The 72,089-nt window shown below is 35.7% G+C and overlaps 2 protein-coding genes and 1 long non-coding RNA gene across 6 annotated transcripts; 2 read left to right on the top strand and 1 right to left on the bottom strand.

The window, feature by feature from the left end:
- The first annotated feature begins 26,044 nt into the window (after positions 1-26,044).
- Positions 26,045-40,077, top strand: LOC142164391 (uncharacterized). The gene is made up of 3 exons (XR_012695167.1): positions 26,045-26,237; positions 26,988-27,051; positions 39,833-40,077. It is a non-coding gene; the product is annotated as an uncharacterized LOC142164391 (long non-coding RNA).
- A 3,076-nt stretch (positions 40,078-43,153) lies between these two features.
- LOC107764114 (enoyl-[acyl-carrier-protein] reductase, mitochondrial) lies at positions 43,154-49,899 on the top strand. Its single transcript, XM_075222066.1, has 10 exons — positions 43,154-43,366; positions 43,449-43,546; positions 46,834-46,965; positions 47,088-47,231; positions 47,298-47,400; positions 48,089-48,188; positions 48,407-48,483; positions 48,559-48,637; positions 48,985-49,103; positions 49,521-49,899. Exons 1-10 carry the CDS (start codon positions 43,179-43,181, stop codon positions 49,612-49,614), a joined length of 1,134 nt encoding a protein of 377 aa, XP_075078167.1. The 5' UTR covers positions 43,154-43,178; the 3' UTR covers positions 49,615-49,899.
- Positions 49,900-50,440: 541 nt separating this feature from the next.
- LOC107764113 (mitogen-activated protein kinase homolog NTF6-like) lies at positions 50,441-54,875 on the bottom strand. 4 transcript variants are annotated; one of them, XM_016582639.2, is made up of 6 exons: positions 54,585-54,875; positions 54,127-54,256; positions 53,524-53,661; positions 51,428-51,760; positions 51,091-51,274; positions 50,441-51,001 (listed from the first exon to the last, which is right to left on the bottom strand). In XM_016582639.2, exons 1-6 carry the CDS (start codon positions 54,740-54,742, stop codon positions 50,829-50,831), a joined length of 1,116 nt encoding a protein of 371 aa, XP_016438125.1. In that variant the 5' UTR covers positions 54,743-54,875; the 3' UTR covers positions 50,441-50,828. The 4 variants fall into 4 exon arrangements, with proteins under 4 accessions (XP_016438125.1, XP_075078168.1, XP_075078170.1 ...); XM_075222067.1 differs by having other exon boundaries at positions 54,590-54,718; XM_075222069.1 differs by lacking the exon at positions 54,585-54,875 and adding an exon at positions 54,488-54,508.
- Positions 54,876-72,089: the final 17,214 nt, after the last annotated feature.

The raw sequence follows: 72,089 nt of genomic DNA, 5'->3' as shown, positions 1-72,089 counted from the left end.
GCTCTAGGTTCATAGGTTCTACAAATCATGAGCAAGTGTCTAGTAGAGTCTTGTGGATCAGTATGATGATGTCCATATTTATCTTCGAGAGGCTACAGGGCATTTAGGACATATACTTCCCATCTTTCTTTCCTTATCGTGGGTGATTGATTCAGCTTGAGATATTAACTCTTTGAATTCCTTCCACGTATTCGTATGCGCACATGAGTGCTCGGTAACAGATGTGCATCGCCGGCTTGTGATTCCATGAATGAAGTACGAGATGAGTATTCTATGTTTTGGTGATGGGCAAGTCTGGAGGACTTGAGGCCAGGTTTAGACCGCAGCTTCAGCTCGGTAGCTTCAGTTGTAACTCGTACAATTAGACTTATATGTCCGGTAATGACCCTACAGTGGAATTTGTTGCTCGATGAGCGGTGGAATGGCAGTGTGATGGGTATGATGTAACCGCGGGATGTGTTAAGATAATTGGAAAATAACGAGAAGTGCTTCTTTGAAATGTAAAGGAAAAGGCCATTGGGTGCTTGATTTTTGATTTGATGTGACGAACAGTCTCGAGTAATGAATGGTTTGAAGGATCTTTCACATTGTTAAATTTTGGGACAAACCAAACTAAATGTCTGGTTAATGAGTTTGGACTCAAATAGACTAAGTGATTGCATAGTAATTGTGACTGCGAAAGGGTATAACAAGATACCAGATTGAGGCTAAGCAGGTGGGTTATCCCCTGTGGAGTAATCTACGTAGGAGTATTCCTTATGATGTAAGTAAAGAGTTTCTTTTCTGCCGACGGGGTGTATGGGTGGAGATTTGAATCTGAATCTGGTTGAGAAAGTTGACTTGTGTGTTAAGAGGATGAATACGAGCTTAGCGGATGATTGAGGTATTTTTATGGTTGGCGTTGTATGAACTTGGGAAGAAGTTTCGTTGGACTGAATGTGGCATTATGGCAGTAAGAGAGTATTGGTATTGTGAGTTATGGAATGCTTTAATCTATGGCTTTGAGCCAAGTGGGGGAGTCTGCTATTGACAATTTGATTTCATGGTTAGGTGTTAAATTTTAAATTTGGTCTGAGGCATACTTGTGGGTTAGCTATGACTTGCAGAAGTTGAGATCTAGGATGACTCGAATAAGGAAATTCCTGGTTAAGGATTATATTGCACGTATGAGTAAATGAAATTCGCGGGATGAGTGAGTTGTTATTGGTGAATGATATAGTGCGGACGGAGTATGAATTTGATATGTGGTGTTAAAGTAGAGTTACTTCTTTGAGTGTTGTGGTGCTAATGGGGCACGTGTACTTTGGCCCATTTGGGCGGTGCAATTTAGATTGGAGCAAAGTGAGTGACTTCCGAGAGAATTCTAGTGGGTTTGAGAATTCTATATAGCAATTGAGAATTTCTCCAGACTTGTATATGGATAAAACCTGAGATTTGTATTTGATGGTGCCCGGACTAACGAAAGTTCTGTGTGACTAGGGATTCTACATGTTAGTATAAGGAAGGTAAGAAGAACTATTTCAAATTCACATAAGGTATTCTCAGAGTGAGTGTTATAGTTGTGGTATTTTTGAAGGTGCTTAAGAAGAATACAGTTGTGTATGGGCCGTAGGGCATTGTGGTTCTATGCTAAGGTTTGTAGGGTGAGTTGTGGTTAAAGATCATGGTATTTTTAGCAAGAAGAAGTATCAATCTGAAGACAAATTCAGAAGGGACTCAGAGAAAATAAGACAACTGGTAGTAGGTTGGATCAGTGTGGTAATGGATATGATCGGTTCTTTGGGTGCTTATGATGTGGGGGTTTTCTACAGGTGCTTTGTGGCAATACACCCGGACATGGCAACTTGCGTGGCTTGGTCGAGTTAGAGGAATTTGATTTTAAGGGCTTGATTATGTGCAAATGGATTCCAAAGTATTCTTGATGGTTTCTATCGGTGTGGAGAACGTGTTATGTATTGTGATTTCCTCCTGGAAAGAAGCAAGAGAAAGGTTTCGAACTAAAATGGTATGTAAATTATCGGTGACTCAAAGTTGATAATAAGATTCTTCTGCTTTTCACATTATGGCAAGATAAATATTATGTGTTGTACGAAAGCGAGATTTTCATGTACAATGTGGCAGTACAGTCTTGAAGAGAATGTAACGAATGTTGGACAACATGGACAGTTTCAAATAACTAGATGAATACTATTATTACTTGGTGTTGTATGAGAAAGGGACGGACTTCAGAAGGCGCATTGTATTTTGACTTACGAATGTATAAATTAGTATTGCGGTACTCACATGGTTGATAGACTGCTGATATTCATATTTTGTCAAGTGGCACGGAAGAACTTTTAAAGTATTTCTCGTGGGATGATCGTGTATGAGAGAGGTGTTAGGCATTCGGGCGGTGGAGATGGAATCAAATATGGTGATTCGCGTGTACTATGGATTTGGAGAGTGGGAGTTCCCAGGAGCAGATTGTTTCATGGTTGTGGACTGTGAAGTTGTGGCCGGAGCTAGCTAGATGATAAAATGTGTTATGATTCAGATATTATGGATTTTAGGAGGGATTTTTATCTATTTGTGGGTAAACCGAGTTGATTTGGGGGTCCATAGGTAGGCCCAATTAAGATGTGTATTCTACACCGAGCTGGAATGGTTGGCTCCATACTGCTATTATTGAGGGATGTATCATTCGGTTGATGTTGAACTTATTCGTGTACTCAATGATCTGTGAGTTACTCATTTATGCTACGATGAGTTGTGATTCATTAGTTATGTGTACAGATGGTGCAGTTCTATTTGAGCTTTATAGCGAAATTTGAGTGTGATGAGTATTTGGGTATTGCATGATCGATAGCGTAATGGTTATGTCCTTTCAGGTTTTGTGTGGTATTTTTGTCATTTGCCTCTCTGTCGTTATTAATTTGGAGCAGGGTGGCTCGGAGTATATAATATGATCCTCGTTTAGAATCGGGTGATGGTTCTACAGTGTATGATGAATTTTCAGCGTTTCGTTGTGGCGGTACTTGTTATTCTGGCGGGGGCAGTTCTCTCATTTGAGTCATTTTTCATGACTGGTACATTTGAATGTTGCGTATTGGTGCACGGATGGCACGGGTTGTGGCTCTGAGTTATATTGGTGTGGTATGTCTGTGGAACAGTTATGTTTAGTAATATAAGGTCATTGGACCTAGAATGGGTACTATCAGGTTTAATTTCCGTATATTCGGGAGTATAATATTGAAAGTCGGCTCAGAAAGTGATTATGATTCCGGTTGGGGCGAGAGATCTCCATGACTTGTTGGTCTGACAAGGGGTTACGAGATTCTACGTGTTTCTTTAATTATCAATAGTGTACGAAGGTTTTGGGATGAGGTTTGGTTTGATATGGGTTTAATACTAGTATGTGGTTGGTTTTGGAGTAGTCACTGCGATCAGGAATGGTGCTACAAGCATGCGAGTTGTGTAATATATTGGTTGATTATATCCGTGATTATAGTTATAGCTCGATGCAACTTGTTCGGACTTATACGGTGTGTAAATGTAAGATTTGTATCTTAAAAGAAATTCTAAAGGTTGAAAATTAAACTCCAAGGTTTATGGGCTAAGGTTAAATTTATGATTTTCAGTTGTATAGTAATTGTGACTGCGAAAGGGTATATCGGTTCACCCCCGGGTACGTGTATGGTAAGATGGAACAATGATTTGATGGCTTGGAAATAACTCTTGGCACGTTCAAGGACGAACGTATGTTTAAGTGGGAGAAAATATAACGACCCGGCCGGTCGTTTTGAGTATTACAACCTTGTTTCCCCATTTACTGCTTAAATTGTACTTTACAGTTGTTGTGTGAATTACCGGGGCAATTGGTTCGGGTCCGGTGAGGTTTTGGAATGAATTGGAACACTTAGTTCCAAGGCTTAAAGCTTACGTTAAAATAGTGATCGGATGTCGACTTATATGTAAACGACCTCGGAATTTAATTCTGATGATTCCAATAGCTCCGTATGGTAATTATGGACTTAGGAGTGTGTCTGGAAAATTATTTGGAGGTCCGTAATGGAATTAGGCTTGAAATGCCGAAAGATGAATTTTCGGGAAGTTTGACCGGGGGTTGACTTTTTGATATCGAGGTCAAAATCTGATTCTGAAAAATTGAATAGGTCCGTAATGTGAAATGTGACTTGTGTTTAAATTTTGAGGTCAATCGCACGTGATTTGATAGGTTTCGGCGTCGTTTGTAGAATTTGGAAATTTAAAAATTTATTAGGCTTGAATCTGTGTGTAGTTCGTATTTTTGAGGTTTTTAGATATGATTTGAGGCCTCGAGTAGGTCCGTGTTATGTTATGGGACTTGTTGATATAGTTGGTTGAGGTCCCGGGGGCCTCGGGTGAGTTTCGAATGGTTAACGGATTGATTTTTGAATTTGGAAGACTGCTGGAACTGAAGTGAGCCTAGCTTTACAATTGTTACTCTTGGTGCTGAACTTAGTTTTGCGAATCCTATCTCTATCACAACAGTGAATTATGTGCCTGGCAGTGTCACCACCCTTCTTGTTGGAATTTCTTTTGACGACGGAGAATCATTTCAATCGTGCTTGTTCTTTTTAGAATGCAAACAAAGAATCTTTATCTCTTTATCGCATTTCGGAGATTGGACCTACAACTACATCCTTTTAAGTGAAATCATTCTCCATTTCCCAATCAACATCATATAATTCTAACTCATTTCCTAAAAACTGATCCTCGTCATCATCAGCTTTTCCATAATATTCTCCATTGGGTTCTCATCATCATAATCTAAATTCACAGCATTGTTAAAACTGCTGTGAAAATCAACATTGACTCATTCGTAATCATTCAACAAATTTTCGTCCGATGTCATCCCTAAAGATCTGTACAACGCGTCCCTAACTTGATCAAACCTATTATCTTGGTTCATATTCATGGTTGTTATATTTGTGTTTTGTTCATTTAGATTCATGTTTTCTTGCACCGTCAAATTTTCTTGGTTTGAATTCATTTTTAGATTAAGGAAGAAAATATGGAAGGATTATAGCCGTTAACGTGATCGTATACCGTATTTTGTTAAATACAATAATTTGCTATGCACATAAAATACAATGAATGTAATGACTTTTTATCTCACATGATGATTTTCGTATGTGAACATGGATGATTTTACGTTTCTCAACATTTGGGAATAGAAAGAATCTCTCCATATTTAATATTCTATTTTGGAGAAAATATCGTAGGGAGAAATTGGAATGAGGACGTTGATGTCATTTCGCTAGTGTAACCACAGTCGGGCCATATTAGTGTGGTCATTAAGCAACTCTTCTCTATTTATATTTACCCACTTATTGGTTCTTACTAGCAAGGTATGCCCGTGCAATGCCCGGGCGCAACATGATTAGTTTTGTTTTCTAGTTTATTTGAAGTCATTCAGTAAAGGGTTGTTAACAACTTCGTTATTCCAAGTGTCATTGCATTAATGCAACATATACAAAAGATATTTTATGTACAATCACTTTAGTTATAATTGCACAAATTCGACTTCAAAAACTAAATACGTCTTCTAACATTAGTGCATGTTAGCTCCATCTATTTCAGATCATCTTTCAGTTGAAATCTCAAATTCATGTGATGGGAATCTTTGAGGATGAAAAGAGTTGAACTTTTCTCGGTACCAACAAATTTTTATTATATAGAAAAGGCAAAGATGGTCGACCAGGGGCAGACTTGTCATTATACCTGCCACCATCTTTGCCTTTTTAGTAGAAATAATAATGCAGACTTGTCATTATACCTGCCATCATCTTTGCCTTTTTAGTAGAAATAATAATAAAAAATAAGTATTTCTACAAACCTACAATATTCTAGAATTCTCTGCCACTTTCATCTGCTTTTTTATCCAACCAAACCTAACATCCTAGAACTCTCCAACAATTTCTTTTATACATTTATTTACTCCAGTCAGTATATTTTGAAGGACTTGTAAGGGTTTAATTCATCTTCTTTACTAGGTCAGTAACTTTTCTTTAATCTTCTTCCACTTCCTTTCAAAAAAATAAAATGATTTCATGTTGAATGAGTGTTCTAATTCCAGATCTAATTTTCTTCCACTTTTTCTCCTCAATCTTTTTCCCAAGCCGACTACCATTTCCAAATTTCATGGCTAAAATATATGGGTCATTGAATTTGAAAGAGATTATTTATGTCAATTTATCTCCCCAATGTTCTTTGGCTTAACCCTCTTTCTTCTGTTATTTTTGTATGATCTTTATTTATGTTTTGAATTTGAGTATTAATAATATGTCTACTATATAGAAAAGGCAAAGATGGTAGAAATTCGAAAAAATAAAAGTATGAGGGAAATGCTAAAATGAGAGAAAAAAAAAGATTTATTTACTGCTCAATTTATGTCTTATAGTTGATTTATGACTTATCGGGTTAGTTGGTTCCGGTCCGGAAGGATTTCAGAGTGAAATGAGATACTTAGTCTCATAATTAAAAATATAAGTTGAAAAAGTTGACCGGATATTCATTTATGTATAAACGACCTCGGAATTGAATTCTGATCATTTCAATAGATCTGTATGGTGATTTTGGAGTTAGGAGCGTGTCCAAAAAATTATTTGGAGGTCCATAGTGGAATTAGGCTTGAAATGGCGAAAGTCGAATTTTTGAAAAGTTTGACCGGGGGTTGACTTTTTGATATCGGGGTTGGAATCCAGTTCTGAAAATTTTCATAGCTCCGTTATGTCATTTATGACTTGTGTGCAAAATTTTGGGTCAATCGGACTTGATTTGATAGGTTTCGGCATTGAAGGTAGAAGTTGAAAATTGTTAGTTTTTCATTAGGCTTGAATTGGAGTGCGATTTTTGTTTTTGATATTGTTTGATGTGATTTGAAGGCTCGACTAAGTTCGTATGAATTTTTAGGACTTGTTGGTGTATTTGGTTGGGGTCCCGAGGGCCTCGGGTGAGTTTCAGACTGTTAACGGATCAATTCTCAAACATGGAATTTTCTGATGTCTGTATCTGGTTTCCTTATACGCAATCGCATGAACTTGTCCGCGATCGCATAGGCTTATCTGGATAGTGGAGGTTTTGTTCTATGCGATCGTGTGTGTATATCTGTGATCGCGTAGGGTTAATGGGAGGCTGTTGAGTTTTGTTCTATGCGATCACGTGAAGAGGGATGCCATCGCGAAGCTCTGGGATTTTGTAATTCGCGAACGCGTGGCTAAGGTCGTGTTCGCATAGAGGAAATGAAGCAGGAGTAGAGGTCACGCGTTTGTGCTTCGCGATCGCGTGGACGAGTCCACGATCGCGTAGGCCTGTGAGATTGAGCTTCGCGATCGCGTAGGGTTAAATCTGGGCAGTGAAAATTTGTGCTTCGCGATCGCGTGTGGTTGTCCGCGATCGCATAGAGCAAAAGACTGGGCAGATAGTTTAAGTTCTGAAAATGGGACATTTTCTATTTTTACAGATTTGGAGCTCGGATTGAGGCTATTTTTGGGAGATTTTTCAGAAAAAACATCGGGGTAAGTGTTCTTAACTCAATTTTGGTTAGATTACCCAAATACATCACAGTTTTTATCAACTAATTGGTGAATTAAGTTGAAAAGGTTTGAAAACCCCCTTGGATAAGTTTGAGGATTTGAGGGCCGAATTATTATCGGAATTTAGTAATTTTGGTATGGTTAGACTCGTGGTTGAATGGGCGTTCATATTTCGTTCGTCGGATTCCGAGACGTGGGCCCCACGGGCGATTCTAGCCGTTTGGAGATTGATACGCACAGAATGGAATTTTTGGAGCATTGTTTAGCCTGCTCGACATTGGATTTGGTTTGTTCGAGGTAAGTAACTCTTCTAATCTTGGAGCTGAGGGTATGAACCCTGAATATATGTATTATGTGAATTGTTGGGAGGTGACGTACATGCTAGGTGACAGGCGGGCGTGCACCATGGAAATTGTGACATAATTGTTTTTGTGGAATTTTGTAGTCAAATAACCTTGGCATTTTCTATATAGTTTTATGTGCTAAAGAAATTGAGCTGAGAATCATATTAAAAATCATGTTGAGGCTATGTGCCAGTATTATTGGGACCCATAGAGGTCATATTGCTGTGAATTATTTGTTTAAAAGTGAAGATTTATACTCAGTCATATTCATTTCATTACATATCATATCTCAGTCTCTGTTGCTATTTATTGATTCGTCATATCATCATTTTGGGCTAATTTCATGACATTCTGATCCCGAGAGGCTGGAGAGATTGATGACTGAGCGAGGTCGAAGGCCTGATTGAGAGGATAATTATCGGGCTGCACGCCGCAGCAGGCCATATTGGGTTTATATACATTATTATTATTATGTGGATCGAGGCTGCCCGCCTGCAACAGGCCTTATAGGCTTTATATAGCACGTGAGTTGTCCTTGCGGATCCAGATATTTATTATAGCACGTGAGTTGTCTATGCAACACGTGAGTTGTCCGTGCAGATTATAGCGCTTGGGCTGAAGGAGCCCATCTGGAGTCTGTACACACCCCCAGTGAGCGCAGGTACCTACTGAGTGCGAGTGCCGAGCGATTGGGAGGACTGAGCGACTGTGAGGACTGAGTGACTGGGAAGACTGAGTGACTGGGAGGACTGAGTGAAATGATACTCTGAGAGTATGCCTATGATTTTATCACTGAGTTGCATAGCATTGACATACACACGCGACATACAGTCATAGAGATGTATTTTACTCATGCTGTACAGTATCACATCATTCATGATTTCTCACATATGTTGACAGATGGGCATTGTGATACATTTGTTTTACACGAGTTATCTGAAAAGAAAATGAAACATCTCATTTATTATTGAAAGGATTTTTGGGAAAATTATTATTTTCAAACTTATTCCTATTTTTGGCAACTTTGGTAAACGATTTGGGTTTTCACTGATGTACTTAAAAGGAAGAGCTACTTTTAGAAATCATGATTTAGCTGAGCATTTTATCTCTGAGTTACTTCTTGTATTATTGCTTTACGTTGTTATGGACTGTTGTGGACTATTGGTTTTGGACCCTACCTTGGTAAAAGCTCGTCACTACTTTCAACCTAAGGTTATGTTTGTTACTTATTGAGTACATGGGGTCGGTTGTACTCATACTATACTTCTGCACCTTGCATGCAGATATTGGATGCTGATGTTGCTGTGATCGACGGGAGCTGGATTTGAAGACGTACATGTGTTATGGTTGTAGCTACCTCTTGTTCTTGGTAGTCTTAGATTTATAAAAAATTGTTTATGTACATTTCAAACATATGATGTATTCATTTCATACCAGCTTTGTAATTTCTAATTTTAGAAGCTCATGATTTGTACTACCAGTCCTTGGGGAGTGAATTAGAGTCAGTTAAATATTAATTGAATCAGATTATTGTTATTGTGCGTACCTAGCGGGTGAGGTTAGGTGCCATCACGGCTAGTTGGATTTTGGGTCGTGACAAGGTGGTATCAGAGCTCTAGGTTCATAGGTTCTACAAGTCATGGGCAAGTGTCTAGTAGAGTCTTGCGGATCGGTATGATGATATCCATACTTAAATTCGAGAGGCTACAAGGCATTTAGGATAATTTCCCATCTTTTTTTCCTTATCGTGCGGAATTGATTCAGCTTGAAATATAACACTTTGAATTCCTTCCACGCATTCGTGTGCGCATGTGAGCGCTCGGTATCAGCTGTGTATCGCTGACTTGTGATTTTAGGGATGATGTGCGAGACGTGTATTCTGTGTTTTGGTGATGGTCCAGTCTGGAGGACTTGAGGCCATGGTTGAACTGCAGCTTAAGCTCGGTAGCTTCAGTTGTAACTTATACATTTGGACCCATATGTCCGGTAATGTCCCTTCGAGTGGAATTTGTGGCTCGATGAGCGGTGAAATGGCTTTGTGATGAGTATTATGTAACTGCGGGATGTGTTAAGACGATGTGAATGTGGAGAGAAGTGTTTCCTTGAAGTGTAAAGGAAGGTCATTGGGTGCTTGATTTTCGTTTTGATGTGACGTACAGTCTCGAGTATGAATGTTTTGAAGGATCTTTCATGTTGTTAAATTTTGGGAAAAATTAAATTCTCATGTATGGTTAATGAGTTTGGACTCAGAAAGATTAAGTGATTTCATAGTAACTGTAATTGCAAAAGGGTATAACAAGATACCAATTTGAGGCTAAGCAAGTGGGTTATCTCTTGGGGAGTAATCTACGTAGGTGTGTTCCTCATGATGTGAATAGAGAGTTTCTTTTCTGCCAGCGGGGCGTATGTGTTGAGACTTGAATTTGAATCTGGTTGAGAAAGTTGGCTTGAGTGTTAAGAGAATAAATGCGAACTTACCGGATGATTGGGGTATTTTATGGTTGGTGTTGCATGAGCTTGAAAAAGAATTTTTTTTGGACCGACTGCAGTATTATGGCAGTAATAAAGTATGGGTATTGTGAGCTATGGAGTGTTTAAATCTTTGGCTTTGAGCCAAGTGGAGGAGTCTGCTATGGACAAATCAATTCATGGGTATGTGTCAAATTTTTGTTTTGGTCTGAAGTATGCTTGGGAATCAGTGATAACTTGCAGAGGTGGAGTTCGAGAATGACTTGAGTAAGGAAATTTCTGGATATGGGTTATATTGCGCTTTATGAGTATACGAAAATCATGGGATGAGTGAGTTGTTATTTGTGAATGATGTAGTGCACATGGAGTATGAACTTGATAGATGGTATTAAAGTAGAGTTACTTCTAGTGTTGTTGTGCTAATGGGGCACGTGTCTTTTGGACCATTTGGGCGGTGTAATTTGGATTTAAACAAAGGGGGTGACTCTCGAGAAAGTTCTATTGGATGCGAGATTACTATGTAACAATTGAGAATTTTTGGCGGATTTGTTTATGGCTAAAATCTGAGATTTAAGTTGGATGGTGTCGAGACTTGTGGCATATTTGTATATCATTATGAATTTTATATTTCGGTATCAGGAAGGTGAATGAAACGGCCTTAGACTCAAATAAGGTATTTTTCAAAGTGGGTATTTCGGTTGTGGTATTTATAGGGGCAATTATGATGTGGTGAGACTCTACAAATATTTTGGATTCAATATTCTTGGGTTTTGGTGACCTACGTGGTTTGGTCGAGTTAGAGAAATTTAGTTCTAATAGCTTGGTTATGTGAAGATGAATTTCAAAGTATTCTTGATGGTTTCTATCATGGTTTGAACCGGATATTTTCTACTGGTGCGGGAAACGTGTTGTGTATTGTGATTTCCTCCTGGAAGGAAGCAAGATAAAGGTTTCTAACTAACCGGGTATATAATTTGCTGGTGACTGAGAGTTGATAATGAGATTCTTGTGCTTTTCACATGATGGCAAGATAGATGCTATGTGTTGTGCGAAAGTTAAATTTACATGTACAAGGTGGTAGTTCAGTCTTGAAGAAAGGTCAGAAGTTTGGGCAGAATGGTCATGAATTCTTAGACAACATGGGCGGTTCCAAATGACTAGATGAATATTATTACTATTTCGTGTTGTATGAGAAGGGTGCGGACTTCAGAAGGCATATTGTATTTTGACTTACGGATGTTTAATTAGTATTGCAGTACTCACATTGTTGATAGACTACTGATATTCAAATTATTGCTATGTGGCACGGAAGAATTATGAAGATTTACTCGTGGGATGATCGTGCATGAAGAATGTGTTAGTCATTCTAGTAATGGAGTTGGGATCAGTTATGGTGATTCATGTGTTCGATGAATTTGAAGACTGGGAGTTCTCAGAAGCATATTGTTTCGGGTTGCAGCCTGTTTGAGGTGTGAGCTAATGTGCGGGCATCAGGGCAAGTATTAGAATTCGAGAAAATGTTTAGGCTATGATATACCTAGAGTTGATGGTTAAGTGTAAAGTTATGACGTTTCTCTTATTCGTACCTTTGTTGAGAACTATCTGGACTATACTTGAGGTTACAAAGAGGCTAATTCCCTAAATAAACTGGGTAGTTACTATTTTTGTGTGCAAAATTTGAAGTCAATCGGACTTGATTTGATAGGTTTCGACATTGAAGATAGAAGTTGGAAATTGTTAGCTTTTCATTAGGCTTGAATTGGAGTGCGATTTGTGTTTTTGATGTTATTTGATATGATTTGAGGGCTCGACTAAGTTCGTATGATGTTTTAGGACTTGTTGGTGTATTTGGTTGAGGTCCCGAGGGCCTCGGGTGAGTTTCGGATGATTAACGGATCAATTCTTGAACTTGAAATTTTCTGATGTCTGTATCTGCTTTCCATATACGCGATCGCGTGAACTTGTCTACGATCGCGTAGGCTTAGCTGGATAATGGAGGTTTTATTCTATGCGATCACGTGGGTATATTCGCGATCGCGTAGGGTTAATGGGAGGCTGTTGGGTTTTGTTCTATGCGATCGCGTGAAGAGGGATGCAATCGCGTAGCTTTGGGATTTTGTGATTCGCGAACGCGTGGCTAAGGTCACGTTCGCATAGAGGAAATGGAGTAGGAGTGGAGGTCATACGTTTGTGCTTCGCGATCGTGTGGACAAGTCTGCGAACGCGTAAGCCTGTGAGATTGAGCTTCGCGATCGCGTGGAAAAGTCCGCGATCGTGAAGGGTTAAATCTAGGCACAGAAAATCTGTGCTTCGCGATCGCGTGTGGTTGTCCGCGATCGCGTAGAGAAAATGACTGGGCAGATAGTGTCCCATTTTCCATTTTTACCGATTTCAAGCTCGGATTGAGGCGATGTTTGGGAGATTTTCAGAGAAAATATCGGATTAAGTGTTCTTAACTCAATTTTGGTAAGATTACACGAATCCATCACAGTTTGTATCATTTAATTGGTGAATTAAGTTGAAAAAGTTTGAAAACCCTCGTAGATAAATTTGAAGATTTGAGGGTTGAAATATTATCGGAATTTAGTAATTTTGGTATGGTTAGACTCGTGGTTGAATGGGCGTTCATATTTCGTAACTTTTGCCGGATTTCAAGACATGGCCCCCACGGGCGATTCTTTTAAATGTAATTTTGAATTTTGTGAAAAAATTAGTATTTTGATATGGAATAAATTTCTATAATTTGTGTTGATTGAATCAAATTAACTGTGACTAGATTCGAGCCATTTGGAAGTTGATACGCACAGAATGAAATTTCTGAAGCATTGTTTAACCTGCTCGACATTGGATTTGGCTTGTTCGAGGTAAGTAACTCTTCTAATCTTGGAGCTGAGGGTATGAATCCTCAATATATGTACTATGTGAATTGTTAGGAGGTGACGCACATGCTAGGTGACGGGCGTATGGGCGTGCACCATGGAAATTGTGACATAATTATTTCCGTGAAATTTTGTAGTCAAATAATCTTGGCATTTTCTATATAGTTTTATGTGCTAAAGAAATTGAGGTGAGAATCATATTAAAAAATCATGTTGAGGCTATGTGCTAGTATTATTGGGACCCACAGAGATAATATTGATGTGTATTATTTGTTTAAAAGTGAAGATTTATACTCAGTCATATTCATTTCATTACATATCATATCTCAGTCTCTATTGCTATTTATTGATTCGCCATATCTTCATTTTGGGCAAATTTCATGACATTCTGAGCCCGAGAGACTGGAGAGATTGATGACTGAGTAAGACCGAGGGCCTGATTGTGAGGATAATTATAGGATCGGGCTGCATGCCGCAGCAGGCCTTATTGGCTTTATATACATTATTATTATTATTATTATTATTATTATGTAGATTAGGGTTGACCACCTGAAGTGGACTTATAGGCTCTGTGCAGCACGTGAGTTGGCCGTGCAAATCTAGATATTTATTATAACACGTGAGTTGTCCGTGTAGCACGTGAGTTGTCCGTGCAGATTATAGCGCTTGGGCTAAAGGAGCCCCTCCGGAGTCTGTACACACCCCCAGTGAGCGCAGGTACCTACTAAGTGCGATTGCTGAGTGCGAGTGTCGAGCGATTGGGAGGACTGAGTGACTGTGGGGACTGAGTGACTGTGATGACTGAGTGATTGAGAGGACTGAGTGACTGGGAGGACTGAGTGAAATGATACTCTGAGAGTATGCATATGATTTTATCACTGAGCTGCATCGCATTGACATGCACACATGACATACAGGCATAGAGATGTATTTTTCTCATGCTGTATAGTATCACATCATTCATGATTTCTCACATATGTTGACAGATGGGCATAGTGATGCATTTGTTTTACACTGGTTATCTGAAAAGAAAATGAAACATATCATTTATTATTGAAAGGATTTTTGGGAAAAATTATTGCTTTCAAACTTATTCCTATTTTTGAAAACTTCGGTAAACGATTTGGATTTTCACTGATGTACTTGAAAGGAAGAGATATTTTTAGAAATCATGATTTAGCTGAGCATTTTATCTCTGAGTTACTTCTTGTATTATTGCTTTACGTTGTTATGGACTGTTATGGGCTATTGGTTTTGGACCCGACCTTGGTAAAAGCTCGTCACTACCTTTAACCTAAGGTTAGGTTTGTTACTTATTGAGTACATGGGGTCGGTTGTACTCACACTACACTTATGCACCTTGCGTGCAGATATTGGATGATGATGTTGCTGTGATCGATGGGAGCTGGATTTGAAGACGTACCTGCGTTCTGGTTGTAGCTGCCTCTTGTTCATGGTAGCCTTAGATTTATAAAAATCTGTTTATGTACATTTTGAACAAATAATATATTTATTTCATACCAGCTTTATAATTTTTAATTTTAGAAGCTCATGATTTGTACTACCAGTCCTTGGGGCGTGAATTAGAGTCAGTTAAATATTAATTGAATCAGATTATTGTTATTGGGTTTACCTAGCGGGTAAGGTTAGGTGTCATCACGACTAGTTGGATTTTGGGTCATGACAAAAAGTATGAGAAAAATGCTGAAATGAGAGGGAAAAAAAGATTTTTCTAAAAACTTTTGTATTAGATATCCAAAGAAAAGAGTTTTAACCAAAAGAGAGAAAAAAGGATTCAATAATGACTGAGGGGGACCTACTTTTACTATCGTGGACCTTGTAGAAATCCTAATTGTCCATGACCATGATTTTAAGTATTTCTAATTAATTATTTTTACTCTTTTGATGTAGTAAAATTGGTAATGTGGACATTGAGTCCTTTGTATGGTCATTGTTTTAATCTTTGTAAAACTTTTATTTTTTAGGGGCTAAGTTAGTGCAGGCAAATGTGTATCATCTTTTGTCTTTGTATGAAAAGTTTTTCACCTTTCTTTTTAGGCCACCAGTCTCTACATAAAAATGTTGTTGGGAATAAAATGGAAGGGTGAAGTTTCTTAGAATAAAAAGAAATAATCCCCCTTTTAGATGTAACATTATAGTTATTTGTTTGCTCCTGTCTTAGGAGCCATATGTTTATCAATAGAGGAGATTCATATGTTGTGGTTTTCTCTTTTAGTATTAGTGAGTTTTAGTGATGTTGAGGGGTGAAGTTTCTTAGAATAAAAAGAAATAATCCCCCTTTCAGATGTAACATTGTAGTTGTTTGTTTGCTCATGTCTTAGGAGCCATATGTTTATCAATAGAGGAGATTCATATGTTGTGATTTTTCCTTTTAGTATTAGTGATTTTTGAAAAATATGAAGACTTCTCATGGTAAACATCTAAAAAATTAAATTAATGTTTTCTGCGAAAATGGGAGGAAAAAAGGACTTTTCTAAAAACTTCTGTATTAGAGATCCAAAGAAGAGAGTTTTCTTTGCAGGCCGTCTCGTTGTTCCTCTCTTCTTTCTTTTTACTATCTTCTTTTACATAGTTACATGAGATTTTTTACTTCAGTTCTTTATAATTAATGTTTCTTTGTCATCATTTTCTCTGTAATATATTCAAATGTATTTGTTAGTGTTAGTTCATCAGAAAATAGTTGGCTTAAGAAAGCTATTGTTGGTAATTCTTTAACGTATTCATCGGCTAATTGTTGCTATGACTTCTTTGAACAAAAGTTGTTATTTATTTCAGATCGTCTCAATCATACTTTAGCTCTTTTGGATTACAAGGTATTATATTCTATCCAAAATTAGTTATGTAGCTATATATATAATAGAAATATCTTTACCTGAGATGCTTTACTTTGTAGTATATGCCAATACAATTTAACTTACATACCTTGTATGCATATCATTCATCGATGATAAACATATAGATAAAATTATATTTTTTCCTTTTTTAAGCACTGGTCATTAGAAAAATATTCAGGTAATAGAAAAGTTGTCTTAATGGTGGATAGAAATCATGAAAATGACCAGACCTTTGAATAAACATGTGATGACAAAAGGGATAGGAGACGCGAATTATATGGACTTATGCCACCGGATAAAAATCTAAAAAAATAGCCCAATACATGTGTAGTTTCTACATAAACCTGTTCTTACATCTTTTAGCATTGTTTAATTTTCTCTTGCAAAGTTCTAGCAATTTTAATTGATGTACAACATATCTACTTAGTATTATTTGCTTTCTAATCTAAAATTAGAAGTGTATAAAGTAATAACTCTAAAACATTCCAATTATTAGTTTATGGATTGTTTCCTCGATTTTTAATTTTATAACTTTTTTACTAAATGCTGTTTTGTTTTAGGTGACAAAAACGATATAGATAAAAATGAATTTGCAACCAAGAATTATGAAAGAAGTTTGATTTCGTGTAACCATCGATCTCTAGCTTCTAATATAAAGTTATAGTATTTAAAATAGTGCCAGATTAGTACTAGCACTAAGGCACCACAGTAATGTGATAATATTTTTGTATCTCATAGAGATACATATATAATACATGTGATGGAAGAATACTCATGTATGGAAGTTTTTCCTGTAAAAGTAAATGTTAATACAGCCAAGGACTCTACAGTAGGTTCCACACTACTTTATTATGCTCTCCAGAAATATATATTTTATAATTAAAAGCAGTTCTGTTGTTGATTTGGAGTGTTGTGGCAGACCTATTTACAGTTATTTTTTATCATTGTTGAACACATTTTTGTTGCCACTTCTAAATATTACAATTGACGCCTTTGCTGTTGTTTAGCGGTGTAGTTGAAGCCACTTTTTGCTGCTATTTTTGGATGCGGTATAAGTTATCTTGTTACTATTTTGGGATGCGGTTGAAGGCATTTTGCTGTTGTTTTTGGATGTGGCTAAAGCCAGTTTTGCTGTTGTGATATTAGGTAAGTTTACTTGATTACTATATGTCTACGGTACTACCCAGCTCTCATATTATTCAATTAACTCATTCTCCAAGTATTACATATTTTTTTCCAACTGTTAGATTTACTATCGTGTCTCCATAATAACTTAGTCTTTAATTTTTAATCTTAGAACTGCAGGTCATACCATCTTTTTAGAGGCAAAGATTAACTTATTAGTAATGGAGTAAGCATTCTACATATGTATTTATTGGACTTTTGAATTTATGGAATGACTTAAAGTTATCATTTAATTAATAGATAAAGTTGTATTTGTCACTTTGAAAGTTGTCTTGCTGCTGACTCCTTTGTTTGTTGATTTGTTTGGCTTTTTTGGTATTGTCAATATTGTTGTCCTCTTTAACTTTTGCTGATTAAAGTTCTCAGCTCAATAAATGAACTTTCTTTTTCAAACAGGCACAATTACAACCATATGTGCAAAGATAGACAATATTTAAAAAGGTATGTAATTCAGAACTAAAATGTACAAACATCTATTACACTTCCATTTATTCGAATGGATAATTGTTACTAGGGGTGGCAGGTGGGCCGGTTAGGATCGGGACCGGCCCAGAACCGCAAGGCCAAATGGGTGATAGTCCTAAACGGTTCTAACCGGATAGGACCTGGACCGTGGGAAGGTGGGCTGGGTAGTGGGTCGGTCCTATAGGGGAGGCCCGCGAGACCGGGACCGTTTGGGACTGGGACCGGCTGAGAAGTGGGCCGGTTCCAGCGGTCCTAAACGGGCCTATCTGGGCCCAACGGATAATTTTTTAAAAAATAAAATTTGACCGTTTGGCTATTTAAAAACTAGCCGTTTGGTCTGCCAAAATAGCCGTTGGCTATTTACAAAATAGTCATTTAACCCCCCAAACTTTGTTTTGACCCCAAACTTTTTATAATTATACTTTTTCCCTATTTTCAACTATAAATACCCCCTCATTCTTTCATTTTTCTCACAAAATCATCAATCTCTCTCTAATATTCTTCTATAATTGCTTACTTAATTGTTATATTTTGTGCAAAATTGTGAAGTTGGTGAATTGAAATCTTCAAGTCTTCAACAATAATTAATTTTCAACAAGTTGTTCGTCAATTCGGTAAACTCGTTCCAACTCTTAAGTTTTAATATTATAGTTTTGTTTGTTTTATTTACTTTGCTTGATTAATTAAGATGGCTTATTCCTTAAAAAAAAGTTTAGTAAAAATAAGGGAAAATCTAAGAGTGGTGAATCTAGTGGCCAATCCGTTCCTCCTCCACTTCCCCCGGCTCCCCGATCCAAACCTGTTATCCGTCCTACACCTCCTATTTTTGATAGCGATAATAGTTTATTACAATTTACCGAGAGTCAATTTTGCCATAATATTGCACCAGGTGAACAATTAAACCATGAATATATGAATGCTTTTTATGGTAATCCAATTATTGATGAAAATGATGATGAAGAAATAGATTTTGATGAAACACAACTGGATGACGATACACCCACTAGTCCTGCTCCTGAAGTTAACCCAACTAAAAATAATCCAAATGATGCCCCGTCTGACCCTCCTGTTACTGCCCTAACTTTTTCTAGACAACCTTCTAAACGGGCAGAAACATCTCTTGTTTGGCCATTTTTCAGTCAACTAAGAGAAAAAAATAGGGCTAAGTGTAAAACTTGTGGCAAAGAGTTAGTTTTTAAATATGTTGGAAGTCGGGGGGGACGGGAAGTTTGACTAGACACATATTGCTACACCCTCAAGATAAAGCTAGATATTTTCGTATGAAAGCTTTGGCCGAGGGGACAAGTGCACCTAGTCAGGCTGACCTTAGTACCGGGTCAAATCAATTTCAACCGGAAAATAACACTGTTACCGGTGGTATTTTATATTATGATCCAAAAAAAATCGGGAAGAATTGGCAAAAATGATTATTGTTATGTGCTTACCCTATAGTTTTTCTTCTAACCCTCACTTTGTGCATTATATTAGAAAAGTTTATAATCCTACTTATAAAGGTTTTCCTCGCACAACCGTAAAGAGCGATATTTATAAATATAATAATGAATATGAGCAATATTTGCGCTATTTATTTACTCGTATAAATTATCGTGTTGCTACTATAACTGATATTGGTAGAAGTGGTAATGACTGTGATTATCTTACTGTTACCAGTCATTGGATTGATAAGGATTGGATAATGCAAAAGCGCATTATTGCTTATAGAATAATTAATTCACGTCATACAGGGCAGTTTATTTCTAGCACGATTACAGATATTTGTAGATATTTTTGCATTAGTGATAAAATAATGTCAGTTTCAATGGATAATGCTACTAGTAACACAAATGTTGTAGCCTTGCTTACCACTACACTAAATCCTGCATTTAGTAACATTTTTCATGTTAGATGTATTTGTCATATTTACCATTTAATTGTGGGTGATAGTATGCGAATTATAAATGTTGAAATTGAAAAGGTTAAAATGGCTCTTAATTGGCTTTTTTATTCAAACCGTAGAAGTAGACTTAGAGAATATTTTAAAAGATGCGATGAATTTGGCCTAAGAGAAAGAAAGGTTCATAAACCTTGTCCGACTAGATAGAATTACATGTATGAAAGTTTAGTTGTTGCATATGAATATAGAAACCCCATAAACTCAACGTTTAATGCTCATGTAAGTGATGATGATGAGCACCTTACAAATACGGATTGGGCTAATGTTAAAATGCTTGTAGATTTTTTAGAAAAATTTTATATTGCTACAAATAAATTTTTTAGGCAATATTATCCTACTATTTCTAACTGTTTAGTTTATATTGCAGAACTTGTAAATTTATTTGATCATTTTTTAGAGGGTGGAAAAATTTATCAACTTGCTATTGATTCTATGAGAAAAAAGTTTAAAAATATTTTTTTTCCCTATTCCCCCTATTTATGGTGTTGCTGCATTGTTAAATCCTACTATGAAATTAGGAGGTCCTCAATTTTGGTATGAAACTGTTTATAATGGCTTAACACTTGAAGATGAGGAGTTGTCTAAACTTCCGGACGCAATAGTCTCAATTAAATTAAATGTTCAAACAATTTATAATGCTTATCAAGTTGCATTAGATCATGCTAGACCAAATGTTCCAACTCCTTCTTCTTCTAGTTCTCAATCATCTAAAAGAACTGTGGGAGTAAGAGCACTTAGTGCTTGGACATGGTTCAGAGGTTCTCAAGGTTCTAGTACTAGTGATTTTTCACAACTAAATGAGCTTGAAATTTATTTGTCACAGGGAATTGAGAAAGTGAATCCCGACGGTTCCTTTAATATTTTGGAATGTGGAAGGACAAAGAAAAACACTTTCCGATTCTTTCAAGGATTGCCCGAGACATTTTAACTATTCAAGCTTCAACAGTGGCATCAGAGAGTGCTTTCAGTCAAGCAAGACTGCAACTCGGTGATTATAGAGCGTCTATGAGGGAGAGCTTGGAAAAATCAGTACTTTTCAGAGATTGGATCCGTTCGGAAAGAAGAAATTTTGGACTTGCTGAATCACAACCAGAGGTAGACGAAGCTTACGAAGAAATGCTAGCTGAACTTGCGGAGGATGATGTTTCGCCTGGAAGCGGTGATGACCAAGCTTCTTTTCCGCCACCACTAACGAAAATTCCTCCGGACCTTGAAGGATTTATGAAATTTGTAAGAGATACCATGTAAATTAATATGTAACTTGTATTTTGGCACATCTTGATTAGTTTCTTTTTCTTCTCAATGGTGGTATTAGCACCTTGTTGTGCTCATTCCATAAGGGGGAGGAAGACTAAGAAAGATATTGCCATAATTTTTTAATGCTATAATAAAATTATAACGCATTGCTTTGAATATCTCTTTAAAATATTTTTATCTTTTTATATATCTTAAGCTATATATATAGTATAATATAGTATATATATACTATATATATATATATATATATATATATATATATATATATGTGTGTGTGTGTGTGTGTGTGTGTGTGTGTGTGTGTGTATTAAGATGTATATATAGTATAGTATAGTATATATATAAGCTTATATATATATATATATATATATATATATCTTATATAATACTATAATATATATATATATATATATATATATATATATATATATATATATGTGACAATTCTATAATATAATTTACAAATTGCCTTCCATATTTTTATTACCATTTTTTTTTCTAACTTGTATAAAAAAAAATTAAAAAATAGAAAGTATCTGTTGGGCCCATTTAGGCCCGCTTGGGCCCGGGACCGGCCCACTTAACCCGGGACCGTTAGTTCGTGATCCCGGTCCCGGGCCGGTTCTAACAAGAAGCCCGCGAAGCCCGGGACCGCTTAGGACCGGCCCGCCTAGGACCGGCCCACTTAGGACCGGGCCGCGAAGCCCACTTAGGACCGGGCCCGGCCCATATGCCACCCCTAGTTGTTACTAAAGAAGTTTTTTCGAAAAAGGCCTAAAAATACCACTCAACTAACAGAAATGGCATATATATGCCATTCGTTAAAAAGTTGGTCCATTCATGTCACTAACGTTATACTTTTGGCTCATTCATGCCACTCAACTAACAGAAATGGCCTATCTATGCCATCCGTTTAAAGGTTGGTCAATTCATGCCACTGACATTATACTTTTGGCCCATTCATGCCACTCAACTAACAGAAATGACTTATCTATGCCATTCGTTTAAAGGTTGGTCCATTCATGCCACTGATGTTATACTTTTGGCTTATTTATGCCAGTGTCTACTAACAGTTTCATTTTCTGGTTTTTCCGTAATAAGAATTAATTTTTCGACCCCGGCTTTGCCACGTGTCTTTATATTACTGGTTTTTCTTTACTTGACCCTATATTTCTTTTAACCCTGATTATGTATAATTAACCATGCCCAACCCGATAAAATCAAACCATCTTTTAACCCAACCCCTAATTCTTTGTTACGACCCAAAATTCAACTAGTCGTGATGGCACCTAACTCAACCCGTTAGGTAAGCCAATTAACAGCTATCCAATTTAATGAGATTTTTTTAAAGACAAATAAATGATAAAATAACTGAATCTTAATACATTTCCCATGGAGATTTAATAGTTATTTTATCATTTATTTGTCTGAAATAAAATCTCATTAAATTGGATAGTTATTAATTGGCTTACCTAGCGGGTTGGGTTAGGTGTCATCACGACTAGTTAGATTTTATCGGGTTGGGCATGGTTAATTATACATAATCAAGGTTAAAAGAAATGTAGGGTCAAGTAAAGAAGAACCAGTAATATAAAGACACGCGGCAAAGCCGGGGTCGAAAAATTAATTCTTATTACGAAAAAAATCAGAAAATGGAACTGTTAGTAGACATTGGCATAAATAGGTCAAAAGTATAACATCAGTGGCATGAATGGACCAACATTTAAACGGATGGCATAGATAGGCCATTTTTGTTAGTTGAGTGGCATGAATGGGCCAAAAAGTATAACGTCAGTGGCATGAATGGACGAACCTTTAAAAGGATGGCATAGATAAGCCATTTCTGTTAGTTGAGTAGCATGAATGAGTCAAAAGTATAACGTTAGTGGCATGAATGGACCAACTTTTTAACGGATAGCATAGATAGGCCATTTCTGTTAGTTGAGTTGCATTTTTAGGCCTTTTTCGAAGTTTTAATGATGTGAGGAAAGCTTAATAACACATACTGCCATTATCTCTTCGTTAAAGATGAGATGGAAGCTTAATAACACATACTACCATTATCCTTTATTTACATACCTGTTATTACTACCAAGCATGGGAACATATTACTCCACTAACATAGAAACTGAAATCCAGGACAATGCAGAAGGAACATCTAAAATATTGTAAAAATTATTCTCATGGTTGTTGTAATTGAACACTTGTGATTGAAACTATGTTGAAAATAAGGTATTGATGGGCAACTGTGTTTGAAATTTTTAAAAGGTTTTTTCAAATTTCGTTGAAAATTTTAATGAGGGACTAAATTATGTCAGCTTTCGGTGTTGAAGTGAGTTGCATTTTTACATTGTCTTTGAAGTGTTTAGATCTGGTAGAGATCATTTCCAGACTGAATGTTTTTAAAAAAAAGAATCAATTGCATTGTTATTGCCCTTAAACATAATATATTATGCTATATGGGTATTGAAACTTGATCTTTTTTCTGTGATTTTGCAGATGTCAATGCAAATACTTTTGTTGCGCTGCAATGGAGAAGAACAATTACAATATGGAGAAAGAATTACCTTTTATGAATATAAATAGTACTCTTATGGATGTAAAAATTGTGCCACTTTCGCAGTAAAATGCATCTCATTTTGTCAAATATGTAAATAGATATATGTATATATGTGTATTGTCATGGATATAAATATTGTGCTACTTTCCAATGATGCCTCAATTTCCGTCTCTTTTTGCAATTTCATATTAAAATAAAATTAATCACAAATAGATTCCAATCTTCACAATATTGGGCCCGTGAGTATAATTACAAAGCCGACTTCGGACAACCAAAGGGCATAGAATTAGCTTGTTTGAAAAATGTAGAAGACAGCAGAATTGCGAAGCTGAAATAGAGCTTTGAATTAAAAAGAAACCAAAACATTAACATAGTCAAGTCACGTTGTTGCTATGTAAACAAACCACACTACAGATATGTACAACAAACTGGCTGGAGTAAAACTACTACTATTACATAAAGCACATCTACCATCTTATGCTCTTCACAAGCATTGTTCCCATGTGAATTGATTTACTGCAACAATATCACATTTGGGATTTCAGCTGCAACAACATAAAATATTATAACATGATCAAATCTATCCCAAAATAAGATTGGGACACATTGTTAACTTATGTACTACAGTAAACCACCTCACAATTTAAATTCCAGATTGCTACACAATAAAGTATTCAGAATACGGTTCAGAAGTATCAAATTATTAACTACCGGAACTGTCCGCAAGTTGCAACCCTAAACCACCAAACATTTGAAATTCCAGCTACAACAGCACTAACCTTAAAAAAATAATGGTTAAATATATGCTATTAACCATGAGAATTGTCTACATCATATCACCTCACAATTGGGTTTCTAGACATAAGAAAGCAATCTAATATTATGGCCAAGAAGCACCACTACTGTCTCAGGGAAAAGCTCCTTTTTAAAAGTTAAGACATCTTCAAAAATACATGGACAGTAACATTACAATCTCCCTACACTTGACCACATTGCATTTCAAAAATATTAACATCAAAATTGGCAAACACTTATAAGAACCAAAGCTATATCTTCCATTTCTGCAAAACCAAAGCAGTTAGTTGCAAACACTATCATATGACAACCAAAGACATCTATAGTGTTAGTGATATTGCCAAAATTTAATTTGACTAATCTCCAGCATTACAGGTACCACATGTTTTTTTCTTTTCAACACCCTTGAGCTGCCAATTTCAATACCAAAACAAAATGAAAAGAAGAAATATAAACCACGGGTTAAAAAAGAAGAAGCAAGAACAGAGAATGATATCCACTTACTCTTCTTGACCCTCTGTTTGTCGGCATTCCTGTTCCAAGTCTTTTTGTTTTGTTGAAGTTAAATTTTAAATTTGGTATAATTATGAAAAGTTATATCTTATATCTATTTTTTCCTGATACTAATAGACACAAAATTAGGCAGTTAATACCAAATTGCAATTGAACCAGATGCAAACAAATGATACATGTTTCAATGAATTTCTTGAAGACAAACATAAGTAATAGCTGTTAGATTACTACATCCACAAGATGTTCTCAACCAAGAACAATATCAAAGAAGTAAGAAGAAGACTGTGACTCACTAAATTGGATTTAAATGCAGAACACAAACAATATTTTAACTTTGTGTAACCTTTGTCGCCATTCAAGACATTCACCTTGAGCTCTTCCACTCAATGTGTCTTCTGCTACTTTTACTCCATTCAGGATGACCTATGCTCCCCAAAGTGTTAAGGTTTCATCTGCTTGAATATAGATGGCATTAACACTTCATATATCCTGGAGATCTAAGTGGAACATGTAATGAAACTTTAGGTTAATTATGTAAACACACAACTTTTTCATCGCTTTTCTTAACACTTCTCTTGTTTCCAACTTTTGACCATCAATCACATATTCTATTGAACCTCTGATGTTTTAACTTTCAAGTAGTCTTACAATAAATAGGAGCAGCTGATTTTGCTCTTCACAAGGTACAAAATAACGTAATAAATGCCCTCATTCTCGTCTATTTTAGGATATTTATTACGTTATTTTAATCGATCAACCTCTTCACCATCAATGGAACACTCAAGTCAATCAAAAGAAGGTCATGCAAAGAAACGGATAATCTAAACCCCCAATCTTCGCCTCAGCAATATCTTTGTTTTTCAATACTCAAATAGTTCAATTATAACTTTGTTAAATTATATTTACAAATTGGGTAATTTTGAGCAACTTTAAAGTTATTTTTATTTTTCTTGGAAAGGCAAAGTTTGATAAAAAGTGGCATGTTTTTTAATTAGAGACAGACAGAGGCAATATTGTAGTAGAAATACACACAACCCATAAATATTGTTTGGCATAGAAGTAAATAACGTACTTCTTGAATTCATGAACGATAGAAGATGTAATACCTCACATTTAACATAAGGGTAGTTAAGTAATTGGCCCGAAAAAAAACCAATAAAACAAAATGGAACAAAAAGGGCCGAAGCCCACCAGAACAATCTTGCAAAATTTAAAAGGGTTTAGGGGAAGGGAATGAAGCCAAAAGCTTCAAGAAAAAGAAAACAAACAGAAGCAGCCATCAATCAAAGTGTCAAAAGAAAGAAAAGAATAGAGTTCGCTCAATAAGGTTTCCTAGGCAAAGAAACTGAAAAAGGAAAATTTCACTTCATAATTGCTACCCGTGAAAGCATTACTCGACTTAAAGGTCAAATTTCCTCCTTCCTTTGATTCTACTTGAGTTTCTGGCGATTTCGTTTAATTTTGATCATGTGTTTATGAGATTATATTGGGTACTGAAAGTTTAATACCAGCCAGAAGTATTACAGGCAAAAAGATTTATTAGTCAAGTTCCTTTTTATTCACAAGGTTAATGAGATTGAAGGGTACAGTGAATAGACAATACGAATGCCCACTAATTAGAAGATAATGAACTGGTTTGAGTTAATTGTAGCATGAGTAGATAAAAATTTCATGGGTTGAGTTAAACAATAATACTGGCAACTCAAAAATAGTTTGATACAACTTATTTAGATATGAGAATACCCATGAATAATTAGAATCTTTATTCTGAAATAGGGTAAGTAGCAAACAAGGCTACCCGTATCAGATTTATATTTTCAAATATTTAAGTACGTAATTGAAATGCTTACTTAAATTGTTGTGCTTCTGTAAAACCATCAAGAGGATATATGATGTAAACTATTAATTTTTATTCCCTGCAAGTTCTCAATATACTTAGAAAAGAAGTTGGAAAAAAAAAAGTTTGAGATTAGAAAAAAACAAATTTGTGATAAATTATGAACTAGTTGAATTACTCGTAGCTTGGGCAAAATAAGAATAATGATTTGACGAATTGAGAGTCAAATATATAGCCCCGAGGGTTGGGTATTCTAAATTAATTATGAATTAGCCTAAATATGAAAATTAACACCAAACCTATATGATGTGATTATAGATTGATCGAAGAAAGCCATACAGATTGCTCGAAGTGACGAGTTTAGTATTTCGACACAAGTACTGTGAGTAGTAATCTTACCACAATTTGTGTTTTCATAACCTACATGGTTTATATATGATTTTGAAAATAAATGTGTTACCGATGCTTTGAAATTTGAATGTGGGACAAATCCTTTACTTGATATGGTACCGAACAGTTTGCTTGAGATGTTTACCGGTCAACCAAAATGTTTTCATCATTACTAGATATGTTTTACCGTTACTTGAAATGTAACAGTTATTTAAAATGTTCTCACTGCTACTAGACATGTTTTACTGTTATTCGAGACATGATTACTGTTACCGAAATAAAATTATAATATTTGATAAGAAATGATGTGCCCTTCATTATTTTGAAAATGCTTTTGTATGAGTATTTACTGTTTACAAGAAATAGTATAAATGGAAGGATCCTGTAGCTAACGGCGGGTTAGTTAGACCTGGTGCACCTTGTATTTACCGATTACTGAGTACAGTTATAGCACTCGCTAGTGGGAAGGTAGAACTAGCATACAATTACAATTTTCCCTCGAGTAGGAACCTATAGTTATATTTGACTCCTTTTACGAAGGGGTCCACACAATGATACAGATTACATGATCCTTTTCTGGAAACCTCCCAAATATAAAGATTTGCTATGACACAGTATTTACCGAGTTTATTACTGAATTGTTAAATTGGTTTTGTTACAGGAAACACATGATGAGATTGATTATTATTACCGTTTTAAAAAAGGGGCATTTTATTTTGTGATTATTATACAAGCATATTTTCTGACTTGTCCTCTATTAAAAACGGGTATGGTTAAGTATTATTACTCACTGAGCTAGAGACTCACTCCCCGCTATTATTTTTACAGAGACAGCACTAGACGCAAGGTAGGATTCCGTTAATTAGATTACACGAGCTGACAGTTTCTGGTGAGCCCCGCATTTATTCGCGTGGGCAAAGATTGTTATTTATTTATTATAGTCTCTTTCTTGAAACTCTTAGAGTCGCTCCATAGTCATTTTTACGAGTGTCATAAGTATTCTTTTATTGATATAGAATTGGTGACTCGTATTAGACTTTCCTATCGTATAATTGGAGATGAAGTTAGTATTATTGTGTTGGAAATACTTCGTGAATGAGGATTATAACTTGTTTGGTCGATATAGGTTTGTTGTGTTGTTGATTTCTAAAACAAGTTTATTTTTGGATAGTCCTAAAACAGGGAAAATTCTGTCCGATTTTCTATAAAATACCGATGAGCCTTACTTGGGGGCACCTGCTCCCAAGCGCCTGTCATGATCCTAAATTGGGTCGTGACAAAGTTGGTATCAGAGCGTTAGGTTATTCTTGTGGCTAATGGAGCACACATCGGTAGTAGAATCTCAATTATGGTTATGTAGCCGGCCATTCCCATAATCGTGATTTTGCGAGGGCGTGATAGGATGTGTCTTGTCTTTCTTTCTTATTTCTCGTACGTGTGTGGCAATTAGAGTCAAATAACTGAATTTGTCATTACTTATCCTATTCGTGTATGACTCGGACCAATTACCCTATAATAGAATTTGGCTAGAGGTTCAAACTTCAAAGACGTCAAATTTCGCCAATGGACATGCAACTATCTCCAAGCAAAGAAATGCTACATAAGTAGTATACAAGACCAGTGAAAGGTTTATTGTTCCATATGAGGTGCTTCCCGATAAGATGCGTAATAGAGTCTATTTTGGAAATTTATATTAGTCTACCACTACACCGATAAAGGAGTGCTATCACAAAAAGGTACTTACCTCCATGAAAAAAAGAAAAAAAATTGAGATCTTTATGGGTATAATGGATAAACATAAGAAGAATGAGCAACAGAACAGGGGCTCTAAAGTCCTCATGCACCTAGAAGATTATAGGGAACAATACAATATTCTTAATACAGTTCCTAAAGTTGAAACTACTAAGTTTATTATTTCTGATAGTTCAAAGGATCCTTAAAGGTTTTAGTAAAATACTTACCACGTTATGAGCTATAGGATATTTCATGAAGAGGTCTATGGAATTGGCAACTTTTAGACTAGAGAACATGGCGAATACATGAAATGCTATTGTACTCTTAGGGATGCCAACAAGAGCAACAAAACTAATTTTGGAATAATTTCACTAAAGTGTTTATGAATCACTTCCTTCTTGACAGTTTGTGACGTGAACTTGCCTGATAGATCATTTAAGAAATTGATTTAGACGATGAGTATACTTACATATAGCACCAAACTTTCTTAGCTGGATACGCAAGTAACATCTTAAGTTTAGAGGCTTGTTGAAAGGTTGGTTAATTCTTTAAACAAGGTAGTAACTGCATATATGAAGATTGAAGACTTAAATCTATTTTGTAGCAGTTGCAATTACCAAAAAGATTGAAAATATGGACATGATAGGCGTGCAAGAAGTCGCATAAGAAGATCGAGATTAGAATATCTTTTAGTATGGATTTTAATATGAGTAGAAGATTTAAAAATCAAGAACGTTTTGAGATATTAAGCGATCCTTTTCGGGTTGCCACTTCTGTGAAAAATGTATAGTAGTTAGACATGTGTTTAAAACTTTTAAGATTCAAGTTAAGAGAAGGAAACCCTAGCTAACCAAGTTGTACTTGATATGGTTGACTCTAACGTACAGATGGATATGGATTAATTATCTTCTTACCACGCTACCCTCGATTATTATGGAAATACTATTAGGTTTGGTGGACTTTAAAAGCTAATTTTTTCCAAAAAGGGGATTATAGGTTTTAGAGATGAGTAAATTATATATTTTGAAGACTTAGCGGTTATAGAAGAAAGGTTGTTTGGGTCTCATAGCTACGGTAAGGGGCACAAGAGAAGAAACACTTAGTTTGAGAAAAAAGATGTATCATAATGAGAGATTCTCTAATTTATTCCTTAGGATTTACTAGGACTGCCTCCAATATGAAAAATAGATTTCGGTATTGAGCTGACACCTGACACGCAAACTATATCATATGGCACCAACAGAGTTGAGAGAGCTAATTGAATAATTGAGAGACTTACTGGATACAGATTTTATCATACCGAGTGTTGCATCATGGGATACACTAATATTGTTTGGAAAAAAAGGGATAAGGCTTTACGTATGTGCGCCAACTACAGATAATTAAATAAGATAACAATACACAACAAATATCCCTTGTCTTGTATAGATAACTTGTTTGATCAGTTACAAGGAGCCATTGATCTTTGGTCTGGTTATCATCAGCTTAGAATAAAAAAGGAAGATATTTTGATGTTTGCCTCTGATACTCGGTACAAACATTATGAGTTCCTTATAAAAAAATATATATTATGACTTACTTGTGATGTCCTTAAAGTTGGCCAATGCTTCAACTGCATTGATGTATATAATGAATATGGTGTTCAAAGTTGTTTTTGGAAAAAAAAATTCATAGTTTTTACTTACATTATTTTGGTATATTCTCGTACCCAGGAAGAGCACGAGAATTACTTGAAAAATATGTTAAAGACGTTGCAGGAAAATCAGCTTTTTACCAAGTTCTTCAATTAGCTAGACTCGATGGTATTCATAGGACACATGGTATCTAAGAATGAAAATATGGTAGATTCTAAGAAGATAGAAGCAGTTCATAAATGGCCGAGACCCATTTCTCCTACAGAGATTGCTTTTGGCTTGACATGCTACTATAGGCATTTGTGTAGGATTTCTCTAAAATAGCACCACCATTCACCAAGTTAAAATAGAAAATCGCTAAAATTCAGTAAATAGAGAAATATACAACGAGATTCTAGAAGCCCAAAGCATGTTTGACAATCACACAGATGTTAGCCTTATTCCAATAGGCTATAAAGAATTCACGATGTTATGTAATACTTCGAGGGTGGGATTAGGATATTTTTTCATGCAAAATGGCCGCGTGATAGTCTATGCTTTAAGGAAATTGAAGAAGCTCAAGTCGTATTATGCCACTCATGATTTGGAGATGGTCATAGTTGTATATCTTTTAAGATTTCGATACACTAATTATACGAAGAAACCTATGAGATTTATACCTAGCACAAAAGCCTGAAGTACATTTAAAATCAACAGAGATATAAATATGTAGCAATGCTAATGGAGGAAACTACTGAAGATGTAACTGTACTATTTTGTGTTATTCGAGAAAGATAAATATTATAATTTATGCAAAAAAAAAAGGATAATTTGGCGTATATAGCTCCTGTAAAGATAAGACAAAAATATGCATAGACTGGAGGGTACACGTATTAGATTCAATGTGAAAAGAAAAAAAAATCAAAGACATTATTGGCTATTGGTCAAGCCTGATGTAGAGTGCATAAAGGCTAGTTAATAGGAGGATGAGCGATTGTCCAAGTACCGAGATTAGGTCCTAGCTGGTAAAAACAAATAAGGATATGACTGTTAATAGTGATGATATTCTCCGACTAGGTGATCTATTAGGTGTAGCAAACATATATGGGTTGAGACAGGCTATTCGTGATGCAGCTCACAACTATAGATACGTTTTTGTATATCTCAGGTCCATAAGATGCACCATGACTAGAATAAAATTGGATTGGTTGGAAAAGAAAGAAAATTCGTTAACTTTGTTCTAACTATTTGACATGTCAGCATGTTAAGACAAGCACTTGCGACTCACATTCCCCTATAACAACTCAAGATTTTGAATTGGAAATACAATAAAATTACAATACATTATATGACTAGATTACCCAAACCATTGGAGGTATGATTATATGTGGGAAAGTTATAAATTGTCTTACAAAGTAGGCACGTTTCTTACTAGTCAAAACTTCTTATGATGAGGTGAAATATGTACATATATACATGAATATAAAACTCAATAAAGCTTTATTGTCCATCATATCTGATAGAGGATCACAATTCACTTTACGATTTGAAAATCTTTTTAAGAAACGTTGGGTACACGAGTAGATCTTAGTACTAGTTTTTATCGCAGATAAACGCAAAGTCTGGATGTACTATACATATCTTGGAGGATATGTTGAGAAATTGCATTCTTGAGTTTGGAGGTTGCTAAGATGCATATCTATCTTTAGCTGAATTTTTCTACAATAATAACTTTCAATCCAGCATTCAGATGGCAACATTTTGAAGCATTGTATGGTAAAAGATGTTATTCTCCTATCGGATGGTTTGAAGCTGGTGAGACTAACTTATGTGGACATGACCTAGTACAAGAAGCTATTAACAAGGTCGAGTTGATTAGGAAAAACAATTGATCACAACTAAAAGCAGACAAAAGTCTTATGGGGATACGAGGAGAAAGAACTTAGTTTTCACAATTGGGGGACAAAGTGTCCCTGTGACTCTTCCTTGTGAAAAGCGTGATGTAATTCGGGAAAAAAAAAGAAGAAGTAAGTTTAGCCCGAAGGTTATAAGGTCGTACGTGATACTCGACCAAGTGTGAGTTGTGGCGTATTGGTTGGCACTTCCTCCCGAATTGTCTTACATAAATCAAGTATTTTATGTTTTCATGCTAAGAAAATATAGATCAAAGTCCTCTCATGTGATTGAAGCACCGATTATAGAGTTAAATGGGAACTTATTATACAAGGAGGAGCTGGTAGCTATTATTGGCAAACAAGGAAGAAAGTTACGGTCAAAGAAATTGTGTTCGTGAAAGACTTATGGAGAAACCATAGAGTTTAAGAAACCACTAGGGAAGCGGAAGATGCTATGTGAGTCAAGTATCCTAACTTATTTCAATCTACAGGTACATGCTTCATCTGCTTGAATATAGATGGCATTAACACTTCATATATCCTGGAGATATAAGTGGAACATGTAATGAAACTTTAGGTTAATTATGTAAACACACAACTTTTTCATCGCATATATATATATATATATATATATATATATATATATATGTATGTGTGTGTGTGTGTGTGTGTGTGTGTGTGTGTGTGTATTGGGGGATCATTCATGGATCGGGCACGTATCCGCATTACCTGGAGGCCTTGTGGTGAGTTGTTTTTCCATGCTCCGGTTTGCAGCACCCGAAGCCTTCTCTTGTTATGTTTTTATCATTTCTGTCTTTTTTGTTTCAGGCTATAGTTCTTAGAGAGTTTTGTATATTCTAATAGATGCTCGTGCACTTGTGGCACCGGGTTTAGGGGATTTTAGTAGACACTCATGGGTTTTTTATTTAATTCACTATTTTACTTTCCCGTTTAGTTTATGCTTTACATTACCAAGCTCACTTACTATTTGTTTCTGCATTAAATAAAAATCAAAGGCTTTAAAAATATTAAAATGAGAAATTAAAAGGGTAGTTCACCGTTGGCTTACTTAGTGGCGACGTTGGGCGCCATCACGGCCTATAATTGAAATTGAGTCGTGACAGCTTGGTATCAGAGCTCTAGGTTGACATAGGTTTCACAAGTCATGATCGGTCCTAATATAGTCTTGCGGATCGGTGCGGAGACAATCGTAGTTATCTTCTAGAGGCTATAAGGTATTAGGAAACCTCCCTTCCTTCATCTCCTATCATGTAGTTGATGTTATGCTAAGTATCTTTCTTTTATTCTCTCACATATAGTGAGAATGCGTGCGGTAGATGTACCCGGTGGTGGAGGGGCTGCTCCCCCTGTTGCTAGAGACCGAGGAAGGGCTCCAGCTCCTACCATAGGACGAGGGCGTCCTAAAGTTGCTCATGTTGTGCCACCAGTGGATCCAGTAGAGGATCCTGTCATTGAGGAGCAGGGTGAGGTGCCTGCAGTTGAGCCGGCCTAGATAGATTTCATGTATGCGCCGGGATTTCACGAGGTCATGGGCCGTATGCTCTGGTTCATAGATTATATGACGCAAGCTGGTTTATTTCTAGCGGACCCAGCCACATCTCAAGCGGGAGGGAGAGTATAGACCCCTACCACTCAGACTCCAGGGCACGTTGTTGTCGTATATCAGACCCTAGGTACATTACCTGTAGGCGGAGCCCAGCCAGTTGCAGCGGTTGTACCAGAGCCTAAACTAGTGTCACACCTCCTTTTTACCCCAGTGAGTTATTGGTGAGATGAGTGGAAAAAATTCAAGCATGGTAAAAAATTAGGTACTCACAACTAGATGCGATCGTCGAGCCGCATAAGTTGTTGGATAGATAGACCAGGCTCCATCCTCCTGCCTTTGGCGGTAAGCGACATGAGGACCCCACAGGATTTTATTGACCGTTGTAGGGACATGTTGCATAGCATGAGAGTATTGGAGTCAAACGGGGTGGACTTCACCACATTTCGGTTGGAGGGAAAGTCCCGTAGATGGTGACAGTCCTATCTTCTTAACAGGCCAGTGGGTTCACGTCCCTTGACTTGGGATAAGTTCACATATATCTTTCTAGAGAGATATATTCCATTGTCTCAGAGAAAAGAGCTACGGGGTCAGTTCGAACGACTCTGGTAGGGTCAGATATCTGTGACCGATTATGAGGCGAGATTCTTTAAGTTTTCCCGCCATGCACTTGTGATACGCCCCAGTGATGCAAAGAGAGTGTAGAGGTTTATTGCGGGCTTGCATTATGGTATTCAGGTCACTATGGCCCGAGAGGTGGAGATGGAGACTCCTTAGGAGTAGGTTGTGGAGATAGCTCGGTAGATTGAGGGTATCTGCAGTCAGGGCCGATTGTATACGACCGCGGAGAAGAGGCCTCAGTATTCTGTAGGATTCAGCGGTGCCTCGTCTGGGGGCAGAGGTCAGTTCGTGAGGGGTCAGTCCGGCAGACCCACTTATTCAGCATCGCCGCCTTCTCGAGGTGCACCTGTGCGGGCCCTATTTCAGTGCCATTCCAGTGAACTCCTACCGTCCACCGGCTATTCAAGGCCCTTCTAGCGGGTATTCAGGTCCCAAGGGTCAGACTCAGGGTCACTCATCTTCCACACCGAGAGGTTGCTATGAGTGTGGGGAGCTTGGTCACATGAGGAGATCTTTCCCCAAGTTTCGGGGCAATGCAGTGTATCAGGGCCATTAGCCTATGATTATCGCACCAGCTGCCGCACTGGCCGTCCGGCCCGCCAGAGGCAGAGGGCAGGTAGGTAGGGGTCGCCCTAGAGGTGGAGGCCAGGCATGTGGAGCTTTAACTATGTTCTATGCTTTTCCAACCAGACCAGATGCGGTAGCCTCAGATGCCGTGATCACAGGTATTATTTCTGCCTGCGGTAGGGATGCTTCAGTATTATTCGATCCAGGTTCTACATATTCATATGTTTGATCTCTATTTTCTCATTATTTGGATGTCTCTCGTGAGTCCTTTGGTGCTCCTGTATATGTCCAGTGGGCGACTCTATTGTTGTGGATGGGGTCTACCGGTCTTGTATTATGGCTTTCTGGAGTTATGAGACTAGAGCGGATCTTCTATTGCTCGACATGATCGACTTTGAGGTCATCATGGGCATGGACTGGTTGTCTCTGTATCATGCCATCATTGATTGCCATGCCACGACTGTTACCTTGGCGATGCCAGAGTTGCCTAGATTCAAGTGGAGGGGTTCATCTATCAGTGCATCTAGTCGGGTTATCTCTTTCCTAAAGGCTCGGCATATGGTCGAGAAGGGTTTTTTGGCTTATCTATCTTATGTTCGGGATACTTTGTATAGACTCCTATGATTGATTCATTGCCTCTAGGGCGGGAGTTCTCCGATGTGTTACCTTCTGATTTACCAGGCATGCCACTAGATAGTGATATCGATTTCAGTATTGATTTGGCACCAGGTACCCAGCCTATCTATATTCCACCGTACCGCATGGCTCTGAAAGAGTTGTAGGAGCATCTTGAGAAGTTGCTAGCAAAGGGGTTCGTCAGGCTGAGTGTGTCGCCTTAGGGTGCATCGGTGTTATTTGTGAAAAATAAGGATGAGAGTATGCGGATGTGCATTGATTACCGCTAGTTGAAAAAAGTTACCATTAAGAATAAGTACCCGTTTTCACGTATTGATGATTTGTTAGACCAATTGCAGGGTTCAAGGGTGTTCTCTAAGATCAACTTGAGATCTAGGTATCATCAGTTGAAGATTTGTGCTTTGGATGTTCTGAAGACTGATTTCCGAACTAGGTATGGCCACTATGAGTTTCTAGTGATGTCTTTCAGCTTGACCAATGCCCCGATGGTATTTATGAATTTGATGATCCGGGTGTTGATGCCATATGTTGACTCATTCATCATTGTCTTCATTGACGACATATTGATCTACTCGGGTAGTATGTAGGATCACGAGCAGCATTTGAGAGTGGTACTTGAGACCTTGCGGGAAAAGAAACTCTATGCTAAGTTCTCTAAGTACGAGTTATGGCAAGATTCTGTGGCATTCTTGGGGAATGTTGTATTAGGTGAGGGTATTAAGGTGGACCTCAGGAAGATCGAGCCATTCCAGAGTTGGTCTCGTCCTACCATAACGACCGAGATCAGGAGTTTCTTGGGGTTAGCAGGTTATTATCGTCGATTTGTAGAGAGCTTCTCGTCTACTACAACACTTTTGACTAGATTGACCTAGAAGGGTGATCTGTTCCGATGGTACGATGATTGCGAGGCGAGCTTTCAGAAGCTCAAGACATCCTTGACTACAACATCGGTTTTAGTGTTGCCTTCCGATTCAGGGATGTATATTGTTTACTGCGACGCTTCACGCGTTGGCCTAGGTTGTGTATTGATTCAGGAGGGGCGAGTTATTGCATATGCTTCACGTCAGCTGAAGCCCCACGAGAATAATTACACATTACATGATTTGGAGTTGACCCCAATAGTTCATGCTCTCAAGATATGGAGGCATTATCTTTATGGGGTATCTTGTGAAGTTTACACCGATCATCGTAGCTTGCTGCATTTGTTTAAGCAGAGGGATCTTAATTTGTGGCAGCACATATGGCTTGAGTTACTGAAGGACTATGATATTACCATCATTTACCATCCGGACAAGGCGAATATGGTTGCGGATGCCTTGAGCAGTAAGGCCGAGAGTATGGGTAGTTTGACATTTATTTCAGCAGAGGAAAGACCATTGGCCTTGGATATTCAGTCCTTAGCTAACAAACTTGTCGATAGGTCGCATGTATTAGATTACATCATGGTTCATCTAGATGAGAGCTTGGGTTATGAGGAGGAGCCAGATGCTATTGTTGATAGGCAGGTTCGCCAGTTGAGGCCCAAGAAGATTTTTGCGGTAAAGGTTAAGTGGAGGGGTCAACCAGTCGAGGAAGCGACTTGGGAGATTGAGGAGGATATGCGTAGCAGATATCCGTATTTATTCAGCACTCTAGGTATTATTCTAGACCCGTTCGAGGATGAACGTTTGTTTAAGAGGTGGAGAATATAACAACCCGACCGGTCGTTTTGCTTTCTAGATCCTCTTTTCCCCTAACTAAGACTTCCAGTATGTGTTTTTGCTGTTTTATGACTTGTGGGGATAGTTGGTTGAGGCTTGAAAGGGTTCGGGTTGAAATCAGAACACTTAGTTCCTTAATAATGGCTTATTATGGCCAAGTTTGACTTGAATCAACGTTTTGAGTAAACGACCTCGGAACCGGAATTTCATGGTTCTAGTAAGTCCGTATGATGATTGTGGACTTGGGCGTGTGTTCAGATTGGGTTTCGGGTGATCCTGGAGCATTTCGGCGCTTAATGTTGAAAGTTGGTTCATCGAAGGTTTTCTTGTTCTTTAAATTTGGGTTGGAGTAGACTTTGGTGCTATCGAGGTCCGTTTGGGATTTCAAGCCTAAAAATAGTTCCGTATGGTGATTTATGACTTGTACGCAAAATTTGGTGTCATTCCAAGTAGTCTAAATATGATTCGGCGCATTCGAAGTAAGTTGAAAAACTTGAAGTTCATAATTTGATTCAATTTGGTTTTGGGTGTGATTCTTAGTTTTGATATTATTTTACGTGTTCCGAGGGTTCAAGCAGATCTGTATTATGTTTATGGACTTGTTGGTGCAATTGGGCGGGGTCCCGAATAGCTCGGGTGAGTTTCAGACCACCCGAAGCTAAGTCTAAAACATTGTCACTGCTGGTTCTAGTTTCCTTTTTCGAGATTGCGGAGGTTGGGTCGCCTTTGCGGAGAAGGAATTTGGGGTACTGGAAAATTATTATTCACGTTCGTGACACCCAGTCCGCATTCGCGGAGGTCTAGGACTTGTGACCTTCGCGTTCGTGTGAAAGGGCCCGTGTTCGCGTAGAAGATCGAGGCCTGGGAGGGGTAAGTCATTGTTACCCTTCGCGTTCGCGAAGGTTTGACCGCATTCACGAAGGTCAGGTTGGGCAAGCCTTCACGTTCGCGAGTCTTCCCACGCGTTCGCGAAGAGAAAATCCTGGGCGATGCCAACTTTGCCTCCACGATCGCGAGTGAACTATCGCGATCACGATGAAGGGGTAACTGGGCAGTATATCTTTTAAAAATCGGAATTTGGCTTATTTCCTATATTTCTCATATTTATTGGCCGATTCCAGAGCTTCTCGGAGAGGGATTTTCACCTAGCTTTTGGTGGTAAGTGATTTCAATATAATGTGAGCTCAATACAAAATTAATTGATAGATATTAACATGTAAATTGTGGAAATAATAGGATTTTGGTTGAAAAAACTAGATTTTGATAAAAATGAGATTAGACGCCGAAAATGATTATGAAATTGGGTAAAAACTATATATTTGTGTTTTTGATTTTATGGGTAATATTTATTTACGAAATTTTTTGGAATCTGGGCACGTGGGTCGTGGGTGAATTTTAGGAACCTTTCAAATTGGGTTGGGTAATCACTTTAATAATTAAATTATGAACTTTTGAGCAATTATTGATTAGTTTGTACAACTTCTGGCTAGTTTCGGATTGTTCGGCACCGACTTGAGGCTTTTACAATGATTTGTGGACCGGAAAATGGACTTAGAAACCATGTAGGTCTCTTGTCTAACCTTATAAGAGAGAATTAACCTCATAGGTGTTTAAATTATTATTTGATACTAATTGTGGGTGCTACGTACGCACGAAGTGACGAGAGTCTGTGCGTAGCTAAAATTCATGTTATGTCCGGGTAGACATAAGCCTTTATTATGCTATTACTTGCACTATTTGGACTCAACTTGCTAGTTTAATTGCTTGTATTAATAAGTAAAACTTGGTTAAAGATTATGTTAAATCGAGCTTCATTACTTAAAGAGTTGGCGAAATGTATAATTATTGATAGAAATTATTCTTCATGGTCTTACCGCAGAGTTATAAATATGAAATTTGAAATCCGAAGAGTTTCCCTATTCTTGTGAATCAGGTCGAACGCCTCGGCAATATATATATATATATATATATATATATATATATATATATATATATATATATATATATATATATATATATATATATATATATATATATATATATATTGGGTGAGAATGAGACGAGCAGTACGACCTCGACAATATATGTACACGATTATTATGGATCGGGTCGTACGACCTCGGCATAACTCGTGTGTGTTGTCACTCGAAGTCCGATTACACTTGATATGTCTTTCATGACTTGAGGATTTATAAATACATATTTAATTGTGATACTTGGGAGACTTCCACTTGTTATTTTGATAAATTGTCACTAAATTATTGCCTCTTATTCCATCATTGATGTTATATTCCATGCGTATTAAATAATCTTGTGTATTATGTATATTGCCCACTAGCAAGTGTCGAAGTCGACCCTCGTCACTACTTCTTCAAGGTTAGACTAGATACTTATTGGGTACATGTTTATGTATTTACGCTACATTTCTACACATATTGTGTAGGTTCTGAGGGAGGTGCACCTGGAGTTCGATCGGGCGCGGATCCGCACTACCCGGAGGCTTAGTGGTGAGCTGCTTTCCCATGCTCCGTTCTGCAGCACTCGAAGCCTTCTCTTGTTATGTTTTTATCATTTGTGTCTACTTTGTTTTAGATAGTAGTTCTTAGAGGGTTTTTGTATATTCTATTAGATGCTCGTGCGCTTGTGACATCGGATTTTGGGGATTTTAGTAAACACTCATGGGTTTTGATTATCTAATTCACTATCTTACTTTCCGGTTTAGTTTATGCTTTACATTACCATGCTCACTTACTATTTGTTTCCGCATTAAATAAAAATCAAAGAGTTTAAAAATATTAAAATGAGAAATTAAAAGGATAATTCATCGTTGACTTGTCTAACGACGATATTAGACGCCATCACGGTCTATAGTGAAAATTGGATCGTGACAATCCCGTTTAACGAAGTTTGGGATTTCACCATTTTGGGGTCGTTGAACACAACGCACTACAAAGTGAGCAAGAGGGTAATTTATGTAATTAAGATTAAAAAATCAAGTGTTCTAGAAAATTAAAGAGTGTGGTATCCCTCTCTCAACTAATACTATTTCCTTTTAAATTACAGGAAGATATTATATTATCTTTATTTTCATAGGAATAAATAAAATTTATACCTGTTAATCGGGTCGGACTGACCCGTTTACAACCCGGGTCAGTCCGGTACTATAGCGTGGGGGGCGGGCTGGGACGGGTTGGGCGGGGAGCGGGTTTCAAACGAATAATTTTTTGATACCGGTACACCGGAACCCGCTAAGCCCGTTAACCCGTTAACGGGTTGTTAACGGGCTACAGCCCGGTTCAGTCCGATTTTTTACGTTTTTTTATTATTATTATTATTATTTTTTATTTTATTTTTTTTAACCATTGCCAACGGTCAAATTCAAATATGACCGTTGGCCAACGGCCCTTTTTTGCAGAAATGGCCATTTCGGCCTACCCCTTAAGAAAATAGCTCCCACACTCCTAGTATTTGATAAATTATAATTTTAACCTTTTAAAAACTATAAATAGCCCCCCTTCTTCTTCATTTTTCCTCACAATTCATTCTCTTACTACTCTAATTCTTTCTTGATATTATTGATTATTGTTCTTAAATTCTCAATTACTTATTATTTCAAGTTTTATCAAATATTTCTCTTACTTCTGATATTGGTCGTGCTGTAAATGGTAATGATTATTTGACTGTTACATGCCATTAGATAGATGGTAATTTTTGTATGCAAATACGTATTATTGCTTTTAAATATGATGAAGATCAAAGTCATACTGGTGCATTTATAAGTAATACTATCCATGAAATTGCTATATTTTATAATCTTGCAGAAAAAGTTGTGTGTGTCATTTGATAATGCTTCTAACAACAATGCTGCTATTACAATATTAAAATTGCATCTACACTCATCACTTCCTGAAATATTTCATGTTAGATGTGCATGCCATATTTATAATTTGATTGTGAAGAGTGGCCTTGAATTATTTAGAGATGATATCACTTTAGTTAGAAGAGCTATTGGTGTAATTCAAGGAAATAATAGAAGTGCTAGATTAAATGCATTTAAAGAAAAATGTGTACACTATGGACTAAAACCAAGACTCATGCATGAAGAAATAGTTATTAGGTGGAATTATACTTATATATTCTTAAAATGTTGTTATAAATATAGAATGCCTATAACTGAAGTTGCTAATTCTCATTGTACCGATCCTAGCCGTTTATTAACATCTAGAACTTGGGATGTCATTGAAGATGTTGTAAAGTTTTTACAAAAATTTTATGTGGCTACACTTGAATTTTCTAGAGCTTATTATCCTACTATTGCAAATAGTTTAGTTCATATTGCTGAAATTTCTCTTTTACTACATAATTTGAAGAAGAAAGAAGGATATACTTCTATTGCTGAATCTATGCTAGATAAGTTTAAAAAATATTTTTACCCAATTCCCCTATTTACCTAATTGGTGCTATTTTAAACCCTTCTATCAAAATGGCCACTTGTCGCCAATTAATCACTGCTTTATATTCTTATATGGATATTGGACCAACTGAAACTTCTGATATTGACACTTGTATTTCTGATCTACACAAACATTTAGAAACATTATATAATTATTATGCTAACATTGTTGATGCTTCTTCTGTTGTAGATGCAAATATTCCTTCAAGTTCAGTTTCAACATCTAGGACTAGTGCTTTGGATGATAATGATGGTGTTGAAGATTATTTGATTTGGTCTACAATAGGAGAGCACCAACAAACAAGTAGCAGGAATATTGATGAACTTCAATTCTACTTGCAAAAGTCAGCAGAGCCCCGCACAAAGGAATTTCTACCACTGGGTTGGTGGAGGAGCAACTCAAATAAATTTCCTGTTCTTTCGGCCATGGCTCGAGACGTGCTAAATGTGCCGATTTCAACAGTCGCATCAGAGAGCGCATTTAGCCAAGCAAGGCAGCAACTAGGAGATACCCGTCATTCATTGGGTAGCAACGCTTTGGAAATTCTAGTGTGCTTCAGAGATTGGATAAGATCAGAACGACGAAATCAAGGGCGTGACGAGGTAGATGAAGCGGAGGACCAAGAAATTGGAGATATAATGGTTTATGGTTCTGATTCAACCAATGCCTGAAACCAAGAAGCTCATGTTGACATGAATGAACTTACAAAAATGATGCAAAACATGTGATGTACTATTTTTTTTTTATAATTGTTGTAAACTTTTAATTTGCAAGTTCAAAAATAACAAAATCAAAAAAGAATTTGCAACTTAATTTGAAGTATTATATATTATTCAATAAAAATATCAAATGAAAGTCTTCGGAGCTTTATCCTTACATATTGCCTATTGGTCTTATTAAATAATTTTTTGTAGCCACTTACTTTCAAATTTCAAATTTAAAATTTTAAACTTCAAAGTTTAATTGTAAGCCTTAAAAATTTGCAAACACTTAAGTATCAATAACATTGAATAAAAAAAATAAAATTTACTTTAAAAAAAAAAAATTCACGGCCCGCTAACAACCCGCTAATCCCGAACCCGGACGGACAAAAAAAAATCCAAAAAAATACAGCTCACTAACTCAGCTCGCTAACAGTCCGCAAAGTTAAACGGACGGGCTGATTTTTTTCCGTCCAGCCCGCCCGTTAGACACCCATAATTAAATTTATAGTCTAAGCCGTCCTATTAAAAAAATTTGTCATAGCATAGTCGGGTGGGTTCGGCGACCTAATAACGGCGTCGTTTAGCAGGTCATCCGAAGTCAAATAGCAGCTCATTTTGTAATGTCCCGTAAATGGCGACTACGAGGATTGTATCCCTCAAAGCCCTCGTACACGGAGTTTCAGCATGGTCACCACACTCGCAACTCCTCCTCCGTTCTCGTACTCTTACCTCCGCCGTGCGAGCTTATTCCTCCGCCACATCGCCGCCTTCTAAGGCTGTTGTCTACGATCAACACGGCTCTCCTGATATTGTCACTCGGTAATTAACTAAGTTCTCTTCAATTTACTACTACTATTTGTAAGCTTATATGTTTGTGTGTGTGTGTGTGTGTGTGTTGCAGAGTAACGGAGCTTCCACCGGTGGAAATTAAAGAGAATGATGTGTGTGTTAGAATGCTTGCGGCTCCGATCAATCCTTCTGATATTAATAGAATTGAAGGTTCGATTTTTTGAAGTTTTAGCTCTCTATTCACAATTTTTTTATTTTTCAATTGTAGAATATTTCAGTTTTGGAAACATGTCCATTTTCTTCTTCAAACTATATTCCTAATGATGGTCTTAACAAGTGTTCGAGTACTGTTCTACTTGTGTTTGTGTCCAGTTGGAGTTTGACCCCAAATACGAAGTTATATTTACTGTTGTCCGTTGGTTGGGTACAAGTATCCCAATGTATTGTCCTATACTTCCTCCATTCTAATTTATGTGTCATTATTTTCTTATTAGTATGAGAATGACCTTTCTACAAAGGTGGATCCAAAATGTTCAATTTTAAGATTCTTAGCATTGAACCTATTGTATTTTTAATATAAGTTCATATTTACTATTTGTTGCAACTTTAATGAACTTTTATACATAAATCTGTGCTCCACAGCGAAAGTACTGGGTTTAGATGCACCCCATACCAGTATGCTACATCCGCCTCTATTTAGAAAGTTAGCGATTAGTGTGGCTAAGACCGCGGCATTTGGTCGTTTATATAAATAAATTGGGGATAAAGGCGGGGAAAAGATGTTATACAGGCCGGCGAAAGTGAGAGAGAGGAAGGCTCGTTATCCGGACCAAGTGAGGTGCATAAAAGACGAGCAGGGTAGAGTTTTGTTGGAGGGGGCACAAATTAGGCAGAGATGGCAGTCTTCCATAAACTCTTGAATGAAGAGGGAGATAGGAGCATTGTGCTGGGTGAGTTGGAGTACTCAGAGTAACATCGAGATTTTGGGTACTATAGACGCATACGAGTGAGGGAGGTTGTAGGGGCTATGCGCAGGATGGGTAGGGGTAGAGCGACCACGCCAGAAAAAAACCCTGTGAAATTTTTGAAGAGCGTGGGTAAGGCGGGATTGGAATGGCTCTCTAGGTTGTTTAACGTCATTTTTAGGACGAAGAAGATGCTGAAAGAGTGGAGGTGGAGTTCGATGATTCCGCTGTACAAAAACAATGGGGATATCCAAAACTGCAACAACTATAGGGGCATCAAGTTTTTAAGCGATACGATGAAAGTGTGGGAGAGGGTGATAGAATGGAGGATGAGGAGGAATGTGTCCATTTTCGAGAACCAGTTTGGTTTCATGCCGTAACGGTCGACTACTGAAGCCATTTACATTGTGAGGAGATTGGTAGAGCAATATAGGACGATGAAGAAGGACTTGTTTATGGTGTTCATTGACCTAGAGAAAGCCTATGACAAAGTCCCCGAGAGAGATTTTATGGAGATATTTGGAGGCTAAAGGAGTGTCTGTAACGTATATTAGAGTGATCCAGGACATGTATGATAGAGCTAAGACACGGGTTAGGACAGCAGGAGAAGACTCTGAATACTTTCCGGTTGAGATGGGGTTGCATCAGGGATCAACACTTAGTCCGTTTTTGTTTTCCTTGGCAATGGACGCATTGACGCGACACATTCAAGGGGAGGTGCCTTGGTGCTTGTTATTTGCAGATGACATAGTCTTGATTGATGAGACGCGAGGTGGTGTTAACGAGAGGCTGGAGGTTTGGAGACATACCCTTGAGTTTAAGGGTTTCAAGTTGACTAGGACCATGACAGAATACTTGGAGTGCAAGTTCAACGGTGTTACCCAAGAAGCGGACGGGGATGTGACTTGTGAGGCTTGATACGCAAATCATTCCCAGGAGAGAAAGTTTCAAGTATCTGGGGTCTATAATTCAGAATGATGGGGAGATTGATAAAGATATCACACATCGTATCGGAACAGGGTGGATGAAGTGGAGGCTCGCTTCCGGTGTCTTTGCGATAAGAATGTGCCGTTGAGACTTAAGAGTAAGTTCTACAAGGTAGTGGTTAGACCGACTATGTTGTATGGGCAGAGTGCTGGCCAGTCAAGAATCCCATGTCCAGCAGATGAAAGTAGCTGAAATGAGGATGTGTGGGCATACTAGGTTGGATAGAATTCGGAATGAAGTTATTTTGGACAAGGTGGGAATGGCTCTTGTGGAGGAAAAGATGCGAGAGACGAGGTTGAGATAGTTCGGGCATGTTAAAAGGAGAAGCACAGATGCCCCAGTCAGGAGGTGTGAGAGGAAGGCATTTGGAAGTAAGAGGAAGGTAGAGGTAGGCCAAAGAAGTCTTGGGGAGAGGTGATCAGGCGGGACATGGCGCAACTTGAGCCAACCGAGGACATGACCCTGGATAGACGGGTGTGGAGGTTGAAGATTAGGGTAGAAGGTTAGTAGGTAGTCGTGCGTTTTCCTTTCTCTTCATTAGTTCGATAGCATTAGTGTTAGTATAGTACCCTTTTATCCTTAGTTTGCTATTATCACATATCTTGTTCTGTTATTACTTACCATCAGTACTTACTTAGTTTGCTAGCAATACTTCTTTCATATTCTCATTGTTATCTTGGATTTAGTTTTCTAAATATATTGTCTTGTTATTACTTGCTATCGGTACTTCTTTCATATTCTATTGCTATTTTCGATTTAGTTTTCTAAATATATTGTCTTGCTATTACTTGTTATCAGTGCTTCTTCCATCTTCTTTAGCAGAAGGTCTATCGGAAACAGTCTCTCTGCCCTTCCAGGGTAGGGGTAAGGCTGCGTACATCCTACCCTCCCCCAAACCCCACTTGTGGGATTACACTGGGTTGTTGTTGTTGTTGTTGTTGTTGTTGCTATGCTTTTGTAGTCACAAAAATCTCATGGCATGTTTAAGGCCACAAGTACCAATTGTTTTTCTTTTTTTATTAAACTCCGTGCTAAGTCAAACTATAAATTGAAATGGAGGAAGTAGTAGAAATCAAGTTGTTCTCATTACTTTGAAATATATGTCACCCAATACATTGGATATTATGCACTTTGGTGCATTGTGCTAAAAGAGAATAATAGATGTTTCTAAGATCTCAACTTGCCCAAGGCCCGGACTGTATTTGGACAGAAGTAGGTTTCGGTAATTCTATTTGTTTCAAAATTTATCCACTTTTTGACTAGGGGAGGAGTGGGGAGAGGCAATATTTTGCTTTTCTTTGTGCATCTTACTTTTCTCCAAGTGATGCCTCCTTGTACTAAAGGTGTTTGTTTCTTTCATTCATTCAATCCATCAATTATGCCTCAATCCGAGATAAGGACTAAATACGTAACTTCAAGTTGCGAAACGCAACCTCTTAATGGAAAAACCTGCTTTAGCCATTGTTTTTTGTCATTTTCAAGACTAATCTTTCTCATAAAGGAACATTATTTCACAATAGTTGTACAAATTCTGTTGTATCGCAGGAGTTTATCCTGTCCGACCACCAATGCCTGCAGTTGGGGGATATGAAGGGGTTGGAGAAGTGCATGCTGTTGGCTCTGCAGTTAAGGGTCTTTCCACTGGAGATTGGGTTATCCCTTCCCCACCTTCTTCAGGTAAAATTCTCTTGTCAAAAGATCAAGTTGTGAACCCTAAGAATACCTTATTAGCCTTAGTAGACTTAAGACCCAATCAAGGCACTTAATGTGGTATTCACCACAAAAATGTTTTTGTGCAGGGACATGGCAGACCTATGTCGTAAAAGAACAAACTGTCTGGCATAAAATTGATAAAAGCACCCCGATGGAGTATGCTGCGACTGTTACTGTTAATCCTTTGACTGCCTTGAGAATGCTTGAGGACTTTGTGACACTAAAACCAGGTTGTCCTATACTGAATAATATGGGTAGTGCTTGCTTCCATTCCTTGCTAATATTTTCATAAGCAGGGGACACTATAGTACAAAATGGTGCTACAAGCATGGTGGGGCAATGTGTTATTCAACTAGCTCGACTTCGTGGGATTCATAGCGTCAATATCATTAGAGACAGGTGGAGGTTACTTCTGTTGCAAATATGTTTTGGTCTTGGTGTACAAAGTTATCTTATTTCCCAAAATAATTGCTCAGAGCACAGTCTAATTCTCTGGTGTGAAAACATTGCTTTTATCCTCTGGTGTGAAAATCTTGCTTTCTTTAGCAACATGCCATTTCTCTACAAAGAAAAACTAGTGCTTTTTTCAGAAAAGAAAGGACAGATTCTTGTTAAAGTTTAAAAATTGCTTGAAGTAGATGTCTTGCTATTTATCTGTAAGTTCTCTCTATAGCGACAACAATAAAATTTTACCGTTATGATATCATATCTTGATAGTCTAAATTTGCCCCTTTTATTGCTGCCAAAGTTTCCTTATGTTTGGAAGTTAACATAGATTGCCTGAGAATTGCCCTTCCACTGGGAGCATGAGTTCATTTCCAAACAAATTGTCTCTATATAAATTTCTCCATTTCCAAACAAATTGTCTATATAGAAATTTGTTCATTTTTTTGAGAGCTTTTCCCAGTGAAAGTCAAGTAATGAATTTACACACAATCAGGTCTCAGTTAAGTATTTATCATTAATATACGTATGATGTACTGTACTGGGTCCGTTTTTTATTGATAAACATATTAGGTCCTATTAATCTATTGCAAATTGCAATGCATGACATATGCACAAGATCACAAACTTAATGCTTTCTCAGGGCAGGATCAGATGAAGCAAAAGAAAATCTCAAGAAACTCGGTGCTGATGATGTGTATACTGAAAGCCAACTGGAAGTGAAGAATGTCAGAGGTCTCCTGGTATAAATCAACAACCATTTTAAGTTTATAATGACTTGTATAGTGTTGTTTACACTGTGCGATTTCTATAGGTCATTTCCCATTCCTCTCTGCCCATCCCCTTTTTCCAAACTTCACATCTTCAATGGGTTTTGGCATTGCTCTAAAATACTCCGTTAACTTCTCTCAGACGTTTTTTCTTATTTAACCAAATATTATCATTTCCTTTAATGTTGTAGGGCAATATATCTGAACCTGCTTTGGGCTTTAACTGTGTTGGCGGCACTGCCGCTTCATTAGTCCTCAAATTCCTGAAGTAAGATGGTATTCTTATTTTATTTTCTATCCAGTTCAATTTTGCAGATTTAAAGGCATAGTGTGTTCTTTGCAGGCAGGGTGGAACTATGGTTACATATGGGGGGATGTCAAAGAGACCTATAACTGTATCTACTTCGTCTTATATATTCAAGGCAAGCTTCAAGCATCACACTTTAGTGTCTTTCCTCTGAAAAAGTGGCTCTATGGTGGAGCTACTTCAATTGTACCTGAATGAGCATCAGCAAAGTGAGGGACATAACGTGACAATAAAATTGTGAGACATTCAAAAAGGAAAACCTCAATGAGTGGTTCATTAAATGCATGATTGATAACTGAGAATATTTAATTTTTGTTGGGGAGTTTGGATCAAATAATGGCTTCAAGTATGTGCATTTAAGACCTGTAAAAATTTAATATTGAAACCTAATGAGCTATGTGTTAGTATATGCTTGTGAGGGAAAAGAATACTGAACTGTTACTGCTTCTATATTATTTTCAGGAGCTCACCTTGAGAGGATTCTGGCTACAGAGGTGGATGAGTTCAGACAAAGCTGAAGAGTGCCGATCCATGATAAATTATCTTTTGGGCCTATGTCGTGATGGGAAATTGAAATATGAGTATGACCCCTGTCTCTCACTTGATGTCATCGTGTCCTTGTGAAAGAAATTCTGGAAATTTTGTAGGTACTAGAATTTTATTGAAAATGATAAATTAAGAATTCAGTAATTCTGTGGCCTGCTGACTGTTGGATGAATGATAATGGGTGAGGAAGTCAATTGTTAACTTTATGATGCAAAAAGGATGGCCAGATCATTTACCAGCCGACTAAAGATAGTAATTATGTATATTAGTTCAGGATGTTTAAGTTTTCTGACCCGGGGGAGGAGGTTATAAAGGGGTGTTCTTTTTCTGGGGGGGGAGGTAAAGGGGGGAGTGGGGGGGATTGCTTCATTCACTATATTTCCACAAACTGCAAGTAATATTATCTTTGATGCTGAGATCTCAAGTTGAATTGCTTCTTTTTTTATATACAGGTTGGAAGTGGCACCTTTTGATGATTTTCATTCAGGTCTTGAAAAGGCTATGGGGAAGCGAGGAAGTCAACCAAAACAAGTTCTTAAATTCTAAGTCATGGGCTTTTAGATTCGATCTAGCGTGAATATGAAACTTTCCTTATTTTGAACCTCTGCAGTCCTAAGGCTTACCTGTAAACAACCATATAATCGTTGTTGAGGTCCTCTATTCTGTAGTTGAGATCCCAAAAAATGTTAAAGGCTTGGAAATTCATGTGATAGTTGATGAGTCTTCGTATAGGTAGAGACAGTTTTAGCTTTGTTACTGCAGACCTCTTTGTAAAATGAAGCCAGCTAAGGTCTGCTTATATCAAGAAATTTATAAGCATGCAATGGAAAATAATATGACTGATTGCCAAAGCAAACCTTTGGGGCTACTTTCCCCTATCCCCAAAGGGGAGAATTTGCAGCATCATATATTTTACAAGTGGGTATATTTTCGTTTATGCAGCGGAGCTACCAAATCCAGCTCTTTACCATATCTGAAATATAGGACGGTGTCAACAATCTGCTACAATTGTGCTTAAGCTTGTTTTACTTGGTAAAGATTGCTATATTTGCTCAATGGCTGCCATGAAAAGGAACAACTATGTGAAGATGTGAAAGGAATACTATCAATTTACTAATGTGAGCATAATGTTACAAATTCTTTTTCCAGGTTGAAAGGAATTGGACCATTGGGACCAAAGCAATGGGAGAATTTGCAGCATCACATACACAACACACTAATCCCATAAACAAATTGTAGAAAAATTATCTACCCGACAAATCTGAAGGAAAGTCGTCTCTGTCCTTATCAAGATAGAGAACACAGGATTTTCCTCCCCAAATGAAGGGAGAAAGTAACTGATTAATGCCAATTCAAGGCAAAAGAGCAAGTCAAAATTGAAGTATCAATATCACTGGTACTGTCGGTTTCTTATACAACATATGCACAAAAGCATAATCGATTTTTTTTCTTTTTCATACTTATTGGTTTTCTATCTCATGATCTGTTTACAAAGAGTTTCAGGTTTGTAAACAGAACAAAACTTACTTTTTACAGAAAATTTTGAGGGGGGGAAGGATTCTTGAGTAGAATATGAATCCAATAACTACCCCGTCACGCACTCCCCTATAACAACCCCGTGTATGAAAGGAGGCAAACCAAACTCTCCAAGCTCAGCTTAAAAGAAAAATAAAACAGATGTTACAATTGGCTAACCTGCCAAAGCCAAATCACACTCAATACATCGATCAAACCAGCAATTGAGGAAATATAGAATGAAATCACTTCATTGTATTAGGATCAAACTTTAGAGCTTCGTTCCATATGAGCTCCTTTATGTCATCCTCACTTAGAGATGCTTGTTCAAAGTCAAAGCTGAAAGGAGAATCGCAAACAGGTTCCTCGTTTATCTCATGCAAACTTTTCAAGAATGGATGATTCAATGCATCCTCAACTGCAGTTGCAGATACATTGAAATCAATATAAGACTTTATGAGTCAGAGCCAACAAGTTTAGAAAAGTAAAACTTTTTTATGAGCATACCAGTTATGCGTTTAGCTGGATCAAAAACCAGCATCCTTTCAGCAAGATCAAGAGCTAAAGGAGACACATCCGGGAATTTCTGGGAAAAGGGCTGTTTTGGAACTCGAGGGAGCTGCTTTACATACTTCCTAGCATTATCACTCCTTAGGAATCCAAGATCAGAATCCTCCGGCGAACCTAATAGCTTATTTATGGATAAGTGCAATAAACAGATTATATTATTGGTCTATAAAAATGACAATAAAGTAGTTCTACTATAGATGAGCATTAATGTTTGCTAATAAGAGTATAATACTTAAATGACATTATACAATTACTTATAAGAAAGCAGACATACCGCAATGATAAGCCCCAATTGCTGAGCATAGTCTCTGCCTGGGAAAAGAGGTTCTCTCTTAATGAGTTCCATCAAAATGCAACCAACTGACCATATATCAATTGCTGCAGTATATTCAGTACAATTGAGTAGTAACTCAGGCGCTCTGTACCATCGGGTAACAACATACTCTGTCATAAAATCTGCCTCTGAAGTGGTTCTAGCGAGCCCAAAATCACAAATCTTGAGGTCACAGTTTGCATTGAGTAGTAAGTTGCTAGGTTTCAGATCCCGGTGGAGGACGTTAGCTGAATGTACATACTTGAGTCCCCGTAATAATTGATAGAGAAAGTACTGAAAAACATCATAAATAGGATGTTAGAAGACTTTGCCAAACGAAAGTGAATATTTTCATTGTGCCAATAAACATGATTTTAACTAGCACAAACAACAACAACAAAAAAACCAGTGTACTGCCACATGTGGGGTCTGGGGAGGGTAGTGTGTACGCAGAACTTACTCCTACTTTGTGAAGGTAGAGAGACTGTTTCAGATAGACCCTCGGCTCAATGATTTTAACTAGCACATACATTTAAAACTAGTGTGAATATGTTAAGTTAATTATTTAATAATTACAGTTCAAATAGTTCAAGTGAGGACATTTGCCGAAGAACATCATATTATGACTAGAGTAATTTAAACTACCATTATTCAACTTCTAGTTATGAGACATTGAGAAGTTCAGTATCAAGCAATACAAGTAAATTAAGATGGATTCAACCGAAATTGGCCGAACTGAATTGGATAAATTATGACAGCACAAATATGGTAAAGCATGGTCAGGCAATAAGTAGTTCTTTATTTAGTGTTGTGGGTTATAACCATTATATAGCAGAGGGTATAATAACTGACAGATTGTGGTGCCATCGCCAACAACATAAAAGAAAGAAAAAGAAAAGCTGAACTTAGGTCAAATATCCAGTGTGAGCCTTCAGTATGCAAGCTAACATAATCAATCTCATTCAGAAGGAACCCGATTGAGCTCTCAGATTTTCCCCTATGCGTTACTAGGCGTCACAGAATTGTGTTAGAACAAACATAAATTAGAAATAGTATCAGAGACAGGAGGTTACCAAATAGATCTACCTTAAACACAATAACAAATTAGCTAATAAACATGCTAGTGAAAGAGGTTAGTTCTGGCTGTTAAAAGTGGTATTTCATTTCAGGAATGCAAAGGAAAAAGTATATCACATCCAAAATCCTAAGGAAATGTTAGGTGATAGTTTACAGTGACTATAAGGAGAGGGAGTGGATTAATAAATCTCACAAAGGAAGTCTATAATACAAGACGAGACAGCTAACATGCTAATCTAACCAATCATGCGAAACAGAATAACAACTGCCTCCTCCGGAACCATCCTCACTCAACCTGAATATCCCCAAAAACCCGAGTCTCCTGTGAAAAGATAATTATCTATCAGATGTAGCCAAAATTACTCCGCCTTTTGCTCCCCCAACATTCATAGGAGTCGTTCATTGAACAGCTTCTTATGAAAATACCATAGAGCCATTTCCAAACCTTAAAAGGACAATTTGGAGCATGGGTTTAGCTGTATACTAGTGAACTTCTGCTAAAAACACCATATATAACATGAAATGAACTTTCATTTTCTGTGGCCTTTTCCAAACCTAAAGGACAATTTGGAGCATGGAATTAGCTGTATACTAGTGAATATTCACGTTCTTCCAAGTTCTATCTCGTTCTCAGTATTCTATCAAATAACTCGAAAACACATGGGATGGAGAGAGTGTTTTTCTAATTTAAGCAGCACCAATCATGCAGGTACCAGTCTATTAAACTTGAAAATGTGACAGGCTAAACTACTCAATTCGACAGTGTGAAACTTAATAGCACATCATCAAACAAAGAATCAGCAATCAGCATAACCAGCAAATTTGATCTTTTCATCGAGCATCAATCATAATTGCACATATAACAAGTTATTAAGAGATGCCATCCACATGAAAATTTGGATTTTGTTACTGTTACAGAGTGAACGCTACATTATATAAAATTTAATGAAAGATGAGAATAAGCAGAGAGGCATACATACTTGGCAGTGATCTTCTGTCAGTGCTTGCGAAGAGCGTATTATCTGATGCAGATCGGTATCCATTAATTCATACACTATGTACACATCATTGAATTCCTCTCTGTCTGGTGGTCTTACTATATCTTTTATTTTGATGATCTGCACAACCAGTATACCAATATCAAAATCAACGAATTTTTGTAACCAAATTACAGATTCTACTAAAAAAGAACAATAGAGGTAAAAGCTATAAGCTCCACTTCAAAAACTATAGAATAAAAACATAGTCTTTTATATATCCTCAAATATTTGATTGTCACATTTAAGTAGTACTAAAGATTCCATTAGCACTTGGTACAAGAGGAATGACACATTTTTATATTTAGAACTTGTAAAGTTTTCATTTTACCTTTAATAGGATGATTTATAGTCATACAACTGTATATGATTTGTTTCAAACTACAAATTTTAGAAGTTTTTCTTTCTTTCTTTCTTAAACTTAGTGCACAATCAAACAACATCATATAAAATGGGACTGAGGGAGTATTGAAAGTAGCATAGGCAAAGGACATGAATTCTCCAACATAAAACAACTATACGACTTAGTAATTAATTTGAGCATACATTTTCATGATCCATGTGAGAAAGAAGCTTGATCTCGCGAAGGGTCCTTTTCGCATCAATCCTATTTTCAAATGCATTCCCAATTTTTTTGATTGCCACCTCCTCCTTCGTCTCCGAATTTGTAGCACAACTGCAGGGGAACCCAACAAATTGTCAATTTCCCACCTAATAAAACTAACAAGAATACAATCCAAATTAAATCAAAGTCACCATAGTCATCCCAATTAACATAAATCCTATAGTAAACCTTCACTTGTTTCTCAATCTCATTAAAAAGACTTAAACTTTACACCACAACTTTACTCTAACAACAGAAATGGATCTTTAAAAAGCTATATCAATATTTTAAAAATGTATATACATAATAAACCGCCCTAGCAAAAATCGTTTACTCTAAATTCTGAATCGTCTCTGCCAGTAACAATAAAAAGGCAACAAAAATGGATGAAGGGAAGTACCAGACCATGCCGTAAGCGCCACGTCCGACGGGTTGAATAGGAGGGATGTACTTTGATGTAACCTCAAAGAAGTTACCTAGTACATTGTACTCTACATATTTCCCCTCATGTGTTGGAACTCCTTTTATTTCCAGTTTTTCATTGGTTTCGTTTTCCATTTCTGCTCTCTTTGTCTGTCTCACTTTATTTTTCTTCTGACAGAATTTGATTGGGATTCGATTTGGAATGTGAATCTAGTACAAGGAGCTAAGCTCTGTTCAAGAAATAGTGAAGTAAAAAAGCAGCTATGGACACAAAGGTGGTCTTTTGTGTAATAAGCGGGGCCGACCCAGTGCTTATTTGGGCTCTTTTTGAGTTTGAATTTTGAATGGATTCCTTCCTCTTTTCCCCCTTCTAGCACTTAGCATAAAATATTGTAAATTTTATCTCCTATAACAAATTATTACACCTTATTTATAAAATATTAGAAATATTATTACTTATAACTACCTTTTTTATTTTATAGCAAAATAGGTATTTATTTATACCTACCATTGAGACATGAAATACGTCAATTATGTTTTTTCTGTCTCTCTTCCTTCTCTCTCTATCAATTAAGATTCTAAATACTCTCTTCTCCATCAAATCAGTAGAATCGTCGGCGCCATCATAGTGGTCGTCGTCAGAATCGTCGTCGGCATCATCATCCACTATTGGCTCATCCTCTTAAGCGAATAGATCTGGCCATGGCTACGCCGGAGAAGATTTGAGGACCCGATTGTTTGTCTCCATTTTTAGTTTCAATACAATATATACAATATTTTGCTTGGTCGAAAAACGTCATCTCCGACGAACTTTTTTCTCTTCTTTGCTATTTTAGTCACATACAATGATACAAATACATTATATTATGTACAAATACACTCAAATACATTATATTTTTGCATGTATATGTATTCTGAAGGTCTGTATTTTTTTAATACAGACGAATATCACTGTGTTTTATGATTTTTGTTGTTTGAATACAGTGAATTGAATACAATGTATAACAATGAATAATGAATATTTGTGAATTGAATACAATGTATACAATCAAATTGAATTGAATGGTATACACCATATTTCTTAATTATATCACTGTATTTATAAATATAGTCGCGCGAATACATGGAATACAACATAATAGCAGCAAAATTTATGTAGAATTGATTTTGTTGAGTTAAATTAGGAGTGATACACGCTAATTGATCCTCGTTCCGTTATTAAACAGTTAGACTCCTCTATTTTTAGGCGAATTTCGCTATTGTATGCGCGAATACAGTCGCCTAGCTAGACTCCCCTATTTTTAGGCGAATTTCGCTACTGTATTCATGAATACAAATACAGTAGCGCGAATACAACGAATACAGTCGCATAACAACTAAATAGTAGCTATAGAAAGTAATTATGTACATGATAGCAATAAGAAATTAATAGTTACTAAATAGTAGTGATTTCTAAAAATTCCTCAAGAAATATTCTTATTTTCTTTGACTAAGGAGGCGTTGGTTAGTGGGATATATTGAAGGTCGAATGACACAAATAAAATACTTTTGTACCCACTATTGATTTTTTATCCTAATAACTGTAAGTTTTGAGGAAAAAGCCTTATGGCAGAATTTTAAAGTACACTAGGCAGGATTTTCCTCGCGCCAAGATTTTAAAGCACGTAGTAGTTATGGTGATATTCAGAATTTTGTCACAAATCTTGAAGGATCACAAGAATTTTTAGCCACTTTTCAGCATTGTAACTGAAAAATCTGGTGATAAGTATTTCTGGTGCTTCAAAATTCTAACGATCGAGGTAAATCCTGCCCATCATGCTTTAAAATTCTATTGTAAGGTTATTTTGGCAAAATATTTTTTACCAGAGTCAAAATATAAATAGCAGTTTAAAAAAAAACTCATCCAGCTTGATTTATGGTATATCGAATCTAGGATTATTATTATTTATTACGCATTGTTTGGTCACTGGAATTAGTTGATATAAATTTTTTATCAAAATGTTATTTTTACTTATCCCACATTTAATATTACTTCTCAAATTCCCAGGAATATTATAGCACTAAAAATGCTTATTTGTATATTGCATTTGTAACAAACTAAAAAATTTAATTTTTAAAATCACAGATTAAAACAAGAATTTAACCAATATATATTTAGATAAACGATAACTGTTTTGCGCCCGTTAATTTGGTGCGAACACAGAACACGAGTAACTGAGTTACTAGTATTTTTGGTGGTCGTACACAATATTAACTATTCAATATTTAGCATTCAATCAGGCTCAGGATCGTCGATCATCCAATTGTTCTTTCATCTTTGTGTTGTTACTCGAACAAAATTAGCAAGTCGACGAGTTTAGTTTTTTACTGTAATGCTGGTGGTAACTTCTAAGAGAAACATTAATGTATTAAGTAATCTGATGAAATAAGTTGAAGATTAAAAAATCATTGCTTGTTTATGCTCTTTGACATAAATTACTAATCTTAGCGACCAAGGAAACTTTATTTTTCTGTTCGATCTTTGACTGTTTATGCTTAGTTAAATTACTACTTCGTTGGACCAAAATTACAACTCAAACGATTTGACTAGTGTCAGACCAAATGCTGGACTTAATCGTCTAATCTTGTTATTACAATTAGAAAACGGCAACCCTTTTAATTACTTAGTTAACCTCGACTTGAATTTGTTACTCTCAAGGTCATGTTATATTTAGAAGTTAAAAAAAACACGGACTAACCAGTTTTCGAATTAGTCATTCAAAAATAGTTAGTGTTTGCCAAGTTATTGAAAAATAGTCACTATTTTATTGCAACAGAGACCGGTCCAGCATAATATACTGGAGTTTGGTACACCCGTATATGAACTTCCAGCATATTATGCTGGACCGGTAGACTTTGCTGGCTCCAGTATAATATACTGGAGTTCCGGTATACTTTGCTCGAACTCCAGAATATTATACTGGAGTTCTAGTATATTATGTTGGAGTATTTTCCGGATTTTGAATAGTGTTTTCGTTCAGATTTATCTTTACATGAAAAATGACTAAATTTCGATGACTTTTAAAAATGTGACTATTTTTAAATGACCACTTGTAAATCTGGCTAATTTTAAATTTCTCCCTATTTAGAAGTATGTCGTTTGGTTACCTGGATTAGGATTACCGATATATGAAAATCTACCATAGTAGAAAATATTTTGGATCTTTCATTTACTTATAAATTTTTATGGTGATAAGTATGCCTAAGTGAAGAAATTGTAATATCAGCTAAGAATGGTTATAAAATATTCTTGAATATTTCTACATATATAGATAGGGGTGGGCATTCGAGCAGTTCTGTTTGTATATGAAAATTTTCGGTTTGAATTTTCGGTTTTCAGATTAAAGAATTGACAATCCAAATCCAATCCAAATAAGTTCGGATTGGATCAGATTTTTCAAGTTCGATCTCGGATTAATCAGTTGGATATTTTGGATTTTGGATTTTAAGCTTATGAGTTGAGATAATTCTTCTTTTTACAAAAATGAATAGAAGTACTCATGTTAAATTGCCTGAAAAGTTCCTTATTCTCACCGAAATCATCCAAATGAAGTATTCAAGTAATAAAATTATTATCGAAAAACTACAATAGAGACATTAATACGGTCGATAAGAAGTAAAAATAGTAAAATCATGTCCAAATAGAAAGTATTCTCACAGTAACTTAGTAATTAATATTGAATATATGAGATAATATCTAATGGGTAAAGTATTAAACTTATTACTATTGACACATGGATAATTGACTAAATATAAAATATAAGAATTTCGGATATCCAAAAATTTGAAGTACCAAATCCTATATCCAATTCGAAAACCAAAAATATTAAAAATTAAATCCAAAATCTAATCCGTAATCCGAAAATTCAAACAAAAATCCAAAAAATCTGGATTTCGATTTGGATTTCGGATTTTTCCAAACTATGCTCGCCCCTGTATATAGAGATTTGCTACTTGTTTACTTTGAGGTATAGCTTCTAGTGCTGTATTTAGGATAAAAAAATACTATCCCCTCCCTTCACTTTTACTTGTCCACTATTGACTTTGCACAACCCTTAAGAAATAATAAATGAAGTGCATAATTTACCATGATACCCATATTTATTGACGCATATTTTTAATGATTTTGAGAAAATAATTTGAAATGAGTAATTAATGCTATGGGTATAACAGAAAAAAAGAAATTGTTTTCTCTTGATATACTAAAAGTGACAAATAAAAGTGAAAATATATTTTTAGAATATTAGACAATTAAAAGTGAACGGATAGAGTATTTGACAAAGGTCGTCATTGCTTGCGTTAATTATCGGTGCTGATTATACTAGAGATGTCATTATCATTATTTATTTCTAACCTTAGTCGCTAATAATATGGGGGACACGATTTCATTTGATGAATTCGTCTAAGTTGGTGTATCATCTATCCTTCTCATCTTAGAAAACTAACAAATGTCATGTTAATTTTAAATTATTTAGCACCAATATTGTTTGTATAAATTAGAAGAAAGTCATGGCTTAAAGAATTAGAATAAAATAGCACCAGTCCTCTGAAATTTCTTAATTATTAAAAAAAGAAGAAGAAGGTGTAACGCTAGACTCTATTACCTTACAATTTCCCCAAAACTTAAGATAGATACGCTTATGGCTTCTCTATCCAATCAAGACCCAAATTTTGGTTAAATCATGATTCGTGACATGTTTTACCAATTTAAACTTGACCAAACCTCTCCAACTTGGAACATTTCGTTTTTTTTTCCTTCCTTTTTTGTCTTTGGATTTGATTTTTGACAAATAACGTTGTTTCATAATACTATGCTTTTGAATTATGCTTTAAACCCCTGTTTGGCCATAGATTTTCGTAAATGTTTTTCAAAAATATTTTGGCAAAACCTGTTTGTTTATAGATTTTATCCATATTTTGACAAATTTTGAAAATAAAATTTTCAAACCCCAAAACCAGCTCTACACCTTTTTTGGCTCAAAATATTACAGTTGGGTTTTTTTAAACAATTTTAATAATTACCCCAAACTTTTATATTTTATATAATAAAAAAAACCACCATCTATTATGACCCAACTAATCTACCAGCTAGTTACTATCTTGTTTTTTTTTTAGACCGATGGATCCTGTAATATTATTAATTTGATGAATTGGAGTAGCTGGTAATTGTGTAATTAGCAGTTGATATTAAAATATCAGATTATGGTTTTAAGATAGTATATTATGTAGTTCATTATAAAAATGATAATTTTGTGCCAAAACTTATTTATGTTCAGGACTATGATTTGTGATAATGATGATGAATACCTTTGATGAAGGTTCTACATATAGGATTAGCAAGTTTGTTTGTTTGGTATTGTTGGATATTTTTGATAGTTTTTAGAACTTATGGGTATAAGTCACGTTTCATTTTTTTTTTTAAAACGTAAAATATATTTTGAAAAATAATTTCCAAAATGATTTTTAAAACAAAGTTGGAAAACTCTTTCTAAGAAGTCCCAAAACCATTTTCCAATCACTTATGTCCACTTAAGAGCTTCCTACTTTGTAATTTAAGTCCTTTTTGGGGGGATAAAAGTGACAACTTTGGCACTTCTCTTTTACTTATGAATTAAGTTATTGTTCCACATATCATCAAAGAAATCAAACTTTGCCTCAAATCCATTTCTGAAACTAATAGTAGGCAAAATGAATCAGAATTCAAAGTGAGATTTCCACAATTCAAATATGGCATTACTTCATCCTCTGATCTTGTAAACTTGCACATCTTATCACATGATGAATCAGAAAAAGTCAGAATCAAAATGAAAACTAGTTTAGGCAAAATGAAAACTAATGATAAATTAGTTCGGAATCAAAATGATTGGTTCAATTTTATCCCCTCATTAGTCATGCTCAAACTAAGAAAAAGTAAAGTCTGTAAGAAAAGAAATTCCAAATTTACATTTTATCAATAAAAACAAGAACTATCTTACGAAAAGTCTCATATCCATTACAATTTTGTACACTCTGAAATTGAGAATGAAGTAAAAACGAAGAAAAAATAAAGAGATTAAAATTAATAAAGGTATAGTAGTTAATAAGCTAAAGCAGTGGTAAGAAAACAGGGGAAAAAGAATTTCCCAAAGTTTAAATCTGTACATAAAACTCCCCTCAACTTCATAAAACTACAAAAACACACCATCATCTATATGATCCATCAGATTCAGCACCGGAATTATAGCAACTAGGAGTTTCTCCTGGGGTGTTTCTTCCATTTGAAGATATTAAGGAAATTTCACATCCCTTTTTGTTTTTTGATCCACTGGCCATATTAACCAATTCAGCTGCAGAATTAATCAAAGACTTAAAGATTTTCATCTTTATTTCTCCCCTTCTTGGTGGAGGATTAAGCCTCTTTTGTTTCTGATTCAATTCCATTTTTATAATTATGGGGTTTTTGAAAGAGGAATTTTGTTGGAAAACAGAGGAAAAACAGAGTTTGAAGTTGGAGAGTATAGAGTGAAGAAAATGAGAGAGGTTCTATTATTGGTAATGAATTTTGCTAAAGTGTGGCCACATTTAAATATCAGTTTCTGTGGGTTAAGAGGGACTAAAGTGTGAATGCCAATTACTTGGTTGCCAAGTTTAGGAAATGTAGTGACATTTGGCTTAGCTCACTGATGCAACTCACAGTGACGTTTTGTTTTAAAAATGTTAGAAAAAAATAGTTTAAAAAAAATTAGGAGTTTTTCTTGATTGAAAAATAGTTTTATGAAGAAAAAAATTACAATAAATTGTAATCATTTTTTTCCCTTTTTAGCTTAAGGAGAAGAATTTTTTTTACATAAGACTGTATTGTCAAGTGTGTTTAATGAATTAAAGAAGATGAAATAAGTTTAATAATAGAGTTGCTAAATGCCTAATATAGTATCAAGATTTATTCTCATTAAAGTTTACTTCCTTTATTTTTGGCCAAATACTTGGATAGCTCCTTAAACTCGAGACATTTTGTAAATTAGACACTCTAACATAGCTAGCGACCAAATAGACACTTTTACTTGACAAAAGTGTGTCTTATGAATACCCGCGTTCATAAGACCAAAGGCGTGAAATACACTTGCTTAAGTAATCCAATTATTGAATACCACGTGTAATTAGGAGTAACAAAAAAACAAATACAATTTGTAAAAGGATTAATTTTTTCCCAAACCCCAGGTCGTCCCCTCCCTTGTCCCCAACCCTTCCTTCCCATCTTCATTTTTGGTACAATTATTATTCCTTCTCTCATGTGTTTACTTCCTCTCTTCTTCTTTTTTTGTATTAGTTTAATTATATAGTATGAGAAAGAGAATACATAATTATACTTATTACACTCGGTGTTTTTCTTAATCTCACAGTGACTCTCATTTTTCTTTGTTAATGGAGATTTATGTGAGTGTGTCTTGCACTAGTTGTGTGTATCACGAAGAAGATTGTTTCTATGTGTGTTGTCTTTGTGAATGAAAAAAAAAACAGTAGTTGAATTAACACTAGAAAGAATTATATATGTGTATAGTAGAGGTGGGCCTCAACTGTGCAGGGGATATCCTAATTATGGCTTCTTTTTGTCAAAGGGGTGATGTAAAAAAAATGATCAAATGCCGGCGAAACATCTTCTCCGACGGGATGCATCGCAAAAGTCAAACAAAAATCAGACACCGACAGATAGTTTTCGTTTTGGTCTGGGTTTCACGTTTAAGTTTGCAATTCTAAATTTTTGAGATATCTATTAAACTGAATGTGAAGTGATTTTGGTTTCTATTTGGATTTTAATAGGGGAGATGAGCCATTTTTTCAGATCAAGTATTCACCGGAGGAGATGATTGAAATTTTAAGACTTTTTCATATATAAAATAAAAATAAAAGGTTAACAAAAATATCTTCACGCGCTCAGTATCCACTATAAGACACGCAATCTGCCACATCAGACACTTGTGTTTGAAAGATACAGTGGGAACGAGTTTAAGGGGCTATCTAGCAATTTGGCCTTTAATTTTTTAGATTGGAGGAGCAATTGCTCAAGGATTAAGTGATTATAGGTAGCGCCTTCTAGAAGAACGATCCCTGGAGGGGTGTAGCGGCTTAGGGCAACATATCTTTTTGCTTTTTTAAATTTCTAATGTGAATATTAAAGAGAGATAAAGGATTAATGTGTTAAAGTGACTATTATAACTCTGTGCTCATTTGTATTTTTTGATCTATTCGCATATAATTAAGTTACTTTTATATAAAAAAAAATATTAATTATATAATTTTACTTGAGTTGTGGATCTAGTTTAATATTCATGAGTGAAATTAATTCTTTTATCGATGTCAAATCCCAAAGCAAATTAAATCAGTCAGCTAATGATACAAGTCCTATATATAAAAGTTGAGTCTGCGCTTCTTTGTCTATTGTTAAAGCTATCTAAAAAGGTAAGAAGAATGGGCAAGTAATTGGTAATGGTAAGCTTCCATATATGTGTGTGTGACGGAATTTCATCACACTTACTATTTATACCAAATTATTTTTAACTATTATAATTAAGTAATAAATTAAGGTAACGATAGTATCAATTAACCATTATTAATGATAAAAGAAAAATATAGAAAACACAAGTTATGTATTTCTTGATTTAGTATAAAGTGTAGCTATATATTCTACTGTCGAATCAGTATCTAGCTCCGAAAGAAGCACAATGCCCGGCACCAACTGAGATTGGAAGTTTGAAAGTTTAGTGAGAAACAAATGTGTTGAAAGGGATTTATATAATTTTAGGTGTAATTATTCAATTATAAATAAATTAAGGCTAAAAATTAATATGACACATGTTGACTCTAAGGGTGTGTTTGGTATAACGGAAAATATTTTTACGAAAAATATTTTCCAAGAAAATATTTTCTTGGAAAACAAGTAGTAATCTTACTCATTTCCCTGTGTTTGGTACGCAAATTAAGAAAAATAATTTCTCAAGAGTATTCATAAATAATTCAGATATAATAAACATAAAGACATAAGCTTTCGGACTAACAGCCTCCCGAACCCACAAATTTCATAAACTTTTGAACCGCTAAACTTTCGAACCCGTAAACTTTATAATTTCTAAACTCGCAAATTTCCAAACACATAAACCTCCGAACTCATAACTTTGGAACTCGTAAAATTTCGAACCTTTAAACTGAAAACAAAAGGAAAAAAAATTGCGGGGTCGCGGGGGGTTGACGTGATTGGGGTGGGTGAGTGACTCAGAAAAACGAAAAAATAGAAATTTGAAGTTGGGGGGGGGGGGAATGTGAGAGTAGGTGGAGTTTTTGAAAAATATTTTCCTAACTTTTTATAGGGAAGTCATTTTCCTCCGATTTCAAGAAAATGTGATATCTAAAAAAATATTTTTCAAACTATTTTGTGCAACCAAACAGTGGAAAATGGAAAAACATTTTCCAAAAAATATTTTCCGTCATACCAAACACGCCATAAGGGGTCGTTTGATATGAGGTATAAGAAGGTATAATGCTGGTATAAAAATTTAATACCACATTAATACTTTATTTAGTTAGCAAATCTGGTATAAGTTATCCCGGGATTATAATTAGTACCAAGATAACTAATACCTTGTAGAGGGTAGGGTAATTAGTGTCGGGATAACTTATACCTTCTTCTTAAAAATTATACAATTATCATTTTTAATACAACATACCAAACAGTGGATAAAAAATAATAACAGGATAACTAATCCCAACATAACTTATCCCGGCATAAGCCGTATTCAAACAAACGACCCCTAAGTGTAGCTAGATTTGACAGCGGATCCTGGGCTGAAGAACAATTGAACCGGGCCCAGACCAAATATGTTGGATCAGACCGGTGATTTCTTAGTCTGGGCTGATTCTGGGTCCTTTTCTGGACCGCTTTGTCAGGTCCCTGGGCTGGCCAGCCTAGTTGTCAATTAGTACAAAGTATAGCCTATTTTGGCGGCAAACAGTATTTTTTTTTTTGTTAAAAGTATTTTTTTCTTTTCTTCAAAGTTAATAGTGTTTGGCTAAACTTTTTGAAAAAAAAAAGTATTTTTGAGTAGAATCAGAAAAAAGTAGCTTCTATCCAGAAGTACTTTTTTGAAAAAATACTTTTTAAAAATTTAGTCAAACACTAATTGCTGCTCAAAAGTGCTTTTCAAATTGATTAGCCAACACAAAATAATTTTTACCAAAAGTATTTTTTTTTTTAAAAAGAACTTTTCAAAATAAGCAAATTTTAGGAGTTTGACCAAACAGTCTACTACTACTATCATAAATATGTCTTTGGAAGTGCAACTGATTAGTTAGAAAAAGAATATTGACTTCAATAATGACTCAAATGTCTCATAAAAGTCTAATACAGTTAATTAGTTTGGAAATAAATTCTTTAAAAGTTCCTGGTCGTTTGAAAGGTAGGAAAGATTGACCTGCAACTTTTCATATTTCTATCAATTCAATTCAACTTATTTCACACTCGGACACCCTGCACTTATTTTTTTTCTCCCTTTTCCCCAACGAATAGATTTTCTAATTTTTTTAATCAATAAGGAAATCATTCTGTCTCTCCTAGAAGCGTTCGTAATTAAGTGATCATCCATTAAACTAATTTTTGCAAATTTCATTTTAATTTGTCCTCTCCTAGTACGTAAGGGGAAGCTATTGCGTTAAGGTTCTTGAATTTGTCCAATTCCATTTGTGATTTTTACTTGCTCCAAAAAATAAAAAACAACAAAATATATATTTTTTGTATATACATGCATTTATATAAGTGTTTCATATATTCTCAAGAAAGAGAGGAAATTAAATGTGCGAAGAAAAGAGTAAAAAATAGAACTTCAAGTTGGAGACTACACAGTCAAGAAAGTAAAGAGTTTTCTGACAGATGTGCAAGTGTGAATACGAAATTAGGGAAATGAGAAATGGCAACACCCATTTGACCTACCATAAACTTGACGCCTGCCTTTTTTCTATTTGTTTCCTTTTTCTTTTCACCCTTTTTGTTTTTTGCTTTTTGGCTTCTGCTTGATAAATATAGTAATATTTGAAAAAGTTCATGCATACTGTATAATAATTTGGTTAAAGAGAATGTATACAGTATAATTTGATTGACTGCAAGTCTGCAACATATTCCTTAATTATTCTCTTTTAGTACAAGTTACACATCACTCTCTTTTAAATATTTTGGTTATGTAGAATCATTTACAACTCTCCTTAAAAATAGAAATAGAAAACTTTAGTCACTGTCATTAGAGATTGAAGCTGACTCACTTGGGATTTTAAAAGATTTTTCTCTTTTGAAGATCTCACGAAGTCAATGGCATTGGCGGAGCCACCTTGAACCACCTTTAGCTGGAAAATTAAATTGTATTATTAAATAAATTTTTTTATTTTATATATATTTACTATACGTTGATTTCTCTTAACTTTTTGATGTATCTAATTTTTTATATTTTAATACCCCGGTAAAAACTCTAGCTCATGAATCTAGTCCTAAATGAATTTTGAGTAGTTTACTTCATTCTAGATGCCGCAGCTCCTTCTAGAATGTCAAATTAATTGGAGTTGCAAATTTATCTTGTGTTATTTCAAATGTAATAGAAATTGTTAGTTTGTTACACACAAAAAAAAAAAAAAAAAGTGAGAGAGAGTTATCAATTCATAAGCATTACGGTGAAATATTCTGACCCTTTTTAGACACTCGGTGTCCCCGGGACCCTGCCCGAACATACCAACAGGTTTGAAATCATAAAATGGACTTCCTCGAACTCTCGGAACGTGTAAAACATCATCAAATCTAAGAATCATACCCTAAACCAAATTGATTCAAACTGAAGAATTTCAAGTTCTCCAATTTACTCAAAATCCTACTCCAAACCAAATTTAAAGAATTTTAAACCTTCAAATAGTTGATTTTTAGCTAGCGTTTGGCCATAAATTCCCAAATTTATTCTGAAAAATCTGATTTGGGTGAAATTTGGTTTGAAGATGAAAATGTGTTTGGACATTTGTTTTGGGTGAAGTTTGGTTTGGAAAAATATGAAACATGACTTATACCCACAAGTTCTAAAAAGTATCACAAATACCCAACACAACAATTATCAATAACATTCATTATATTATCGCAAACCATAGTCCTGAACATAAATAAATTTGATACAAAATTATCATTTTTATAATGAACTACATGATACACTATCAGATGACCGAAAAGACGAAGTAACATCGTTACAAAATAATAAGTGGTGGGATCTTTTATAAATACAAAAGTTTGGGATAATTTTTAAAAAATATAATAGTGATATTTTGATCCAAAACTAGCTATTGAGCTGGTTTTGGGATTTGAGATTTGAAATTTAGCCAAAATATAGGCAAAATCTATTGCCAAACATGTGTTTGCCAAATAAAACCCAAGTTTATTTTGACAAAATTTATAGCCAAACAGGTCCTTAGTATAGGATATTTACGGTGGAGTACTTCTTGCAAGTTAAGCCCCAACTAATAGGCAGCTTAGTCCTGTCATTTGTCATTACTTGTACCTTTGCTCCTAAGTTTCCTACTAAAAACTACTCCCTTTGTTTTTAATTTAAATCATTAGTTTGTTCAACAAAAAAAAAAATGAAATATTTCTATAATTAAAAATAATTTAATTTCAAACTCTTAATTTTATCCATTTTATCCTATGAAAAGTTTTATAACCAAACAAATGTTATGACCTCACAAAACTTTTACCCCTTAAACTTTTAAGATCCCAAGTTTCAAAACTCTTATTTTTTTTGTTAAACCTCGTACCGAATCAAACTAAATCATCTAAATTGAAACGGAGGGAATAACTAGTATTTTTACAATGAGTAATCATTTGGTGCTACAATTCTTTCATGACGATTTTCCCTTCTTAATGTCAATTTTCAAACGCTGATCTAAGATTTTAAATCATTTGATGGGAAGTGATATTGTCAATCTTTTATATGACAATAAATGTGAACAACATTTTTTGAGATCGAACTGAACACATAAAGCGCTATACTAGCATATATCCAAAGAAGAGGGCAGCCCGATATACAGTTTCGGCTATGTGCGGGATCCGCAGAAGGGTTTGTACAAGTATTTATTGTACGTAGTCTTACATTGCATTTATGCAAAAAGTCATTTTCAGCTCTAAGGGAATAATCTCTTTCTTATTTCTGTTTTTCTTTTCACGCTCGAATCGTAATCTCCCAGTCACGTGACCCTGTATTTTTTGCGAGCCTAAAGTATAGAGAACTGATGGAAAGCTCTGCCAAACTATTGACAAAATTAATTTGGGAAAGATAGGGAAATGGAATATGCAATTTGCAAGATATCAAGATTTTGAAAATTGAACAATTTCTGGTGTAAACATATATAGATAGACTCATATCTTACAAAAAGGCTCATTTCATTACATTAATTGAAAACGAAGTCAAAGGGAAAAAAGTAACAAAGAGATTAGTATAATAATAAATAAAGGTATAGTAGTTAATAAGCTAAAGCAGTGGTAAGAAAACAGGGGATAAAGAATTTCCCAAAGTTTAAATCTGTACATAAAACTCCCCTCAACTTCATAAAACTACAAAAACACACCATCATCTATATGATCCATCAGATTCAGCACCGGAATTATAGCAACTAGGAGTTTCTGCTGGGGTGTTTCTTCCATTTGAAGATATTAAGGAAATTGCACATCCCTTTTTGTTTCTTGATCCACTGCCCATATTAACCAATTCAGCTGCAGAATTAATCAAAGACTTAAAGATTTTCATCTTTATTTCTCCCCTTCTTGGTGGAGGATTAAGCCTCTTTTGTTTCTGATTCAATTCCATTTTTATAATTATGGGGTTTTTGAAAGAGGAAATTTGTTGGAAAACAGAAGAAAAAAAACAGAGTTTGAAGTTGGAGAGTATAAAGTGAAGAAAATGAGAGAGGTTCTTTTATTGGTAATGAATTTTGCTAAAGTGTGGCCACATTTAAATATCAGTTTCTGTGGGTTAAGAGGGACTAAAGTGAGAATGCCAATTACTTGGTTGCCAAGTTTAGGAAATGTAGTGACATTTGGCTCAGCTCACTGATGCAACTCACAGTGACGTTTGGTTCAAAATAAATTGAAAACAAAAAGTTCTCTATATATATTGGACATTTGATTGAAAAACAGTTTTATGAAAAACAATTAAAAAATTTACAATATTTCTGAAACAGTCTCTTCACAAGGTAGGGCCGTAGGGGTAGGACTACATACACACTAACTTCTCAATCCCCGTTTGTGGAATTACACTAAGAGGTCGTTTGGTTTGAATATGGCCTATGCCGGGATAAGTTATGCTGGGATTAATTATTCTGATATTGTTTTTTATCCACTGTTTGACATGTTGTATTAAAAATAATAATTGTATAATTTCTAAGAAGAAGGTATAAGTTATCCCGGCACTAATTACCCCACCCTCTACAAGGTATAAGTTATCCCGATACTAATTTTAATCTCAGGATAACTTATACCAGCTTTCCTAACCAAACAAAGTATTAAAGTGATATTAAATTTTTATACCAGCACTATACCTTCTTATACCTCATACCAAACGACCCTTAAGTTTGTTGTTGTTGTTGGAAAATTAGAAAACTACATAGTATAGTCGTTCCAATATATATATTGTATGTTTAGCTAGCAGATGCAAATATTTTTTGTCGACCAACCAAATATGTAACTTGGCCTTTTTAGAATACTAGTATGAGCTACTGCCGCCATGTAATCAAATTTTTCCCTTTTTTTTTTTGGTTCTTGTTTATAAACTTTGAAGAGATCCACTTTAAGGAGAAGAAAAAAAAAATTAAGGTTGCATTGTCAAGTGTGTATAATGAGTCAAAGAAGGTAAGATAACTTCAATAATAGAAGAGTATCAATATTCATTTTCATTATAATCTCAGGATTATAATTTCGGGATAATTTTATCAGCGTACCATACGACCCCTAAATGCCTAAAAGAGTATCAATATTCATTTTCATTAGAGTCTACTTCTTTTACTATTTTTTTTTTAAACAAATATTGGAGGAGCAATTGCTTAAGAATTAAGTGATTGTAGGATGTACCTTCTAGAAGAACGATCCGAGGAGAGTGCAGCGGCTTAGAGCAGGGGATGGCGATTATTTTTTATATGTAAATATATATATTTTCTAATGTGGGTTTTTCAGAGTGATAAAGCATTATTAACGTAATAAGAGACTATTTATATTTTCTAAGCAGTTACTTTTATGTGAAAAAATATACTTTCTCAGTTTACTTTTACTTATTTACTATATTAAAAATATATTCTCACTTTTACTTATCCACTATATTAAATCAAGAGACAAACAATCTATTTTTACTGTTTTACCCTTATTATTAACTACTTATTTCCTAAATCATTTCGAAAATTTTTTAGAAATACTATCATTATTATGGGTAAAATTATAACATACATACTTCATTTATATTTTTTTAAAGGGAATGCAAAGTCAAAACTAGACAACAAAAAGTAAATTGAAGAAATACTAATTATGTGAACTTACTTTTATTGTGTGTCTAATTTGATGACTATAGGTTGAAATTAATCCTTCTATCCACGTCATATCCTAAAACAAATTCCTCTTTTTTTTTCTTTTTTTTTCTTTTTTTTCTTTTCACCGATATTTGATACTCATATTGTGACATTGGAGACCGACTAAATCAATCAACAAGGTCTCATTTGTTTGCACGTAATGAATGTCTGAATCTTAATCATTCAGATCTCAAACATTAAGTGCGTTTGTTTTTAAAGTTTGAATCTTAATCATTAAGTGTGGTTATTTTTTTATTTCACAACCTCTTAATAGGTTTGAGTAGGTCTATATGATTAATACCTATAACAAAGACTTAATTTCATTAAGATACTATCATCCACATTCATTTATTAACTGTCGTCATCGCCTACCATTATCAACTACCACCATAACACCCACCACCACCACCACATTTCTCAACCACAACCACACACTTATCTATCTCAATTACTACAACTAACTATCCCATCACCATCAACAACCATAACTGACACGGTCCACTATTATAAATTACCACCACCCACCATTATCTTTCTCAATCACAACCATAACGACCATCACCACTCACCATTATTAACTATCACCATCCTCAACCATAATCAACATCACCGTCAATCACCACTAACTACTATCCAGAACCACCAATCACCACTTCTAGTTGGCATTCACAAGCACCACAGTTAGTCATCACCACCACTAAATACCATAATTTACAAAAATATATAGTTTACTGATAGAATATTATATTAATTAGTAGTTTATCTAAATTTTATGTTTACTAATTTTTAAATAAAGATAAATTTTATACATTCAGATGTTAAAAACCAAACAACCTTATTCATTTAGTATTTGTATCTTAATACACATCGTAATATTCAGTTGTGTATTCAAATTGAAATGTCTTAATCTTAATACACATATTGATATTCAGATATTATTCAGATTCAGACGCCTTAATCTTAAAAAAAAAAATGAGGCCCAAGCTTATAAAGGATTAAGTTTGCACATTTATTGTCTATTGATAAAGCTATGCTAAAAAAAATTAAGAATGGTTAAAATATTTGTATGGTTAAATAATTGTATTGACAAGGTATCATGTGTTCACACATGGTTCGGAGAAGAGTCGCACCTCAAGGAGTGCGAAATAGATAGTCTACTCTAATGCAAGCATTAATGGATACTTTCACAGCCTGAACCCATGTGACCTATAGATCACACAAAAACAACTATATCATCGCTCCAATACTCCCCATTTATGTATGTATTGATTTAATGTAAAGTGTAATGGTATATTTCTACCGTAGATCAGTAGCATGCTTAAAAAGAAACTCAGTGCCTAGAACCAACTGTTATGTTGAGGAAGAGGCAAACCCAAAAATAAAGATGATAAAGAACACCAAAATATAACCTGGAAAACCCTTCAAATCGAAGGTAAAACCCACAGGATCACAAAGATCCAAAAAGCTCCACTATAACAATAAGAGGGTTATAAAAGTTCTTCAAATTAGCTACATAATAAGTGCCAATCACGGAGCAACAATAGTAACAAGTGCAACAACAAATCAATTGAAGAACGAGGAGAAGTCACAAAAATAGAGCTACTGTTCGGGACTCGAAATAAGATGCTACGGGTGTCCAAATTCGATCTCCACCGATCAATCAAAGATCAAGATGTTACGAATACTCAGTAAAACATTTAGCCTGATCCAACAGTTAATGAATAGGAAAACGTGATTTAAAGTTGGCTGGTCGGCATAAAAATCTGCAGCAAAATAAATACTTTTCTTCTTTCTTGATGAAAGTTCTCTAAAAAACTACTCTTATGTGCTTAAGTCTTTCAAA

This window comes from Nicotiana tabacum, chromosome 9 (genome assembly GCF_000715075.1).
Source record: "Nicotiana tabacum cultivar K326 chromosome 9, ASM71507v2, whole genome shotgun sequence".
Taxonomy (NCBI): domain Eukaryota; kingdom Viridiplantae; phylum Streptophyta; class Magnoliopsida; order Solanales; family Solanaceae; genus Nicotiana; species Nicotiana tabacum.
This window is presented reverse-complemented; position numbering and strand designations above follow the sequence as displayed.

Coding starts and splice junctions, on each gene's coding strand:
- LOC107764114 (XM_075222066.1), top strand. CDS start 43,179: ATGGCGACTACGAGGATTGTATCCCTCAAAGCCCTCGTACACGGAGTT. Junction 47,401..48,088: donor GTCAATATCATTAGAGACAG/GTGGAGGTTACT, acceptor ATGCTTTCTCAG/GGCAGGATCAGATGAAGCAA. Junction 48,484..48,558: donor TTAGTCCTCAAATTCCTGAA/GTAAGATGGTAT, acceptor TGTTCTTTGCAG/GCAGGGTGGAACTATGGTTA.
- LOC107764113 (XM_016582639.2), bottom strand. CDS start 54,742: ATGGAAAACGAAACCAATGAAAAACTGGAAATAAAAGGAGTTCCAACA. Junction 51,761..53,523: donor TGACAGAAGATCACTGCCAA/GTATGTATGCCT, acceptor GATGTTTTTCAG/TACTTTCTCTATCAATTATT. Junction 51,002..51,090: donor TCCAGCTAAACGCATAACTG/GTATGCTCATAA, acceptor CTGCAACTGCAG/TTGAGGATGCATTGAATCAT.